At 38.0% G+C, this 72,089-nt stretch overlaps 2 protein-coding genes across 5 annotated transcripts; one reads left to right on the top strand and one right to left on the bottom strand.

Annotated features, from left to right (window-relative positions):
- The first annotated feature begins 13,137 nt into the window (after positions 1–13,137).
- Positions 13,138–41,399, top strand: CRBN (cereblon). Of its 2 annotated transcripts, none has more exons than XM_008074515.2 (11): positions 13,138–13,238; positions 17,513–17,625; positions 18,534–18,736; positions 19,867–20,016; positions 23,868–24,027; positions 34,349–34,411; positions 35,608–35,692; positions 37,343–37,458; positions 37,968–38,032; positions 39,136–39,267; positions 40,631–41,399. In XM_008074515.2, the coding sequence occupies exons 1-11, from the start codon at positions 13,172–13,174 to the stop codon at positions 40,809–40,811; spliced, it is 1,335 nt and encodes a 444-aa protein (XP_008072706.1). In that variant the 5' UTR covers positions 13,138–13,171; the 3' UTR covers positions 40,812–41,399. The 2 variants fall into 2 exon arrangements, with proteins under 2 accessions (XP_008072706.1, XP_021562663.1); XM_021706988.1 differs by having other exon boundaries at positions 13,142–13,238; positions 17,516–17,625.
- Positions 41,400–43,546: 2,147 nt separating this feature from the next.
- On the bottom strand, positions 43,547–66,822 carry TRNT1 (tRNA nucleotidyl transferase 1). Of its 3 annotated transcripts, XM_008074506.2 has the most exons (8): positions 66,488–66,822; positions 66,148–66,318; positions 59,079–59,272; positions 56,182–56,320; positions 47,063–47,189; positions 45,396–45,589; positions 44,297–44,550; positions 43,547–44,088 (listed from the first exon to the last, which is right to left on the bottom strand). In XM_008074506.2, the coding sequence occupies exons 2-8, from the start codon at positions 66,305–66,307 to the stop codon at positions 43,840–43,842; spliced, it is 1,317 nt and encodes a 438-aa protein (XP_008072697.1). In that variant the 5' UTR covers positions 66,308–66,318; positions 66,488–66,822; the 3' UTR covers positions 43,547–43,839. The 3 variants fall into 3 exon arrangements, with proteins under 3 accessions (XP_008072697.1, XP_021562671.1, XP_021562677.1); XM_021706996.1 differs by lacking the exon at positions 66,488–66,822 and having other exon boundaries at positions 66,148–66,319; XM_021707002.1 differs by lacking the exon at positions 66,488–66,822 and having other exon boundaries at positions 45,456–45,589; positions 66,148–66,319.
- Positions 66,823–72,089: the final 5,267 nt, after the last annotated feature.

Here is a 72,089-nt window from a genome sequence, read left to right as displayed (position 1 = left end):
AAAAAATGTGGTACGTATACACGATGGAATACTACGCAACCATAAAAAAGAACAAAATCATGAATTTCGCAGCAACCTGGATGGAACTAGAATCTATAATACTGAGTGACCTCTCACAGAAACAAAGATCCGAGTATCACATGTTCTCACTCATATAATGGACCTTGAACATCCAATGTATACTATAAGAAAATGACTGACGGTACTGGGAAACTGTGGGGGGGAGATGGGATTAACAGTAGCAAATATCTGTCTGGGGATGGGGAAACACCTCTTATCAACAGGGTGCCTGAATGAAATGTAATTGTACACCTAACCCTTAACTGTACCCCACAAAACCATAATAAAAAATATTGATTATGAAAAAAAAAAGAATTCTTGAGATTAAATTGAGCCCACCTAGATATTTCAGGATAATTTCCCCAGCTCAAAAATCCTAAATTTATCACACCTGTGATGCCCCTTTGCCATGTAAGGTAACATATTCACAGGTTCCAGAGTGAGAACATTGACATCTTCAAAGGATCATTATTCAGGCCAGTACTTTCCCCAAACCCCATCCCATCATTCTGTTACTGAAGCACCAAGAGGTCAGTTGTTGCTCACTCCACAGAAAGCCAATATCCTAGACAATAAGTATTGCCAGGTAAGAAGTCTTTTTATTCAGGAACTATCAACCAAGGAGCATGAGAGATTTAGTCTCAAATTCATCTCCCCAGCCGATTGGGGATTTATATAGCTGGGGAAGGAATGTTAAACAGCAATCAGGGAGAAATAAGGATGCCATCATGGTGAGCAAGGGGTCCAGTGTCTTACTGTTTGGATGAGTTTCAGTTCCTTGACTGAGGGTCAGGCTCCTGAGGAAGGAACTCAGATAAGGCAAATGTGAGTTTCAAGACTTAAGACTGGAAGGGTAAGTTTCTATGTTCACTAAAACACGCACACATACACACACACACACACACACACACACACACACACACACACACACAGCAGTTCTATGGGGAAACTGGGCTGGTTCCAATTCTTTCTTTTCTACTATCTCTAAGGAAGAAATGCCCCTTGTATTTGCCAAGGCTTACATCATACTTTCCCACAGTCTGCCCTTTACCTCCTTCCATGTTATCTCTTCCTCCTGTAGCAACTAATTCTCTTCATTGTCTTCAACTGGAGTTACCAGATTCTCTGAGTTTGCATTCCTAGCTTTGCTACTTCCATGCTGTGTAGCTTTAGTCATGAAATTTAAACTCTCTGGTTCCCTTTAAGTTGGCTTACAGATGCCTTCCTTTGGGGCTTTTGGGAGGATTCACTAAAGTAATGAATGAAAGTCTCTTTCCGGGGGGCCAGGCAGGTGAAAGCATTCAGCAAATTTAGGTTATTTCAATCATTTCCTTGACTGCCTCCCTCTTTCTCCTATACTGACTAGGGGTCTAGAGGTCTATCCTGCTTTTAAAGATGGTTGGGTTCTTGCTCTAAACCATCACTCAAACAGCACATACCACATATACACAGTACCCTTGGCATAAGTAACTCCATCTTGGAAGAAGACTCCATTTTACATTTTAAAAGATCTCATGTCAACAAGGACCAGATGCTAGGCCTCACCAATAAGGGATACATCCAACTTAATAAGGACATGACCAAGCATAAGCCCTTTCACTATCAGTCCTCCCAGAGGACTTTGTGGTCATAAAAAGACCTCAACAGATCTTATGGTTGTCTTCACCAGACACCAATTTGCTATCATTTTGACAAGCAACTGGTAAGTGCTGCTAGAGGCCCATGCCCCATCTACCACGGGAAGCTCTACCTCATCCATCATAGGAGGCTCTGCCCACATCAAAAGACTCTCCCTTGCATGATGCCTGGCATGCTGTCTCTGCCAGTCCAGGAAAATTTCTCCTCATCTTGTGTTCCTCATCTTCTATCCCTGTTCTCTTAAAGTAAAATATTACTTTGTGTGCTATAGGGTGTTTAATCTATAACATTTATATATAAAGTATACTATTATGTAAGGCTTACAATAGTGACTGACTTGTGGGATGACTTGAGCCTGTGAACCCACAGCTGACTACTTAGTGAATGGGTACTAGTAAGAAGAATTACCTTCTTGGGAATTCCTTGTAGCTCATGGCTCTTGGCTTCTATGATTAAGATAGCATCAATAAAAGTCTGACATTGTGGAAAGATGTTTGTGTGTGTGAACTTGGTTATCTCTAACCTTGCGCCACTTACAATACTGTGACTGTGTAGACACAAGCTGGACTTTCTAAGTTGAATTCAGTTCAACAATTGTTTACTGACACCCTACTCTTAGCTATTTGCTGAGCATGTAGAGGTAAATGAGACGTCATCCTTGTCCTCAGTTGACATTCTGCAGTGCTGAGGAACTGGACATAGAAAAATAAAATTTCAAAATATAGTGGTAAATGCCTTAGTTGCTCAGAAGGATCAAGATTTCTGGATGAAGGGACACTTGAACTGAGTGAGGCAGGAAATATTTTTGCAGGAAAAGGGTTCAATTATAAGCATTGCTGCTCTTTGTATTCATTGATTATATCACTACCTGAGGCATTGGGCCAATCTCTGTCATCAGCAAGATTTACACTTGAGTGTTCCAGATAATAAGAGCTTCATCACTCTGTTCTTTCCAGCCCCAGTCTGGTAAAGAAAGAGCTTGTGGCCTGGACCTGGCTAATCCCAGGGTGCCCTGCTTTTCCATAAACAGGCGTGATAAAAATTTAAAGCAGCACAATTTGCTGGATTGGAATACAGTGACTGCCCAAGCGTGCACAAAGACTCCTGCCAACAAGAAAATGGCCATGTGATAAAGCTCAAAAGACATCAAGCTGGGCGATAAATCAGTGGTTTTCTGATTCTCTAGACCCTGATTCATGACAGCAGTACAAAAGACCTAAGACTATCCATTCTATGCATTCCTGCTTTCTAGAGCAAAAGCCTTCCATGAAGACAAGAATTAGAGTGAGCACAGTAGCAATAAAATCTCTAAAAATGCATCAATCAATCAACATAATGACCAACTAAAGCAAATCCTAACATTTTCTCAACTCCATTAATTGACACAATAAGACCAACAATATAAAACCAAAATTAACTTAAGGCAGTGCTAATGCTGGATAAACAATACAAAGCACCCTTCCAGAAAGTTGTGGGAATCCCTTTGCTTTGTGCTTGTACAGTCTGATAGAAGCTTTGCAGTTTTGCCAAAACTTTATCTTATCTATGTCTAACCTGTGCTAGATTCAAAGCATGTCAGGAGTAAAGTCTAGACAAAAATGGCTATGCTGAGACAAAACAATTACACTAAACTAAGTTTATTCTAGGTTCCTATAGGTACCTCCTTTCAAGTGGCACATGATTTTTTTTTTTCTCAAGAAAACAGTATGAACCATGATGGTTGCCAGAGAAAGAGTAGGCATATTCTTTAAGGAGTGCAGGGATCTCCTCCTGGTCCACTCAGGAAGATTTTATGTTTCTGTTCAGATAGGAATGAATCTCAGGTCCAAGATGTGACTTCATCCAATAAAGTAATTTGTTGTATGCTATACTCCTATAGCAGAAAGTTCTTAGAGATAGCACTTGCCACATTGGGGCCTATACTAAAGCTCTACATGTGTGTCTTATTCATATCTACTATTGTAAACTCTTTGGAAAAAATACACTACTTCTGAATTTGTAATTTGAAACTCATTATTCATAATTATGTTTATGCATAATTACCTACAATTATGACATCTTGGAAAAATTAAAAGGTCTTAGAAGCCATTCTGAAAAAAAATAATCCTGGTACCCAGAGGCAATTACTGTTTCAGAATATTTCATTATTTTGGTTGTCTATTATTTTATCTGTGCATTTCTTTCCATATGCCTACCTATCTATCATTATGTGTGTATGTATGTCAAGTTTTTCAGTAATGAACAGCAGAAATGGACATCTGGCTCATTTAAGAAGAGAAATGATTTATTACAAAGATATCAAATAACTCACAAAATTTTCTTCACTTAACTTGTTTCTATTTTTGTGTTTTAAATAATGTTGACATTAATATTTTTGTCTGCTCTTTGAATAAAGGTGAATCCTTTTAAATTATGAAATTCCCTATTTTGAATCCTTAATTTTGATTAATATCTTGGATGACTAGTTTAAGTCTATAAGTAATTTTTATAAAGCAAAATAAGTGAACAATAAATCCTTTCAGAGTGTGCATTTCTAAGACAAATGCACTATAAAGCTTACCAACCGCTCATCGTTCAGATGGTGGCTGTTGCTACAGCCACATGCAGAGGTCTGATGTCATTGTTGACACCTAGGAGAAGCCTCCATGTGCTGCCACCACTGCCACTACACTAACCAGCCCTCGTGTCCATGCTAAATCAACAGTGCAGAGTGTGGCTGAGTTCAACCTTCTACTTAGTCCTTCTCCTTGGAGGAGATCCCTGCACTCCTTAAAGAATATACCTACTCTTTCTCTGGCAACCATCATGGTTCATACTGTTTTCTTGAGGAAAAAAAAAAAAAATCATGTGCCACTTGAAAGGAGGTATCTATAGGAACCTAGAATAAACTTAGTTTAGTGTAATCGTTTTGTCTCAGCATAGCCATTTTTGTTTAGACTTTACTCCTGACATGCTTTGAATCTAGCACAGGTTAGACAAATATAAGATAAAGTTCCAATAGGCAGGTTTTAGGAAGCGTTCAGACTTTCCACTGCAGCCCATTGCCAGGCCATTGCCAGACCATTGCTAAGGCATTGCCACACCATTGCAGCCATTGCCTTGCTGAACTATGGTGTGGCCATGTGCTCTTTGAGCTATGGTCAGGCCATGTTGTCTTAAGTTGTGGACCCCTCCCTTACCTTGGGAGGTGAATCACCTCTTTCTCTCTAACTTGCTTTCTAAATAAACTATATTCTCTAATCTAACTTCTGTGCAATTCTTTGCATCTTTCATGCAACATAACATTCTGGAGGCCCTGCTGGAAGTGTGTGACCTTAACATTTTTGGAGGCTCCAGCGAGATGACCCTAATACCACTGCACCAGATAACTGTTATGCTGTTCATATACCTGCTTCCCCCACCTTCACCCTCAATCTATAACCCAGCCCCTGGCAGAGATCACATTTAGTCATCCTTTTTCTCTGCTAGCTCATTACCCTCACTCTCCAAGGGCTCATGAGAATGGGCTCTTCTGTTTTCTTTCACTGCTGTATTCCTCATTCCTGTTACAATACCTGGCACATAGTAGATATACAATAAATATGTTTATTAATCTGAGTTGAAGAATAGTCAAGTAATTCAAACTCTAGCATCTTAGCATGGCTTTTGTCTCTGAACACGTTGAGGTTCTGTTCTCATCTTGGTCCTAGACTGCAAATCATCTTAGCCTTTTTCTGTCTGATGGCATTCCAATGCACTCCTCTACTGAAACACATTATTGAAATCTCTTTTATCCATTTTTCAATTTTTCATTAATTCAAAGCCACTTTACTCAGGCATCCATTAGTAACTTCATGTGAAATGTCTTCCCCCATTAATACCTAGGGTCTAAATTTTTATATTTCTTCTTCTTCTTCTTCTTCTTTTTTTTTTTTTTTTTTGAGTTGGAGTCTCATTCTGTCACCCAGGCTGGAGTGCAGTGGCATGTTCATGGCCACTGCAGCCTCAACCTTCTGGGCTTAGGCGATCCCTCCACTTCAGCCTTCCAAGTAGCTGGAACTTCAGGCACACGCTACCACACCCAGTTTATTTGTTGATTTGTTGTAGAGATGACGTCTCACCAAGTTGCCCAGGTTGGTCTCGAACCCCTGAGCTCAGGCAATCCTCTCACCTCGGCCTCCCAAAGTGCTGGTATTACTGGCTTGAGTCTCCATGCCCGGCCTATATTTCTTCTTAATACGAATGGTAAGCTAATGTCCGTTGCAGCAAAGGATATGCTTACTTGAAGTTGGGGACCCAAATCTTTTTCATGCTTTTGGGAATAATATTTATTCTGACCCTGATTTCATGTTTTTCCTCTCATTATTTTTCTTGTGAGTTGCTTGACTGTCTCATACAATATAGAAGCTCTCAGTTACATTAATCTGGCTATTGTTTTTTGTTTTTTTTTTTGAGTTGGAGTCTCACTCTGTCACCCACGCTGGAGTGCAGTGGCACACTCACGGCCACCCCGGCACCGACCTGCTGTTCTCTGTGATCCTTCCACCCCAGCCTTTCAAGTAGCCAGAACTACAGGTGCTCTATTACGTCCAGCTAATTTTTTATTTATTGTAGAGACAAGTTCTCATCAAGCTGCCCAGGCTGGCCCAGGCTGGTCTCAAACCCGTGGACTCAGGCAATCCACTCACCTTGGCCTCCCAAAGGATGAGATTACAGGCTGAGTCACTGAGCCCGGCCAATCTGGCTACATCTTAATTTAGTCTTTGTGCTGCTCTCTTATTTATAAGCTAGTTTCTCATGATGTCATTCAATTCCTGGCCACTGGATAGCATCACAGCATTTTAGAACTTCCCACAGATTATTGAACTGTGGTTTCCCTCAAGTATAGAAGGGTGATGAGAGCAAGAACATCAACCTTAGCAGTTCTATCTTCATTTGTTGTATATATTTATTTATGTATCCATGTATGATTTCATGTGAGCAAATAATCAAGGCTTATACCTGTATATATGAATATGTATGCATTTATCCATATATGTATATATTAATATATGCATATATTAGTAGATGTACACACTCACACACATTGAAACCACTGAGTTAAGCCCACCTGGTGGCAGACATTACTAATGCAACCAAATTCCACTTCTACACAGGGTATTAGACTCCTCTGCTCCCTTGAAGTTTTACTGGGGTCCCCTGAAGTTAGACTGGGTCTTTGGCCAGTGAAATATGAATAATGGCAATGTGTGTCACTTCCAGCTAGAAGCATGTAAGAGGCAGTACTCAATTCTCCAAGTCTTTTTCTTCTGCTGTAGCAATCAGTAATCAGTGATTTAGAAACACATACTGATGTGCAGATGCCACAAGATTGAAGCAGTCTACAATGGTGATCCATCAACAGAGAACATGGTGCCCTGGAGGATCACCAAATCCACAGAAGACTTGGTCTTAGCAAAAAATACACTTTTATTATGTTAAACTTTGACATTTTGTTATCATAGCAAAACCTCACATAACCTGGCCATTGTAAGCCCAAAAAAACAAGGGCAAGGAGGAAGACATTGAAATAACCCAGCCAAGATTATGGCTAAAAACAAGGAAATGACTAGGACTTAGGACTCCTCATTCCTTGCTTTATGTTCATCCCTTTAGAACATCCTACACCCCTTTGCTTCCCTAACTGCAGTAGAAACAGCTCGTGGCATCAGTATAAGTTACTGGGTGAGTTGTGAAAATAGTTTTATACACAAGTTTAAAAGCCATAAATTGTCCAACATTTTACCGTCTTGCCAAATCTTCCCTACTTTACCTGTCAAATCAGAGATGGATGCAACGGCAGAAAGTCTCAGTAAATTGCAACATTTAGTGTAGTCACAAATAATCATTTTTTGCAAGTAATCCAACATGCTTGGGACTTGTATAGGCTCTGGTATACATGAAAATATTACCGTAGCAGTGAAAGATGCATATGAAAGTATTTTTTCAAATCCCAAATTATTCACCATATTACTGAAATATGAAAGTGAGTCATTAATAAGATTGTCAACACTTTGAAGGGGCTATGAAATACTCTTAGCTACCTCTGGATTTATGCCTGTTCACAGAGGAGGTTTCCTGTTTTTCTCCCCTCTAGGTCTGCATAAAGCTGACAATATTATGTTTCATTCCCTTGTAACCCTGAGATTTATAGGCTAAGACACTGCAGCACACATTCCACAGCCAAGGTTGCCAGATCCTGCACTTGATGGTAAGAAGTAGACTAAAAAAAGATGCATTCCTGGGTATGTTGCTGTTTTTCTGACGCATAGGTTGTCAAAAAATTTAAAAGATTTCGCCACTCAGCTTCTGGAGTTAGGAAACTGTAGCTTCTAGAGAGTAGGAACACAAAAATTCTCAGGATTTAATTCTAAAGATGTTTTTGAAAATTAATGATAACTAATAGTTCAATTACAATAGTTCAAAGAAAGTTCATGAAAATAAACTTTTATGAATGAATCACAGAGATACAAATGATGTAAAGACCTGTAATTATGACCATCTATTGTCAAAGGAGGATGAATGTGAATCTCATGCACACAACTAAGCCCTCAAATCCTCAGAACAGTGCTCCAAGCACCTTCACGATTCCATACATAGGATAATCTATCATCCAAACTGGCATACTTTGCAGAGTGGAATGGGGCAGAATGAAAAGGGTGGGGAGGGTTCTGGCAATTACACTGATCCACCAGACATATTCCAAGGCCATCCTGGGCAAATCCAGACATGGGGTCATTCTGTCTATACACACTCACACAAGATGCTCCAACCACAAATGCCAATCAGACCCAGGCAGATAACATGCTGGTTGACAGGGTTCTCTGACCAACAGGGTCTGCCTCATCCAAACAGGGCATTGCCACTAAGTTGGAGACAAATGCTCCAAAGGATGAATCTGAGCAATGATTGCCAGATCTTCCCATTTTTAAAGAGAAGCTAGAAATCAGTATTTGAATGTGTACTCTTCAATTCCCAAATGCCAACAATCATTTGATTTAGAAACTCAAGATATCACAAAGACCAAACAGAGCCTCATTTTTTATTTATGTATTTATGTATTTATTTATTTATTTTTTGAGTTGGAGTCTCACTCTGTCGCCCAGACTGGAGTGCAGTGGCCGCTCTCGGCCACCACAGCCTTGGCCTGCTGGGCTCCGGCGATCCTTCCGCCTCAGCCTTCCAAGTAGCTGGAACTACAGGCGCGCGCTACCACGCCCGGCTAATTTTTTGATTTATTGTAGAGATGAGGTCTCATCTGCCCAGACGGGTCTCGAACCCATGGGCTCAGGCAATTCACTCACCTCAGCCTTCCAAAGTCACAGGATTATAGGCTGAGCCACCGAGCCCAGTTGCAAACAAAGCCTCATAACTCTAGCTCGAAGGTCACCTGTTTTTTTTATGTTGGTCTTAGAGAGTGGCAGAGGGAACTGCCACACTAAAAGAGGAAAGGGTTCCTGGAGCAATGTACATAAGACACTACATAAACTTTTGCCTCCGAAGGGGAAATAATTTGAAGATTTGTGCAGCTCCAGAATCAATGAATTCATCTATTCATTCAAAAAATGATAATAGAATATACTTACAAGTAAATCTAGCTTTGCTTTTTTAAATACATGATTTCCTTTAAAAACTAGTTTGACTATTTGGATTAGGTTGACTGGTTTTAGTCATCAAACCTATGTGAGTCTTAATCTTTATCCCAGTAGGAATGAAATCTTTGCATTTAATCCTGAAGAAAAGTCTCTTCCAGAAGTTGTCTTCCTTCTCTCATCACTCTTAGAGGCTACCAAGCTGACTTCTTCCAGGAGTCATCAGCCAGAACTGACACCATCAGCTATAAAGGAGCATCTAGCTATCATGGGCTTAGAGCCAACATGACCCCCATGGCAGATTTCAATGTAGCCCCAAACAAAATCAGTGTCCCTAGCAAATAAGGAAAGAGGAATTGCTGTTGGGTAGATAGGAAACCAACAGTTTCTGCCACAACTTTGCAATTCATTCATTCAATAGCAAGCATTTCTTGAGCCCCTTATAAAAGGCAGAACTTGTCCTTGGGTATAGAGATCCCTGCCCCTCAATCAGATCTTATATTCTTGGGAGGGTTGGGATAAGACCATTTTAAAAAGGAAACTTCATGGTACTTCAGAAGTTGATAAATGCTTTGAAGGAAAATGAAGCAGAGGAGGGCAGACAATAGTGGGAGAAATGGCAACAGAGTTGCAATTTGATATCGGGTAGTCTGAGAAGGACTCCCTAAGGAAGGGGCATTTAGTCAAAGATTTGAAAGGCATAAAGGGGGAGCAAGTCATGTATCCATATGGGGGAAAAGCATTCCAGGCAGCAAGAAAGGCAAGTGCAAAGGCCCTGAGGTGGGCATGGGACTCATGTCGTTATCGAACAAGAAGGCCAGTGTTGATGGAGAAGAGTAAGAACAGATCAGTAGTGAAGTGAGGTCAGAGCAGAATATCGGGGACCCACTGTGCATTACAAGGGCCACAGCAAGGAATGGGGAGCCAAGGAAGGGTTCCAAGCAGGGGAGTCACATGATCTGACTTGTGCTTTGACAGGATCATTCAGACTGCTTTCTTGAGAATGAACTGCAGGGCCAAAGATAGAAGCTGAGAAACCAGTACTGTGGCTATTTCAATAATCCAGGCAAAAGATAATTGACCAGGGTAGTAGTATCATTTAACACATTACAAAAATAGAGCGAGGCTGGGGCATGGTGGCTTATACCTGTAATCCCAGCACTTTGGGAGGTGGAGGTGAGAGGACTGTCTGAGTCCAGGGGTTTAAGACTGGCTGTGCAACTTGGTGACACCTTGTCTCTACAATAAATCAGATTAGCTGGGCATGGTGGCACACACCTGTTGTTCCAGCTACTTGGAAGACTGAGGCAGAAGAATCACCTATGCCCAGAAGATCAAGGCTGCAATGGCCATAAGCGTGCCACTGCACTCCAGCCTGGGTGACAGAGTGAGACTCTGATTTAAAAAAAAAAAGATTGAGAGGGAGAAAAAAAAGTAAAAAGCAGAAGGGAAGCAGAAATGTCTTCTCCCAATATGTGTATCCCTTGATGCTAATAATGTGTAGAAACCCGAAAGAGTGATGGACTTTTTTATCACGTTTTCTCTCATCTCATACCAACCTTAATTCTGTCCTATTAAAGTTAACAGTGATCTATGAACCTATGTACTTTCTTTCCCTCTGGTTTCCAGAGGTCCTTATCAATCGACTTTTCATGCAAGCAAGAAGAAACGTGAGGAACTCAGTATGCTATTTGGTTTCAGGATAAAGTTACCAAATTAAAAATAAATGGTAAATGATCATGCTTTCCTTTTTTGGTTTTAATAACCAGGGCTTAGTCCAAGAACTTGTTTGCTTAGATATTTTTATTCAGTGTTCATCTGTTGTTATCCTTATTGAAAGATGTAGCTATGGATGACTGGGTTGTCTCTGGAGGGATAAAATGAAGGACAGAGCAGATGGTGAATGTGAATGGAGGCGAGAAAAGGAAGAGAATGAGGAGTAAAAGCTATGCAGATGGGAGCTCTGGGGACCCCGGAGCAATGGACAAAAGAAGAAAGAGTTAGTGCTTTTCCAACCACATCATGGACTCTGCCAGGCTTGCAGATGTCCTTTCTTGTCCAGAGAGTTGATTGGCCCAAGGTTCTGACAACAATTCCAGTGCCATCTCTGGGGAGGACCACCAAATAATCAGAGCATCCTTGTTTAGAGGCCAGATACTTGCTGAGGAAAGAAAATTCTGCTGCAGGTAAGTACAGTGTCTTGAAATTCTACAAACCATATGAGACTGATAAAGCTATAGCAAAACACACACACACACACACACACACACACACACGTAGCTTGCTTGCTTGTGTTCTCCTCTCTCTCTCTCTCTCTCTCTCTCTTTCTCTCTCTCACACCAGCCATACCCTCTCTGACATTCTGGCATAAAATGATCTTTCTTCAATTGATTAGAGTGATCTTAACTCCATTAACTCAGCACAATAATATATGTAATTGTTATTAACCTAATTGTAAAAGGTGATGCTATCATTAATATTGCAGATATTACTAACCAGAACAAATATGCAAACTATTTGGTCCATTCTAATTTTGAAAATGCATAAACTGAGGCCAGTGATTCTGGGACGGAAGGCAGAATGTCACCGAATTGATTCATGAGCCTCTGTCACAAGGAGTTTTGCAGCTTGTAACTTTTCAGTGAGGTGAGTTTTCTGAAAAGCATTTTTAAAATCTCAGATTCATGAGTTTTCTCTAGAGTAATGCTGCTTCCTTCTCTCACCTTCCACCCATCACACCATGTTTTATTTCATTTAATAATTTTTCATTTTCTCTTTTGCTGAAAAAAAAAATGCTAAAAAGACTAAGAAAATGTGTGTCCACCCTCCAAAACAAATATCTTGCCAGTCACAATCCCACCCTTATAACAGAAATATCTTCTTTTTTGCAGTCTTTTCTTTTTGCCATGTAGTGACTTGTTTTTACTTAGTTGAAGTCAATGAATAGGCTATTTTCACTTTGACAATTTTGCTTACCAGTCAATTGTAGGACTTTTTCCATTCTGGGCAATGATCATTTCAAGTATTTGTATCTGATTAATATATGTTAAGTTTGGAATATATGTACCTGGAAACTATTGAAACTGTTGAACAGAGATCAGAAATAAATCAATCACCCTCGGAATAACTGATGCAGTTTCCTAGCCTTCATACACATACCTCTTTTTAAAAAATTTTTTTATTTTAAAAATGTGGGGTACAACTCAGGGTTAGGTATACAAATGTTCATTATGCAGGTGCCCTTGTTGATGAGGTCTGCCGCCCCACCCCCCCTCCACTCCCCTTCCGCCCTCCCCCCATCCCCCCACTCACAGTTTCCCACTACTGCCAATCCCTTTCTTATAGTATTATGATCGTTATTCAAGGTCCGCTTATGAGTAAGAACTTGCGATACTCGGTTCTTTGTTTCTGTGACAAATCACTCAGTACTATAGCCTTTAAGTGCCTCTTTTTAAAAGAACTGAAGCGAATGCTGTATAAACAGATTCCTATTTGCTCCCTTCCCCCTTCGTTTAAGAACAAGGTGGAGACTGAAGACTCTGAGCCTCAGTTCCTCCATATGTCGCATTCCATGATTAAATAAATCATGCCAAGGCCTGGAACACGGTGAGGGCTCAGTACGTGCACGGTGGCACTAAGTTGTGGATAGCAACCGACAGCATTCTGTGTCCGCCTTGAGCCCTGTCGGGTTATTGTTCCTCCCACCTTGGCCATCATTTCCAGGCTGCGGCCGGCGCCGCCGACTGCCGCTCTGGAGCCGCCAGGGGGCGCTGTGGCCCCACGCGCGGCGGTGCCCTGACGCGGACCTTCACCTGGCGTCCCTGGCACCGCCCTGTCCCAGGCTCCTTTGCGGGTAAACAGACATGGCCGGCGAGGGAGACCATCCGGACGCTGCGCGCAACATGGGCAACCACTTGCCGCTTTTGCCTGGTAACCGCCCGGGGCTGTTCCCCTGTGGCGGGAGGGGGCGAGGCCCGGAACAGCCATCCCCGCGGGGGGCCGGGGAGGAGGCCCGGGGGCGCCAAGACTCGCCGGCCCTGAGTGGCCGCACCCGGAAGCGGCTTCACGTCGGCCGCTGTCAGCTACCAAGCCCTTCCTCCCCTGCTCGGTCGCCCCGAGCTGTGGGCTAGGGTGTTGGGGGCGGGGGTCGTTCGCTCCCAAGGACACGGGCCCCGTCCTCTCCATCCTCCCTGTGTCGGAGTGTAGTTCCAAGGAAATGCTTTGAAACTGGGGGGCCGGATCTGGGCAGCAACTGTTTCTTTTCCTGAACTCTTTCAATAAGTGACAGCTAAGCACTGGCCACGTTACGGGCACTGCAGCAGGCGCTTTGAGTGCACTTCGGCTTTTACGCCTTCCCAGCGTTACTTTTCGAATTAAGGCGAGACGTGGGTGGGCAGATTAGTTCAGTGACTTGCCCAAGGTCACAGGGTTGCAGAGCCAGGACTCCAACCCCGTTTATTTTTGTCAGCATCTGTAAACCACTTCTGTTTGATTTTTCTTCATTGTTTGGTCTGTTTTCTCTGGCATGTATGAAGAAAAATGCTTAATTTTCTTTTTTCTATATGTTCTGTGAAATTTGTAGACCTTGGCCTTGTGTTGGGATACTGAGCAGGAAAAGCATGGATTTTACAAGCTTTCATGGAATACTGTAGATTGAGATGCTTTCCAAGAGGTGTATCATTCGAAGTGAGATGTATTACCCGAGTCCCTTCACTACATGCCAGGCTTAAGTTAGGTGTTGTGGGGATGAAAATAGGATGATACACAATCTGATACCTGAGGTTTACAGTCTAGGTGAGGCTACCGAGAATGTAACTAGTAGAGGCAGGTGATTTAAGAGCAGAGAAATGACTGCTATATGGTTCTTCAGAAAGAGGAATTGTTCAGAGGTCAAAGGATTTGGGGGCAAAGGCTTATGAAGGAAATCTGAAGATATCCAAAAGCATACACTTAGGATTGTGGAAGATAAAAGGTTGGGTCTAGATTATTGGGGATCGTGCATCTTTTGCCAGTGTGATAGGGTTTATTGTTCGTGTTGTTTTAACTCCCTGTGGATTGCCAAGAAACAATTCCAGGTAGTTGCCTAAGGAAACCTATGCTTTGAATACTATTTTACCCACTAGGAGTAGCATTGCTTAAAAGAGCCTGAGTATTTTACCACCATATTGGAGGGAACTTTTCTATAAAAATAAGCCACAGAGTTAGTGGTTGTTCTTGAAGCCATTCTAGATGAGTTGACATAAAGGTATGCCAGCCTTTGATGGAAAATCTGTTTTTTAGAAACATCAACCCCCCTCTGTATGTGTCAAATGTTTCAGGGAGAATGGTGAATGGAAGAGGGAGGGTACTGATGTTCTGTTGGCATTTACATGGCGCCTCTGCATGAGATGAGTCATCAGTCACCCTGGTAGCTCTGTACAGTCAGCATGTGTTTTCTCAGGAAAAAATCAGAAGCGAAAGGGCCCAGAGCTATTGTGGATAAAACTATAATACTTTTCAAGTTAGATATGAGTTTTACTTGTAGAGAAACATTGGATTTTCCGTAATTCCATGTAGTATGAATCATTTTGAAGAGTAATCCTCTTTGAAGAAATAACTTTCTATTTGAGATATGAAGAATCTATCCTGACCAATTGAAACATTAATAGATAAACATAGCTGAGTAGGGGAAAGTGCATTTTACCCATATTTATGAGACAGGCTACTAAGGAAATAATTTAGAGATGAGAAGTCAAAGAGTTAAAATGTAAATTTTTTAAAATATTAATTTCAGCCTTTGAGCTAATAGTATGTCTTTCAAACTTTCTGCAGTATAGTAACAGTATGGGTCTCACATGCCAAGTGAGAGCCATGCTGTCAGAATTGTAAATGCAAAGAATTAGATTCACAATATTTTTCTTATCAGTTTAGATTTTGGTTTGTTATTTATCTTTTGGTGAAATTTACATGTTCTAAGGAAAAAACTGTATGAAGTGATAGACTATTGACTACTTGCAAATGTCAAAAAAATTATGTCCTTTTTGACAACATTTGCATCTTGGAAATTGACACATTTTTATATCTTGGAGATTGTAAGAATAAATAGAAAGTCCAAGGCAGGTACCACATTGAAAAACATTTGTATTTCTGTCAGGGACCTAGCCTGGAGGTGGTTTTATTTCAATAATGATATGCACAAAGGAAAAAAATGATTATTTTGTAATGAGATTTTGTCTATTTAGAAGTTTATTTGGGGCATTTAAAAATACATGAAATATGAGGTCAGAAATGAGATAATTCTTTATGGTTAGTCTAGGCCAAGGTTTTCTAATCTCTGGACTTTTGACATTTTGGGCTGGATAGTTCTTTGGGTGGGGACTGTCATGTGTATTATAAGTTATTTAGCTGCATCTGGCCTCTACTCACTAAATGCCAGTAAGACTTCCTTAGTTGTTTCAACCTATATCCCCTGCAGAACAAAATCACCCCTGGTTGAGAATCATTGGTCTAGGACTGCAAATTTACCCAATAGTTGGCTTGAAAAGGACAGATTCCCACTTAATAGAATAGTACCTATATTGTGTGACTTTTTTTTTTTTTTTTTTGAGTTGGAGTCTCACTCTGTTGCCCAGGCTAGAGTGCAGTGGCACGCTCATAGCCACCACAACCTCAACCTGATGGGCTCAGGTGATCCTTCTGCCTCAGCCTTCCAAGTAGCTGAAATTACAGGTACACACCACCACACCTGACTAATTTTTTGATTTATTGTAGAGATGAGGTCTCATCAAGTTGCTCAGGCTGGTCTCAAAACTGTAAACTCAGGCAAACCTCTCACCTTGGCCTCCAAAAGTGCTGGGATTATAGGCGTGAGCCACCACTCGGGCCACTTTTTCTAACTTTCATTGTTTTCAATGTTAACATCTGGTTTTTAAAATAGATCACTTTAGTTTTTATAATTTAAAAAATGTGGAGAAAGCTTTCTAAGATATTTCTTTTTAAATGTTTCATGTGCTGGGCTCAGCGGCTCAGCCTGTAATCCCGCGCCTTTGGGAGGCTGAGGTGAGTGGATTGCCTGAGCCCACAGGCTCGAGACCCGCCTGGGCCGGCGAGACCTCATCTCTACAATAAATAAAAAAATCAGCCGGGTGTGGTAGCGCACACCTGTAATTCCAGCTACTCGGAAGGCTGAGGCGGAAGGATCGCCAGAGCCTAGCAGGTCGAGGCTGTGGTGGCTGGGAGTGGCCACTGTACTTCAGTCTGGGCGACAGAGTGAGACTCCAACTCAAAACATAAAAAATACAAAATAAAATAAAATGTTTTATGTTTCATTCCAACTTTATTTTTAAATTTAAAATTACAAAGTAAAATTGAATGAAAATGATTACAAAAATTTCATTTTAAAATAATGTAGTGATAGCCAGGGAAGTGGTGCCAATGGAAAAATGCTATGACATTCTTTCTGCCAGATTATATCTTTTTTTCAATTTTAATTAACATATTTTTTGCTTGCTTTTCTTTCTTTCATATGAAGGAACTCTTTAAAACTAAGAGTTTGAAAGAAGCTTAAAGATTGTCTTGTTCAAACCTATCATTCTGCAGATGAGGAAATTAAAGTTTAGTCAGGTGGAATGAGTCGTCTAAGATGTTACAATTAGTTTCCTCATCTATAAAATGATAAGCTTGAATTATTCTAAAATAAAAAGTTGAAAAATCAACTAGTAGCCGGGCTCGGTGGCTCAGCCTGTAATCCCGTGCCTTTGGGAGGCTGAGGTGAGTGGATTGCCTGAGCCCGCGGGTTCGAGACCTGCCTGGGCAGCGAGACCTCATCTCTACAATAAACAAAAAAATCAGCTGGGCATGGTAGCGCATGCCTGTAATTCCGGCTACTTGGAAGGCTGAGGCGGAAGGATCGCCAGAGCCCAGCAGGTCGAGGCTGCAGGTGGCCGGAAGCGGCCACTGCACTCCAGTCTGGGCGACAGAGTGAGACTCCAACTCAAAAAAAAAAAAAAAGAAAAAGAAAAAGGCAACTAGTGACAAAGCCCAGCACTACCCCCTGCCAATACTTCTGGCTGCCTCTTCACAGTACTGGAGAGCTTACCAAATGCTTGAGGTTTTAGAAAGACCCCTTTTCTCAAGAAGGAATTATGCATTTGAAAGGGAATGTAGCTTTGACATTTTCACTCATCTTGTTTTCCTTTTTTCCTTAAAATATTCTACTCTTACAGCAGAGAATGAGGAAGAAGATGAAATTGAAATGGAAGTTGAAGACCAGGATAGCAAAGAGGCCAAAAAACCAAACATCATAAATTTTGACACCAGTCTGCCAACATCACATACAGTATGTAATTTAGCAATGGGTCTAATATAATAGATATACATTTAACTGTAGATAAAAGTTTCTAAAAAAAAGTACCCACTTTTAGTGTTACTGCATATTAGAAATTGTGAATGAGAACATGGACTATTTGCAAATAGATAAACATATAACTATAATTTTTTTTTTTTTGAGCTGGAGTTTCACTCTGTCACCCAGGCTGGAGTACAGTGGCACATTCAAGGCCACCCCAGCGTCGACCTGCTGGGCTCAAGTGATCCTCCCGCCTCAACCTTCCAAGTGGCTGGAACTACAGGCATGCATTACCATGCCCAGCTAATTTTCTGATTTATTGTAGAGATGAGGTTTCACCAAGTTGCCCGGGCTGTTCTCAAACCCGTGGGCTTAGGCAATCCCCTCACCTCAGCCTACCAAAGTACTGGGATTACAGGCTTGAGCTGCAGTGCCTGGCCATAACTATAATTTATAAGCAGCTTAATTCTATATCATGGTGTAATTGCTTGAGGAATTTTTGCCTTCCTTCTGATTTTGGTAGTAATGAAGCTATTACTTATTCTCTGTATTCTAGGTACAAAGGTGTTATTTAACATATTAACATTTTGTACTAGTGATATTTGGACATAGAGATGTTTCTTACCTTGGTGAAAATAAAATACGTTGGATAAAAATGTTTTCGAGTTGTGTTTGTGAGAGTCTTCATAAAAAATTAGAAATTTTACTTCTAAGAGTTAAAATTAGATTAAAAATTAGATTTTCACATGGGATACTTATACACTAAATTTATTATTTAAATGAAGATTTGAACCCTTTGTTTGTATTTCTTGTAATCTGATTTGTTCTTTAGTATGTTGAGCTAGTATTTTTATTTACTTGTCTATCCTGACACTGGACCTATGTATATTCTTAAATAGTATCTAGGGGCTGATATGGAAGAATTTCATGGCAGGACTTTGCATGATGATGACAGCTGTCAGGTGATTCCAGTTCTGCCACAGGTGATGATGATCCTGATTCCTGGACAGACATTACCTCTTCAGCTTTCTCGTCCTCAAGAAGTCAGTATGGTGCGGAATTTAATTCAGAAAGACAGAACCTTTGCTGTCCTTGCATACAGGTAAAATATTAGGGTAAATTTGTTTAATACATTTCCTCTCATGTGTAGTTGCAGCAGATGTCAATGTGGAAGCCAAACGAGACTATTATTTTGCAAGAGAGGTTGGGTAAGAGTGTGAGGTAAAGAATTTTAATGAGTAAAAGTTTGATAGTTCAAGTTTGAGTATTTTTGTTATTTTCATTACCATCTAAATCAGACATTTACCTTCACACACAATTTAACTTTCTGGTATTTAAAAATTTTAAATCATTAATATTTAACGAGGGCCAGGCACTGTGGCTTAAGCCTGTAATTCCAGCACTTTGGGAGGCCAAGGTTAGAGGATTGCCTGAGCCTACAAGTTCAAGACCAGCCTGGGCAACTTAGCAAGACCTTATGTCTACAATAAATAAAAAAGTTAGCTGGGGGTGCGGGCCTGTAGTTCCAACTACTTGGAAGGCTGAAGTGAAAGGATCGCCTAAGTCCAGCAGGTTGAGGCTGTGGTGGCCATGAGCGTGCCACTGCACTCCAGCCTGGGTGACAGAGTGAGATTCCAACTTAAAAAAATGTATATTTTTAATGAAAAACGTTTCTAGAATCTTAGTTCCAAGAACTGCCTTTATTTAAAGAGAAATAAAGCTTCTATATAATGTAAAAGATTACTTTTCCAAAAGAGTGGTTTGTACTTTTACTTACTCTCAAAATCCATAAATTGTATCATTACAAACCATTGGTACATTAAAGCTAAACTTCTAGTATCCCATGGCAAAGAAGGAAATCTGCAGTAGAGGCAGGAAGTAAATAGAGGAAGTTCCCACCTCAGTACCGTGCTGCTAATCAGCAGAAATGATAGTTTAACAAAGTGAAAAAATGTTTGGTTTAGGAAATGAGAGTCTAAAACCCTGTAAGTCCTAGATCATTTCCAGTGACTAGAAATCTATTCTTTTCCTAAAGTACTCTAATTGTACTTCTTGAAGCTTCCTTGTATTCATATAGCCCCCATGTGATTTTAAAATATATAGACTTATACTAGCTTTGCAGTAATGGTTGTTTGCTATAAATTGTTTTTCCATATGTATTGCTTTTGCACACTTTGCATATTTAAAAGTCAAATGTTCAAAACTCTTTCCTTTTAAAATTTATCTTGGAAGTAATATACAGGAAAGGGAAGCACAGTTTGGAACAACAGCAGAGATATATGCCTATCGAGAGGAACAGGATTTTGGAATTGAGATAGTGAAAGTGAAAGCAGTTGGAAGACAAAGGTTCAAAGTCCTTGAGCTAAGAACACAGTCAGATGGGTAAGAAATACCATATATCTTAAAGCTCTGTGAACATCTTATCATGAAATGGATTTCTTAATACTTTTTCTATTCTACTGACCCTTTATATTTTGTAACTTTTAACTAGTTGTTCTCTTTCCCTTCAAAGGTATAGGCCAGTGGTTTCCAACCTCCTGTGCATCAGAATCACCTGGGAAGTTTTTAAAACTATAGAAGCTTGAGTTTCAACCTCATCTCCCATCCCCAGAGAGTGATGAGGCTGCAGCATCTTTTAAAAAATGATTTTCAGGTGATTCTAATGTCCCTTCAGGTTTGAGAACAATAATGTGAACCCAAAAGGAAGTGTGATTTGGGGCATGGCTTCTTTGGGAATGAAAACCTCTTTATAGAGTGTAAGGGTGGGAACCCCAGAGGTCTATGAGCTCATTGCAATAACTGGTGTTTGTAGCATTCCTTGAGATTTGAAAGCCACACTGGTTATACCTGTAAACTGCTCCATCTGAGTCATACAAGCCATTTACCTCTCCATTTCCGTGTGGATTTTATATCATCCAGAAATGCTGTTTGCATAATAAGGTACTTGTCTCTGTACCTTAAGTTTAGAAATTCCCTGAGTGTACTGTTTTAGCTGTTATCCATTTTTGGCAAGCTCTTGTAGCAAGGGTTTTACACAAATTGAAGAAATACAACACTTAAAAAAAATCCAGTGTACCTTACTTTATCTTCTTAAGTAAAGAAGGAAACAAATTAAAACAAAGCATTTACTTTGATCATTGGGTGTTCTCTCTTAAGGGAATTATTCTCAACTCTAGCATATCACCTACTACTTTTATGACTTTAATCAAATTACTTAACTTTTTTAGTACTTAGCTTTCTGATGTGGAAAATGAAGGGACTGCACCAATTTTCTCCACGATTCCTTGCATTCCACCATTTCTAGTGAAAGTGGTTCTAGGACCAGAAGGGCAGTGGAACCAGAGAAATTTCATTCAACAGAGGCCTCTTAAATTAAGACAGATACCTTTATAAGAGGTCTTACAGATACAGAGTATTCCCAGTCCTGGTGAATCAGTCTCTGATCTATAGCCAGCGCTGAAAATCTCATCAGACCTCTGTGTTGCACAGATGCCTTCTGAATATGTGGAAGTTTAGAATTTGTGTAGGTTTTCTTGTTTTGTTTTTTTTAACTTAAAAAAATGCACACCATGAGAACAGGAACTTTTTGTTTTGTTCACATAGTGGACATTCCACATGAATTATGAAAATATAGATGGGTCAGACAACCTTTTGCAGCAAAAGAACATAGAGGAATATGAGATAGGGTTGCCAGAGCTCTTGGAGCATTAAGCTGTCTCCTAGTATTCCCTAGAACATTGTTTAAACTCTCATAGCCTTACCACACTGCACTGTCCTTATAGGATTGTATGTCTGTCTCCCTCAATAGATAAGCTGCTTGAGAATAATGCCTGAGATTTATGTTCTACGTTTAGGACCATAAATGTTACATGAATGAATGAATGATCTCCTGAGAGCACTGTATTATGATAATTAGCAAACTAGTTTTTGAATTTTCGTAACAGTTCAATTTTTAAAGTACTTCTTATCCTCATACAGTTTTGGTTATTTGTAACACTATCCCTGAAACCATAAAGGAAAATTGGCTTGGGGAAAAGTGTATTTCTCAAACTGTATTGACATCAGTGACTTTTGATTGTGGAACTCTTTTGAACACAAGATGGCAGTAGATCTTTAACTCTGAAAACAAGTAAAGGAATAGATATTTAACTCTGGTAAAGATTACCATCAAATTGACAGGGCTGGACAAGACTTGGAAGGGGCATTCTCTCTGATATTTGAAGTGAACCTGCAGATTTTTGGCACTGTCAATGTGCATCATCTATCTGGAGTTTATACTTCTAGTTTTTCTTTAAAGAGAGATTCTAAAAATAATCATAAGGCAATTTGAATGCAGAATTTTTCCAGATTTATGCATTGTTTTTATACTATTGGAGTTGTCTGTACCTAAGCAGTTTTTTTTAGATTAGAAAATATAGTCTCTTTAAAAAGCAAATTAGAGAGAGGGAGAGAAAGAAAGGGGACATTCACCATTCCCAAGGTAGGGAAGGGGCCAAAGCCAGGAAACATGGCAACAGCCATAGCTTAATAAACACTTGGCCACACCAGAGTCTAGTAAGGCAATGGCCAAAAGCAGTTTTTTATATCTCAACTTAATGTTCCTTGAAGCAATTTTATTTTTGTACTCATATTTCACTGGTTTTTTATAACATGTATATAAATTGTTACTGTAATCACAAAACAAATGCTATAAACAGGTTGGGAAGAAACAAAACCAGCTTATGTTAAAAACAAAACTCAGCTGCTGGGATGAGAAGTAGCCTGTGTTTATGCGGCAGACAATGGACATGTTTAACAGGGATAAAAGAGAGCATTCCTTAATCCTCCAAGGCAGATCAGAAAGCTTGTACTGCAGACTAGTTATTAGCAGGATCTGTAAGCCAGGGTTTTAGTAGTAGTATTGTTTTATCATAATAAAATAAAATAAAACCTTATACAATAGTTGCATAAAGTGTAATTCTTAATGACTTTAAAGGAGAATTAGAGGTCTAAAAAACTCTATAGGATGCTATATATTTTTACCTTAAAAATATAATTATCAAGTTATTTGTATTCATGGGTCAAATAAGGAAAATTGAGGTTTTGGTTTTAATGGGCTTTAAGAAAACAGAAACATTTGACCATTGTTTGAACATAGTAAAATCTGTTAACATTTTCCAAAGTCATGTAGACATTGACTTCTGAGTATTTCAAATGAGGTTGCAGGTAGGAAATTAAGCTAGTAGAATGAGTCTAATATTATTAAATTAAACCTAGATATTTTCAGACACACTTAGCTGTTTTCTTTTAATACAGAAGTAAAAATATCAGCATTCATAACATTTTGTGATCAGTGGTTATTATGAAAGACTACTTTAGAAGACTTCAACAGCTAATAATGAAGCAGAGACTTTGAATATATTTGACTTTGTTGATCAGTATTTTGTACTAGCATTTGAATGTAGTTACATAGTGTACCTTTCAAAAGCTATCGTCTAAAAGGTGGAATGCCACATAGGAAGATAGCTCATAGGTCCAACCTTCCTGTTTGCATTGGTTTGTGATGAAATATTTGCAATTTTCATATTCTCAAATAGCATTTTGAAAATGATGACATTACCATGAAAGTTTAGATAATTTGTAAGTAAATATATAATGAATATTTTGATCTTTGCATATTCAAGTTCAACTTTTGCTAGTAGGAAAAGGAATGCACATAGAAAGGATATCTGTGATTCTCTAGTCTTATTTTAATTCATCTTGATTTAATTTGTTCTTGATTTTCTCTTCCTTTCTCTACCTACATCTCAGTTTGGATGACATGAGAAAGGAAAGGCATAAGAGTTCAGCAGCACAGGGATTAGGGGGAAAGAAGGGATGGGGTGTGTCTAAGAGTGTCTAAGAAATTAATTTAGAAGTGTCAAGCAGTAGTTGGTTGTTATGTTTTTTAAAAACTGTGTTTAATTTATAGACCCTGTTTGTTTATCTGCAATGTAAAGATCTCCCTTTCTATTCCACAGTGAGATTGAATATCCGTATTTTAGGTTATCCTTGGTATTATTAACTTTGGTATTAGTGATGAAATCGTTATTTTATGAAAATTTCTTGTCTTAACATCACCATTTGATGAATATGTTTTAAAAAGAACATTTTGAAAATCTTAGTATTTAAAATTATCATCAACGTTTAGAAACTTATAGTTTGAGTTAATTGATCTTAAAAATGAACACCATGCTTGGTTCTCTTTACTTTAGAATCCAGCAAGCTAAAGTGCAAATTCTTCCTGAATGTGTGTTGCCTTCAACCATGTCTGCAGTTCAGTTAGAATCCCTCAATAAGTGCCAGATATTTCCTTCAAAACCTGTCTCATGGGAAGACCAGTGTTCATATAAATGGTGGCAGAAATACCAGAAGGTGAGAAACTAATTTTTTATGCATCTTCAAAAAGTGTAGACAGGTTGCTTTTTTTCTTGTTTTAAGAAAGAAACACAAACAACTCATGATTCATTCCCCAGACACCTTCTGTGGCAATTTCTAGCTGCCACATAGCTGAAACTTCTAAAAATTTCACAGGCAGCTATATGTAAAAGCAGTTTGCAAAAGTAGCAAAATGTCACACAGCTATAAAGTGTTCTTATTATTATGCCTATTATGTATTAATTAGCAGCTTATTATTTTTAATTCCACAGGAATCTCTCACTAAACTATGACTGGATCAGGTGTTTGGCTCTTGAGTCATAAATATACATATCCCTAAAACAGGAGAGGATTCATTTGGGGTACAAAGGTAGTAGAGAAGTAGAGTATGTTTCCCTTGTTCCAGAATTCAGAGAGAAAAACTTTTTTTTAACTATTGTTTTGTAGAACTCTACTGACATTACAAAAATTTACTAGGTACTCTTTAAAAGTAATGCTTGTTTGGGCATTGAGTTTTTAATGTATTATTATTATTATTATTTTGGGCCAATCATTCTTTATCTTTGGGAAAAAATGATGAAGCCTGTTTCTACTCATTTGTAAAATGTATAGTTTTAAGTATAAAGTAGCTAATATTTATGAATTCTGTCTAAAGAAAAAGATTACTAGTTTCTAAATTTGGAATAATTTGGCTTGAGGTTTACCTTTTAAAAAGATAGAAAGACAGTTCCCATTATAACCCTAAAAATCCTGTATTAATCATCCCCTAACCCTTTTCCAGTAGTGAGGGTTTTACAATTTGATATAAATTAGTGTAGGATCCTAATTTGATGTAATTCAGTATAGATTCTTCGTGAAGGGAACTCACAGTAGTCCATGTACCATGACTTTTAATGTTCTTGCTAAAGAATTCCTCCAGTTTTCAGAAACAACTTTGTGCAGAATGGGTACTTGATGGGTATCAGGCTTATAACCGGTTGTCTGTAGACTCCTGGTCTTGTTATTCTGCAGTTAGTTGACCAATCTGTCTCATGGTACAGTGTGTTTTAACTAGTGTTTCTAAGAAGACTCTAATAAATAAAAGTCTAATATAATTAGACTGCTTAATCCATTTCCCCTTTAGAAAAAAAAAAGTTCCGCTCACTGCTGAGTTCATTTAATTTTACATAAATACACTTTTTGAGGCTGAAGCAAATGTGACTGGTTTTTGTGAAAATAAAGTATAAAAACTCTTGTTGGAGTTATTTCTAAACAGAACTTGTCACTAATCCTAACAAGAATTACAAAAAAAAAAATTTACTGTATTTTATAAATGAAACATCACTACTAGAAATAGAATGCTGTAAATAGAATATTATTTGTTTCCAAAGATTATCAATATACTAGAGCAATGCAAAAATAATAAAAGTGAGCTGTTTCATGGCAAACTTTTAGGGTAGCTTAGGGCTGCAAACCCCAAGTCATCTCAAAATAAGTGCTGTTGCCTCAAGCACTGCTAGTGAGTATTGGAGCAAATGGGAAAGGGTTAGACACCCAAACAACCTTGAAACTAGTATTTTTGAAGGTTTAACAATATTGATACTGCCTTAAGTTGCAGGTAACTTTTGTATGCCTGTGCAATACTTCCTTCTCCAGACCTTTAAATATACTTATCCCCTTGTTCATTTTAACAAAACAGTGAAAACTTTTACCCTTATATAGTAATTTTAAATTGTAATTTTTGAAACAAGTATGTTGAAGATTCCTCTGTCAGTGAGTGGGCTCCAAATTCTGGAACGCATTAAGTCATTTAGTGCTTAATAGTGTTTGGCACTGATTTGCTACTGAAGTACTACATGATATTGCCCCATCTATTGACTCTTCCTTTCACAAAAGAGTTCTCTTTAGCACTCAATGCAGTTTGATAGAATTGGACCCACAGTGGAACTTCTTTCAAAGTTAGAATCAGTCCTCTCAAACTCTGCGGCTGCTTTGTCAGCTAAGTTTATGTAATATTCTAAATCCTCTGTTATAATTTCAACAATGTTCATAACAGGAAATAGAGTCCATCTCAATAAACCTCTTTCATTGCTTGTTCATAAGAAGCAACTCCTCATCCATTCAAATTTAATCATGAGATTGCAGTAATTCAGTAATTGCTCCTCAGGCTCCACTTCTAATTCTGATTCTCTTGCTGTTTCCACTAGATCTGCAGTTACTTCCTCTGTTAAAGTCTTGAAGCCCTGAAAGTCATTCATGAGTTGGAATCCATTTCTTCCAAACTCCTGTTGATATTGATATTTTGACTTTCTCCCATGAATCATGAATGTTTCTAATGGCAACTAAAATGGTGAATACTCTTTTCCAGAAGGCTCTCAATTTTCTTTGGCCAGATCCATCAGAGGAATCACTAGCTTTACAAAGTATATTTTTTAAACAGTAAGATTTCAAAGTCAAAATTATTCCTTGATCCGTGGGCTGCAGAATGGATGTTAGCAGTCATGAAAACATGTATCTCCTAATACCTCTCAACATAACTCTTTGGTAACCAAGTGCATTGTCAATGAACAGTAATACTTTGAAAGGTCTCAACAGTGAGCTTGAAATATTCTGTAAACCATGCTGTAAACAGATGTGCTATCATCCAGGCTTTGCTGTTCTATTTATGGAGCACAGGCAGGGTAGATTTAGTATAATTCTTAAGAGCGCTAAGATTTTCAGAATGGTCAATGAACATTGGCTTCAACTTAAAATCACCAGCTACATTAGCCCCTAACAAGTGTCAGCCTGTCCTCTGAAGCTTTAAAGCCAGGCATTGACTTCCTCTCTCTAGTTGTGAAAGTCCTAGATGGCATCTTCTTTCAGTATAAGGCTTTTTTTTGTGTGTACAGTGAAAATTGACTGTTTATTGTAGCTGTCTGTTTAGCTAGATCTTCTAGATAACTTGCTACAGCTTCTACATTAGCACTTACTGCTTCAGCTTGCCCTTTTATGTTATGAAGACAATGTCTTTCATTAAACCTTATAAACCAACCTCAGCTGGCTTCAACCTTTTCACCTGCAGTTTTCTCCTGTTTCTCAGCCTTTATAAAATTAAAGATAATTAGGGCCTTATTCTGGATTAGGTTTTGGCTTAAGAGAATGTTGTGGCTGGTTTGATCTTCTATTCAGACCATTCAGACTGTCTGTTTATCAGCAATAAGGCTGTTTTGCTTTCTTATCATTCATATGTTCAGTAGAATAGCACTTTTAATTTCCTTCAAGAACTTTCTTTCATATTCACAACTTGGCTGTTTGGCTCAAGAAGCCTAGTTTTCGGACTGTGTCAACATTTGACATGTGCCTTCTTCACGAAGGTTAATCATTTCCATCTTCTGTTAAAAGTGAGCGACGCATGACTCTTTCTTTCACTTGAACATGTAGAGACTGTTATATAGGGTTATTAATTGGCCTAATTGCAATGTTTTTGTGTCCCAAGGAATAGAGAAGCCCGAGGGGAAGGAGAGAGATCAGGAAACAGCTGGTCAGTGGAGCAGTCAGAACGCACACAGTTATCGATTAAGTTTGAAAGTGGATCGTAACACAAAATAGTTACAGTAATAACATCAAAGGTCACTGGTCACAGATCAACATTAACAGGTATAATAACAATGAAAAAGTTTGAAATATTGTGAGAAGTACCAATATATGACAGAGATACAAAGTGAGCACATGCTATTGGAAAAATGGCACTGGTAGACTTACTCCACACAGGGTTGCCAGAAACCTTCAATTTGTAAAAATGCAGTATCTGTGAAACAGTAAAATGAAGCACAGTAAACAAGTTATGCTTGTATTAAGTATTTTGATTTATGTAATAGTTTTTTCACGCCAAGGTTGGTTAAAAATTCTTAACCATTTAAAAATCCTTTCCAACACTTTGGGAAGCTGAGGGAGAAGGATTGTTAAAAAAAAGGGGGAAAAAATTCTAAATTAGGGGCCGGTCACGGTGGCTCATGCCTATAATCCAGCGCTTTGGGGGGCCAAGTTGGGAGGATCCCTTGAGCCCAGGAGTTTGAGACCAGTTTGGACAACACAGTGAAACCTCATCTCTACAACAACAACAACATCAGAAATCCTAAATTAACTCTTCCTTGCAAAGTTCTAAGCGTAGGGTAAAAGTGATTGTTGCTAATTCCTAAGTCCTCTGTGCAACTAGTTTTGTGACCTGCCCATAGGATCTTGTAGTCTTAAATGAACTTCAGCTAAACAAATAAGACCTTTTAAATTAATTTTTGTGTTAAGTGCTGATTCAGTTATTCCTATTCTGTGGTTAAAGCACCTCTGTTTGTTCATATTGTATTCAGAATTTGCCCCTTGCAACTGGGTTGTCACTGGCTCAACAAGAACAAGGAAAGACAGACCTGTAAAGATCAAAAAAGCACGTATTTGTTTTGGCACTGATCCTCTGACCTTTCCCTGTTTTATTTCTCCAAATCATTCTGAACTCTCAACATTAGTCCTCAGTTATTTTTATATTCAGAGTTGCCAAGGGCTAAATAGAAAGGGCATGAGAGGCATAAAAGGTTTTAGGAGACAGGAATGTCTTAATGTTGTGTATGTCAGATTGTTTAATGGATTCCTTTGCTTAAACTTTGAGTTTCTTAGGTTCTGAAATTTGGAATCTAGAGCACTAGGCCAAGAAAAACTGCTAGTCGATCTATTTTAGACTCTAGGTGACCTACAAACTATTCTCCTTTAGAAAGACCATATATAGCCATTCTGTGTGCAGCAAAAAGTGGAATCTCACAGGGAAAGGGAATAACAGACATCATTGGTGAGCGCAGTGGTACTATCTCAGTGGCTTGGCATGCTGCATGTTTAGCTGGATGCTAACTTACTATGGGGCTGTGCTTGTCTTCAGACTGACCCGGGGTTTAATTCACTCTTCTCTTCATAGCATTTACTTGCAGCTGACTTGTACATCCCACTGCAGTCTGAAGCAATGCTTTTTGTGCTCTGTCTCCATGTTTGAGTAGTAGTTAAGATGGTCAAAGTTGGGAGATGCTTACATGATTCTAAGATAACTCAAGCTAATCAGGCTGTCACACTTTTCCAACTGAAAAGGTGCTTAAAGGATCCAGGATTGTAATCTTCCTGAGATGTAGTCAGTTAACCTTGAAACTGCACATGCTTTCAGCATTTGCCATTGAAAACTAAATATCCCAAGTGATATGAAATAAAATTATTTAAGCTTCTGGAGTGTTCCTGTGTAATTTTCCTCTGACAAGGGGACATTAGAAAAGATTCAACACATGTCTCTAATGATTAACGAGTTAGGCCAGTTTAATTAAGAAACTCTTTCAAAACCCATATCCGTTTAGAGACCCTCCTTATTCTGTAATTCAAGCTTTAAAACTAATGTTTATTTCTTTATCCATCACAGTGCTTTTCTCTGTTCACTGGGTTTACTAGCTTTAGTAAAGGGGCAATCTCTCAAAGTGAGGAAACTTCTTTTTAACCTATTTGGAATATGACTTAAAGTTTTTAAGTGCACTTCCTGCTTGCCTAGATCATCTGCTTATTCATTATAAAGGCTTATTATATTAATCAGAAAAAAGTTGAATATGATATATAAAAAGAAATCAAATGTGGAAACAGATATGAAGAAAATGATTGTGAGTCATCTTTCCAACCTCTGCTAAATGTATAAACCTGCTTATTGTATAGAGCAGGGAAGAACTGAACACTAATTCAGAAAAGCAGAGCTCTCAAACATGATCTCAGAGATTGGTTTTTCTCCTAGATTTTCTTTATAAAGATACAAACATTCTTCTTTCTTTCTTCTTTCTTATGCAAAAGGGATAATAATGTCCTAGATCTTATTGTTTTTTTAACAGTGTATGTTATAGGAGATTTTGTATCAGATTATAGAGCATTACTTCATTCTTTTTAAAGCTGCACAGAATTCTTTTGTGTATATACTGTATATAATCAGTCACCTACTGATGACAGGTCTACACTAAATAATATGTATAAATGACCTCTTATATAAATATAAATGAAAAATTTTGAGTAGGATTATTGGGTTACAGAGTAAACATAATTCTGACAGTTATTTTCAAAATACCTTACTGTGGAGGTTGTACCTGTTGTTCTGTCATTAGCATCGTTTCACCATGGCTTCACATTGTAGCAGTATCAAACCTAGTAGTACTTGCTGACCTAATAAGTGAAGACATTGTCGTGTTGAAGGTTTTTCTTAGTGAGAGTGAGGCTTAGCATTTTGTTTTAGAGAAGGTTGTATTTCCTTTTCTATATCATCTTTGCCTGTTTTTCTGTTGGCCTGCTGATTTCTAATTCTCTGTAGTCTCTGTTATAATCTGTCACTAATTAGTTCCAAATATTTTCCCTCGTTTGTCATTTGCCTTTTGTTTTTGGTGTGCTCTCTCGTGTATTTTTTTCTTCTTATGTAGTTGAACCTTTTTTATTGTTTCTGTATTCTAAATCATAACCTAAAATGACTTCCCATGCAAAGGAATGTTCTTGTGTTTTCTTTTACTCCTACTCTGGTTTCATGTCTTTTCTATATAAAGCTTTGATCCATGTATAGCTTATCCTGGTATGAATTCCACTTCATTTTTTTCCAGATAGCTCTCCATTGTCCCATTACTATTTTCTGAAGAATCTGTATTTTCCCCCCACTGATTTGAGGTGGCAGCTTTATCACAGACCAAAGTCATATATTTTTTACTTTTCTTCTGCTTCTTTGGCCTGCCTTCTGGTTATATACCATCCTCATACTGTTGTAACGGCTGCTTTATAATTTGTATAACTAACAATAGGGCTGGTAAGCCCCTCACTGTTCTCTTGTCAAGTTTTTCATGACTACTGTTGATTAATTTTTCTATACGAACTTGAGGATGTTTCACCTTGTTCCAAGATAGTAGTAAGAACATGTATTGTCTATTTTTATATTAAAGAAGAAAAGTCTTGAAAGCTTGGGCTGTGTATCCTCAGTGTCTTCCTCAGACAGACTGGTGATTTCCCAGCATATGTCTGATGTATGCATTTGTGTATCTATAATGCCATAAGCCCCAGGGGTAGGAAAAAGCTTATTCCATTTCAGTTATTACCAAGTAGGAATTTGGTAAATAAAAGAGGGAAACAAAAACTGATAACTTTTAGAAGTTATTTGGATAAATTATTTTTTATCATTTAAATTGCTGGTAAGTCACCTGTAAAGGAAATCAGTAGTAATGACTTTGTATACTTACCTTTTCACATTCCAATTTTCATTGCACTTCAAAGACCCCTTTAAATGGAGCTTCACTTTTTCTGAACATTCTACATTACTGGGAAAGTTGAAGCTATAGTTATGGGGCTTAAAAATGGAAGAATGTGATATTACCTCCAGGTAATATTCATTGTAAGGTCCTTTATGCCTGCTTTCAGTAGTAAATCCTGTTCTCAGAGTGAATACTACCTTCACTGGTGAAATCAGTCATTGGTCACTTTTAAGGGCCTAAACTTTTTGGCTAGCCTCAAACTTTTCTTAAGGTATAACACTTTAATGGTATAAATCATGGTGTTGTACATTTGAAGAATGCCCATAAATTGCTAGGACTTATCTGTTTTACCCAGATATAAGACAGGAGCCTCTCCTATTGTGCCAGAAGGCTAAAGGGGACTTTTAATTTTAAGGATATTGAAATGGTTTAAATTTTGGCAGTTGCTCTGTAAAAGCCAGCTAATCTTTTCTGGTATACTTCTCTTTAGTGTGTATAATTGACTAATATAAAGCACATCACAAATATTAAGGGTGTATTTTGCATATGTGATTTGTAAATAGAATTGTTAGAATCTGTCAGGATAATCCAGATAAAGAATTTGAGAGATCTCACTCCAAGAAGAAAGTAACTGAGATCTGAGACTGTAGCTTGCTCATGAGGTGGTAGCAGAGTAAATGGTAATGATCCTGACTCAGTGCATTACTCTTACTATACTAGCCTACCAAATTCTTTATAATTGCAATTTATATATAATTTTGGCTTATTTTTCTTGATATGGATACCTAATGAAATTACATTTTTTAACTTACCCCTTTGTAGCACAGAAGTGACCATTCTAATGTGTAAAGTTTATTTTAATACAAAATTGGGAGTATGTGTGTCAGTCAGCCAAGTTGAAACTTCAGTTACGTCCTCGTCATTTTTTAGTTCTAAGACTATATACCTTGTAAGATTCTCTCCACTAAAACATACGCCCCACAGGGCAATGATTTAGTATGTTTTTCTCTTATTCACTGGCGTAGCCCAATGTATAAAAACTATGCCTGACATGTTAGGTTCTCAAAATATTTGTTGAACGAGAGTCAGATTCCCTGTATGAAGATCCTAGCTCGTCCTCATTTCCTGGCTGTGTGACCTTGGGCAAGTTATACTATACTTCTGTGACTATTTCCTTATCTTTAAAGTAGAGATGATTAACTATCATTCTTACAGTATTCTAGTAAGACGTGAAGTTCTTGGCACAGTTGCCATTGCTATTACTGAAAATTAAGTTAACTGATGTGCTATTGGTAGGATTTTTCTTTAATTCTGTAACAAGTATGACAATAATTTTTAGCATTAGATATTGTGCTCTTAAAAGTGAGAGACAACTTATCAGAGTCCTCGAAGGATCTTATGGTCTGATTCCCTAGGCTTAAATCACCACCCGAACATGTACTAGCAGGCCATCTCAGATCTTTTTTGGGTAATCTGAAATATAAGGATTATATTAAGCCAAACATTTTTCTCATTAAAGAATCTGTTGGTTTGAGCTGTAGCTGTGGACATTTCTGAACAAGTTTGTCCTTTTCCATGTAGCAATTCCTAAAATATTTGAAAACAAGTATCACATCTCTTTGAGAGACAGCTCCAAACCAAACACCCTTCTTAACTCAAGACACTTTTTTTTGGACAAAGTTCCCATTTTTAACCATCAAGGAATAGAATAACATTACTGTCTTGTCTTAGATTCTGAACTTCTGACATAGCTAGAATAAGACTGGGGGAAGAAGGTAGAGAGTGCTTGTTGTACAGCACATTGTACAGTACAGGTCGTAACTATTGGCTGAGGCCCCCAAGTCTTTTTACCGTGTGATGTATACTCACATTATCCTGTTTCATACGTAGTCATTTAATCTTGCAGGTGAAGGAATAGGAATCTTCCTTTTTATTTTTTAAAATGTTACCTTATTTTTCTTGTTCTGGTCTGTTAAAAGTCCTTTTTTAATCTATCTTATTAATGTTCCCTCTTCATGTCATGTGTCAGTTTAACAGCCTATTTGCCAAGAAATTATAAACATTTGTACATATATAGCTTTGCCTTGTTGAGAAAAATGTGATAATTCTCTGTATTCTGTAGATTTAATATACCTTGCTCTTTGATCACTTGCAAAGTATTTCCTATTATAAACATATGCTAATGTATTTAACTATTATCACATTGATAGATGTTTCCAATTTGTTGCTGTTAATGGCACTGCTGTAGTATATCCCTTCAGTCATATTTTTGCATCCTATATACATTTGCTTCTCTTTAAACATTTTTATTTATTTTTGCATATTTATTCTTCCAAATGAGCTTTAAAATTATGTTTATAAATTCCAGTCTATTGGTATTGCACGGAATATATATTTTGAGGATTGACATCTTAACAATATTGAGTCTTCCCATCAAATACTGAAATTCAAAAGGAATTAAAGGAGAATTCACATTTTTTCTGTGGATTTACGTACGCATGCTTCAGTTTGGATCCCAGTTACAACTGGAGGAGATACGTGATGGGTTTCCCCTTTCCTTGAACTTTAGGAAATGGGGAACTTGATAGTCTGAAGTATATGATCATCTTTTTTCTTCTTGGAATTGTATCACACCTTATGTTTGCCCTTATAGTGATTCAGTTGAGAATCATTTAAAATTTTTACACAAGGACAGTCTGGATTGTATTTTGAGGTTTCCACTGCAGACACTGGACAGGCAATTAGTAGTATAAAAGTTTTAACTAACATGGTCAGAAGAGAGGTATTAGTTACATTTTATGTTTATCTTATTTTTACTAAGTCATCTTCAGCACTGAAATTTTAATCTTTAAAATTTTTCCATAGGAATCAAGATTCTAGTTACAATATATATTTGAAGGGTAGAAAAGCATGACTTCAAACTTAGTATCTACTACAGGATTATTGACAAAATTTTTTATCTTTTTAAAATTAGAAAATGGTTTCCTAGGCCAAAATCCTTTTTCACATGTTCTTTCCATCATTAAAATCTTTATTCTTTGGGTTTTTAAAGTGACTTTTTTTGTTTTCAGAGAAAGTTTCATTGTGCAAACCTGACTTCATGGCCTCGCTGGCTGTATTCCTTATATGATGCTGTAAGTAACTTACCTTACCATGGTAAGCTATGTCATAATTTAGGGTCATTAAAACAAAATAGTCTTTTATACTTGTTGCTATTTTATTTTCAAAACTAATGCCATTTTTAAAATTTAAAGTAAAATAAGGAGTCAAATACTGTTGAACTTTGCCTTTTATACAGTTTTGAGTTTTTCCAGTTTCTGATGGTTTATAACTTAAGCCTAAGACTCTTTAGAGTTTTATTAAGCATTTGAAATTTTATTGGGTCAGATGGTAATTACATCTAGAGAATTAAAGCATCCTTATATAATAATGTTTTGGTTTTTCTCTAAACAGTTTATTTACTTATATCTCCTGATTACATTAGTCTACTAAATAATGCATCCACAAGGGTCTCTGCTCCTCAATGCTTAATACTAGGCATTGCCTCATTTTGTAAAACTTGCTAAAAAACAGGTTGCTGGAATAGTTTACACAATCTGGATTTTGGACCCAAAGACTGGGTTGAAAGCCTGATTTTTATCACTTTACTCTGTGGGGCAAATTACTTTTCTAAGGGCCTATAAAAGGGATAATAGTAGCTACTGCATTTGGTGCATAGTAGGCATTCAACAAACATTAGTCATTTCCCTTACTGAATCACTTTGCCCACGGATCTGGAATCCTGGGAAAACTGAACAAGTAAATTTTGAGCACTTACAACATGCATGACACTAAAGGAAACAGCTTTGCTCTTCAGCAGCTTTTGAATCATTACAAAGACACATTATACAAGAGCATTTTTTGCATATGCTTGTGAAAACATAGTGGACACTTTGATGTAGTAAATAGGTCCCAAGTAAGGTACATAGATATCAAGTGTTAGTGTGATCTATGGGTGCCATAATTCCCATAGGTTGAGTGAGAAATGGCTTCACGGTGGGAGAGAGGCCAGTTCCAAGAAAGAGCATAGAACAGGACAGTTTGGAACATAAATCCCTGGGTCAGTGTCTGGGAAGTCAACTTAGTGATGGGCAAAGGAGCTGGGGGTTTGATCATTACTACATAAGAAAACAGACATTGGGACTCCAATAGGACTGAGATTTTACCACATAGTTATGACTTAAATTGCTACCAATGTATTATATTAATTTTATTAAAAACAGTTGAAAAGCTGACACTAAGTTTTAATAAGTCTCTGAACTTTATTATGGCCACTTTTATTTTAAACAAGGAAACCTTAATGGATAGAATCAAGAAACAGCTACGAGAATGGGATGAAAATTTAAAAGATGATTCTCTTCCTTCAAATCCAATAGGTATGAAAAGCCAATTTCTTTCCAGGGGCCTAGGATGTCTTGCTAAAAAGGAAATAGCTTTCTAACTAAAATAAAATGTTTTAGTTTAGTTTAACAGATTAATATTTCAATTCTGAAAAGCATGATTTCCATTGCTTTGAACAGCTGGAAAAAATGTGTTTTTAAATTAATTATAACAAAATTCTTATATTCTGTGAGCACTCCAATTTTAGGAAAGTTTCCCTTAAAAAGCTCAAATTGATAATAAATGAGTCGCAATCAAAAACAGTTTGAGTGTAAAGACGTTCCTTTCCCTGTTCTTTTTAAATTTTTTTTGTGTAGGCAAATTGCTATGTGTCTAGGGAAATTACTGTGCTTCTAGGAGTTGGCTTTCCCTGTTCTTTTAAGATGCCTTTAAGAGAAGTGATCCGCTGGGTGTGATGGCTCATTCCTGTAATACTAGCACTTTGGGAGGTGAGAGGATTGCCTGAGCACATGGGTTTGAGACCAGCCTGGCCAACCTGGCGAGATGCTGTCTCTACAATAAATTAAAAAAAAAAAATTAGTTGGGTGTGGTGGTGCGTGCCTGTGGTTCCAGCTACTTAGAAGACTGAGGTGGAAGGATCACCTGAGTCCATCACGTCCAGTGGTTGTAAGCATGCCACCACACTCTAGCCTGGGCAATAGAGTGAGACTCCAACTCAAGAAAAGAGAGAGAGGTGACCCTAATACCAGGACTTATTTATATATATCATATATCCTATCTGCTTATGAGGTAGTTTATTTTCCTAGTATTATAGTAAACAAGTGACTTCTAATATGGATTCAAGCTTGTATTTAACATAAAGAAGGCAGCTTTCACATAAACAAGTATGGAAAAAGAAGTTACATTTAGAGGTTAAGTATATATACTTGATAGCCAGTGTATTTTAGTATTGTTTATAATTGTGTAAAATGTGTGCTTACAGGATCTTGTAGAGAAGGCTGTCTTTTTTTTTTTGAGTTGGAGTCTCACTCTGTCTCCCAGACTGGAGTGCAGTGGCCACTCCTGGCCACCGCAGCCTCCACCTGCTGGGCTCCGGCGATCCTTCCTCCTCAGCCTTCCAAGTAGCCGGAATTACAGGCATGCGCTACCACGCCTGGCTGATTTTTTGATTTATCGTAGAGATGAGGTCTCGCTGCCCAGGCGGATCTCGAACCCACAGACTCAGGCAATCCACTCACCTCAGCCTCCCAAAGGCGCGGGATTACAGGCTGAGCCACCGAGCCCGGCTTAAGGCTGTATTTCTTTTCTTTTTTTTTTTTTGAGTTGGGGTTTTACTCTGTCTCCCAGGCTAGAGTGCAGTGGCACACTCAGCCACCGCAGACTTGACCTGTTGGGCTCAGGCGATCCTTTCAAGTAGCTGGAACCACAGACGCGAGCTACCATGCCCAGCTTATTTTCTGATTTATTGTAGAGACAAGGTCTCACCAAGTTGCCCAGGCTAGTCTCAAACCCGAGCTCAGGCAATCCTCTCACCTCGACCTCCCAAAGTGCTGGGATTACAGGCTTGAGCCATCACTCCCAACCTAAGAAGGCTATTATTTCAAAAAGACATTTTCTGTATTATGATATCTGAAGCTTATCTGACTCATAAACTTAAAACTTGAAAAACCCACCATGTCTTCTAGATTTTTCTTACAGAGTAGCTGCTTGTCTTCCTATTGATGATGTATTAAGAATTCAGCTCCTTAAAATTGGTAGTGCTATCCAACGACTTCGCTGTGAATTAGACATTATGAATAAAGTGAGTAAAATGTGTTTGTGATGCCCATGTTTAGTCAGGCTGTAAAATCAGAATGCACTATTGGGACCAACAGAGCTGTCTGTGGAGTCCAATAATGTAGTTATACAATTAAACTGAAAAAACAATTGTTTACCTGCCATGCTTTACACTTAAAATATTTTAAAGTATAATTTAAGCATTTCAATTGGGGTTGTGCAGACAGAAACTAGAACTGTTTTTGTGTTTCTCAAATATGAATATTATCAAACTTTGTGAAAATACTTGATTTCTACACACAACATCTGTGGTTATATATCACTATTTTGTAACCTTTGGAGGTTATTTAATTTTATAAATGAGCCTGTGGCAGATCTCAGATTCAGTGGTTTTCTTAATCTTTAAAACTAAGTTTTTGAGTGTTTTGAAGAAAAATATGATATTCAGAGGAAGCAATACCTTAAACATTTCTTGACCTATATGTCAATGAATGCCAGTTTTCCCCACTGATTACTTTCTCTTAAATTTGTTAGTGTACTTCCCTTTGCTGTAAACAATGTCAAGAAACAGAAATAACAACCAAAAATGAGATATTCAGGTAAGATCTTTGTTATATTCTTAGTATATTTTTAAATACATTTTCAGCTACCTTAGAATTAAAATTGTATTTCTAGTTTTTCATATATTTCTCTCCAATACTTAAAATTACATATACTCAGCAAATGAAATACGGGAAATTAACTCAGTTTTGGTAAAGCCATCTTCAGATTGGGTATTTAGAGCAATAATGGATATGTCAGGGATTACTTATAGCTAACAAGCATGGAAAAGTAAAACAACTGAGCAGTTCTTTTTTTTGAGTCGAAGTCTCACTCTGTTGCCCAGGTTGGAGTAGAGTGGCATGTTCATGGCCTCCGCAGCCTCAACCTGCTGGGCTCAGGCAATCCTTCTGCCTCAGCCTTCGAAGTAGCTGGAACTACAGGCATGTGCTACCACACCCAGCTTATTTTTTGCTTTATTGTAGAGACGAGGTCTTACCAAGTTGTCCAGGCAGGTCTTGAACCCCTGAGCTCAGGCAATCCTCTTGTCTCAGCCTCCCAAAGTGCTGGGATTACAGGCTTGAGCCACCGTGCCTGGCCCTGAGCAATTCTTTATCCCCAAATTCTTCTTGAAAATCTATATATTAGGATCTTACAATCTATATAATAGACTGTCTTCTTAGTGATAAGGCCCTAACACAGGTCCTCAGGTATTATATTTGTCATCAGTTTTGTACATAAGGTCGAAATAGAACATGCTCTCAAAATTATTTTACAAACAATTCATTAGAATTATAAATCAAGAATGTAAGGAAACTACTGTCAGCAAATCAACTGCCCAAGGATGACTACAACAGGACTTTTTCATTGCACTTAGTCTCGGAGACTTCTTTGGATGAACTTGAGCTCTGTATGTTTTCCACTGTGTATCTTGAAGGTTTTCAAAGCAAGTACTATTTCTGTTTGGATCATTACAGAAAACATTTAGACTGAACAAAACTGGGTTGTTTACCAACCCTGTTTTCATACTAAGATCCTGGTATTACTTAAAGATTAAAAACTATGGCTCATACTTCATTTCTACTTTATGAAAAATAGGACCATTTAGAATTAAGACTTTTTTCTTCTCATTGTGACTTATCTTCCATGTTTATTCTTTTAGTTTATCCTTATGTGGGCCAATGGCAGCTTATGTGAATCCTCACGGATACGTGCACGAGACGCTTACCGTGTATAAGGCTTGCAACTTGAATCTGATAGGCCGGCCTTCTACAGATCACAGCTGGTTTCCTGGGTAATATGACAGCAGTGGTTACTTTTTTTTTTTTAATTTAAAAAAAAAAAAACAACTTAATTGGGCAGAAAAACCCAGAATCCTAAGCAAAGTTACTAGAATTATAAATGTATTTAAATGTCCTTTATTCCATGAATGGCTAGAAACATCTGTTGTGCTTTTTGTATCTTGTATGTAACATTGAATGTAAAGTTAGGGAGAAAAAAGGTTGACAACTGCAGTTGTCCTCAAATTACTATACAGTTAACCCAAAATTTCATTTTTCTGTCACCTTATTCTGAATATTCAGTCTTATGGCCCAATAAAACTTGGTATCTGGACTGTGTTCCATAGTAATGTAAAACCAAAGAATGCTTCTCAAGCAGTGGTACAGTAAGAAAATGTAGAAACCACTGAATCCTGCTTTTCTTCTTGTTAGTTTTTTCCCAGTGAGTCTCAAAGTATGATCCTGGGACTAGCAGCATCACCTGGAAACTTGTTAGATTTCCTCAGTTTTATTATCTTTAGGAGCCCTACTGTTTTTTGTTCCAAATTCTAGGTCAGAGAGACAGGCTGAGTAGTGATTATACTTGCTATTTTGGACTTAATACCATGTCACTTGGATTGTCCTATCTTATTTGGCATCCTTTGTAAGGACTAAAACTAGAATTTGTTAATAGAAAATGTGGGATAGCCTAGGGTAAAATATGGAAATGATTACAATTACACAGTTTGGTTTATTTGTCTTAAGATTAGAGGTGCCATGGTTTGTATTTCTGGCTGAATCATGTGATAAAATAATTCTTATTTTAGAATGGTAGTTTTAAAATCTTTTATGAGATATGCCCTTATCCCCTTAACTCACCCAATTTAACTCAGGCAAAAGTTCATATTTCTGTAGGTAGTTGTTGTTTTCGAACTTAACAATAATACAGAAAAAAGGAAAAACCAGTGCAAGTTAGAATGTCATCTTGGCCACCAGCAATTTGTATAAAGAACACATATTAATAAGATTACTCTTTTTCTCTGTAGTGAAGAAAAAATTTAAACATAGCTTAAGAACATAAAAGTCATATATTTGAGTATATATACAACTATGTATTAAAAATTACAACCCTGAATTGTACCCCACATCTTTAAAAGAAAAAAAAGAAAAAAATTACATATAAAAGACCAATGTATTCCCATATGATCTGTCCAAATAATACAATGTTTTTATGAGGTCTGTTTTAGGGAACAATATGAATCAAATCTCAACTTATTCTTTCCTCTTAATTCTCGAAATAGTCTGGCTCTAAGATCTGTCTTTACAATAGATTTATATGATAAGTTTGGGGTACAGAAATGTGTTTCCTAGCTGATATTTTTCCCCTTAATTTTGTAGGTATGCCTGGACTGTTGCCCAGTGTAAGATCTGTGCAAGCCATGTTGGATGGAAATTTACTGCCACCAAAAAAGACATGTCACCTCAAAAATTTTGGGGTTTAACTCGATCTGCTCTGTTGCCCACGATCCCAGACACTGAAGATGAAATAAGTCCAGACAAAGTAATACTATGCTTGTAAACAGATACAATAGGGATAAAGTTCTAAGATCAGATCTGCTTTGGAAATATTGCCTCACATGCATACATAAGTAAACAACATTACATGGAGGGTTGCAGTTTCTTAGTCAAACTGTATTTGGAGATTTAATTTAAAGTATACTTTAGGAGGGGAAGAAAAGCAGTCTAGAACGTAAGTTTGGTTTTAGGAATATCTACTTTGGTAGCCTGGTACCATTATTCTGTGGAATCTGATATGTCTGGCAGTTATGTCATTGATAGGACACAAAGACAGCTTTGAAAGTGATGAGATTATTTTCTGCATAAAACATTTTAAATTTCTATAATGTAAAACGAATCATTTGATCCTGATGTATGGGACAGCATATTTGCACCAGTGCTCCAAATGACAAAAGCTAGGGTGCCAAGCACAAGTACATGTTCCTTTTTGAAAGAGGCAAGGCAATGTGTATCATTTCAAAAGGGCTTTGTTCCTTTAAATTTTCTTTAGCTTCTCTGAGATACTGATTTGTAAAATTTGAAATTATTAAAGAGTTAAAATATGCAGTTTGAGCCTAAAAATAAAGTTTTCATTTCCTTTGTCTGTTAGTGAAAAATAGTATTTTGCATATCTTTTCAGTATTTGTTTGGAATATAAGCCCGGTCATTCTGTTCCATATAAAAGTTATTTTTCAAAGCTTAAGTTTAACTTGAACCTAAACTACTGTGGGGAAAAGGTACTGAAACATGCTCCCTTTATACAGACTAGAAAAGATACTGTACAGTATTTTGTGGGATTATTCCATTCAATGTATACTGAAGAAAATCTGTAAGTAAACCTAAAGAGCAAAACTAAACATGTTCTTAGTTTAAATAACGTAAAATATCTACTCATAATCAAATAATTTAGGTGTTAAGAAATCATTTTTAAGCTAAAGTTCTAAATAGACTGCTTTGCCACCTACCTCTTTATGTATTCAAGGGTTTAGTACATTCTTTCACATTTATGCAATTAACTTTGGTTTAATTGATATTCTTACTTTACATAATTCAGTGAGAAGAGTTAAACTAATTGGGTAAAATGTTTAATCAAGCTAGAGTATGAGGCAAAAACAGACTGTTAAATTTCTTATGCTTTTACCTAACATGCAATGGTTTTGGTTGCCTTGACCGAAGTCATCAATTTAATATTCTGTTGCATGTTTACATAAATAGAGTAAATGAAAAGTGACTCAAGAATGCTGTTGTTCAGCATATGTCCCTGTCTTATTTTTTTCCAAGTCCCACTTTATTACTACTTTTAATAACTTCGGCTTTATATGACTCCACTGGTTGTTCATATAGTCTTATGCTGCACTAAAACTTTCTCTAAGTGGATCCCAGGAAGTTCTTTTCAGTAGCATGGTATATCTCTGGAGACTGAAATCTAAACCAGTTGCAATGAGAGAACATTGCTTTTAATCTTGCCCCCACCACCCAAGGGTATAAACTCAGAATGTTCTATATTTACTAATATTTGCAAATCAAAGTTTCTGATATGTAAAAACATGCATACATTACTATTGAAAAGGGTTTTACATATGACTAAACCAGACCTCTGACACAGGTAAATCTGCATTCCTCCTATATCGAATTAGTAGAGATTCTATGTTGTTGTGTCCAAATATAATGGTTTTAATTACTGACCTGAGTGCAGTCGTTTCTGAAGTTCCCTTTCTTGCAACACAGTCCCTGTTCTCAGTTGGGCTTTTAATAGAAATATTTGCAAAATTATTTTCTCAAGGTCCAAAATTACTATTTGCCCATAAAGTACAGAGGTGCTATAACTGGCTACACAGAAAGGAAAATAAATTTAAAATGTCAGCATATAGCAACTGAAATAAGCAACAGTTTGTGTTATACATCTATTTACCTAATGAAAAAGCACAGAATATACAATAATGTAAGTCATATCCTTTTAATCAATAAAAGAAATTAACATTTAAAGAGACAGCAGCATTACCATTATATACCACCAGATACCACATAAACACATTTATCTTCCAATACCAAAAGCAATGTTTTATTAAAATAATAGGCTCAAGAAAAACCCTCCGGTTAATCCTATAACTTAACTTCTTCAGACTTTGCATGCATAGTTAAAGATATCATTATGACAGAGAAAAATATCAATTACATACTAAAACATAGCTTGCTAGAACAAATTCTGTAAGTATGATTGCCAACCACCAGGGACAAATTTAGAATTCATATTTTACATAGGAGTTTTATACAAATTTTGTCAACTATTTTCTTATTTTCAGGCACAAGTTTATTTTGGAATTCAGATAACTGACACCATAGACAGTGACTGTATGAAGTAACTCAGTTATTTCAAACATTAATAAACATTTTTTCTTTGAGACAGTTACCACTTTTTAAAGTTAATCTTAGTACCACTCTATGTAAAATAAAATTTATTTTAAAAGTCTAAACAGACTAAGATAGGAGAAGTCTACTATACATTTTTTTTTTTTAAATTGTAGTCTCACTTTGTCTCCCAGACTAGAGTGCAGTGGCCGCTCCCTCCCGGCCACTGCAGCCTCGACCTGCTAGGCTCCGGCGATCCCTCCGCCTCAGCCTTCCAAGTAGCTGGAACTACAGGCGCGTGCTATCACACCCGGCTAATTTTTTGATATATTGTAGAGATGAGGTCTTGCCAAGTTGCCCAGGCGGGTCTCGAACCTGCAGGCTCAGGCAATTCACTCGCCTCAGCCTCCCAAGGCGCAGGATTACAGGCTGAGCCACTGAGCCCAGTTTACTTTTTTTCTCATTTGGAATAAATCCAAAATAACGGTAAAGTTCAATAACATAAATGAGATCAAAAGGGGGTGGTTTTCAGTTTACTTCCTAAAATACAATTATATTTCACAAAAATAAGATCTTTGTTCTCTTAAAGAGGTCGTCAAAGCTGGCTTTTTTTCTGCTATAGATTCTTAAATCTCACTAAATGGGAGGAAGAAAAAAAAAGGCCATACCGGAAATGTTCTATTTTTTAGTAGCCATCAGTTTTAGGTCTTCTTTATGTAACTTAGAAGTTCATCTTTTTCCATTTGGTAACCACTTTTTTTCCACTGTTCTCGCAACTGTTGTAATAAAGCCCCAATTTCCTTCCCTGAAGAAATGCCCACTTTTCTGATGTCATGGCCACTGACAGGAAACGGAGGAATGGACCACTGCTGCATTTCCTTTAGGAGACAGTGCTCTCCTTGGTACTTCAGTAGTTCACATACACGAGTAGTCACATCAGGTTCCCTAGACTATGTACCAAAATCAAACATTTAGCTTCATCACATGTTAGAACACTCACTTATGATCTTATCCTTAAATTTAACTACTAAATGCTTGATATGAATTTATTTAAAATAAGTTAAAATTCACAGTAAATTGGAGGTCTTAGTTTTAATAAATTAATTCTACAATCAGTGAAAATAATTTACATTCTGACCAAACCTAGTACATACTTACATCTATAATGAAGTCTTGATAGGGTTTCAATGGTTCTGAATTATCTGTTGCTTTAATTAAATCTTTCCTGTTTTTAACTATAAATAAGCCAAGGTTCTTCTCTTCTTTTGCAATCTTCAACCTCAAATCCAATTTTGTGACATCATCCTGTACTTTGAATAATGAGGCCAAAAGAGTCATTGGCTTTGGTGAAAAGCCTTCAACATTTTTACTGACTTTGTTAAATTCGTCTAAATTTGCATTAGCAGGTAAACCTGTAGGGACAAAAAGCATTTTTCACCTGCTTTTAGTGGGGAAAAAAACACTCATATATTAAACCCAACCACTGTTTTAGTATACAGAAATGTCCTATCAGTAGGATACATTACAGGTCCAATCTGATGCTCCATCTTACAGGTAAACCACTACCACATTATTGCTGTCCTTCTCCTGTATCACTCTCAAACCTAGGGGAAGCCCCTAAAATGTCGTTGCCATCAATAAGCTACATCGAGAGGTTCAGAGGTAGTGGTGATAGTGGTACCAGATTCACAAGGCATAGTTTTTCCAACCACAAACTCCTGACTTCCTACTGATAAACTATCATATAACACCCACCCCTCCATTCAGAATTGTGCCTTTATCTGAAAAATTCCCAACTTTCCTGAGGTGTGACAAACCCTACAATCCCACTATTCTTTGTGAATATATAACACATACTGAACAATTTCTATGTTCTAAAAGTGCTCTATATGTATTAACTCATTGAATCTTCTTAGCTTTTCTAATAGATAGATGCTATTATTTTCAAACCCCTTTTTTAGATCAGAAAGTAACCTAAGTCACAAAGATAAGGGGCAGAGCCTCCATCAAATCCATATCTGGTCTGGTGCTGGAGACCACTTTGTATGAGTACAGCATGCATGCTGTCTTTAAACTATCCCTAGTCATGACAAAACTGTCCTACCCCATACCCTAAAGTTTATCTTACTATATAAAATGTTCCCATTTTTTTTCTCACTAAGAATACAACTAAATGAGTCAAACATTTTTCCTCTTAGGACATATAAAACTAGATATTTCATTGCCAAAAATTCAAACATTTATAACTTGCTCTCACCTATATAAGGAGCCACATCAAGATCATAGATAAGGTGAATCAAATGATTTACATGGTTACCAACAAGAATTTTTTTCAGTTCCACCCAAATCCTTTCTCCTGATATTCCAGCCAAACCTTTTGCATTTTCTGCAATTGCTTCCAAAGTCTCAGGATCATGGTCACCAGGTTTGTCTACTATTCTCCCATAAAACCTGCAAGACAAAAATCTTCACAGTGTATTACCTCAATATTGGCACAATACAATGTTCTATTTAATGAAAAATGACATAGAATTAGTTAGGTCTAGGATGGTCCTTGGAAATCAACTGGTCAATTCTCCACCTCCTCTTTTATTCTAGATAAGAAAACCCCAGATCTAATAAAATATAAGTAGCCTTCTTAAGGTTAGCAAGAACTAGAACCCCAAAGTTTCTATTTCACTTCTTAATCACTGACTAGATGCTCAGAATGGTCATCAAATGCAGTTTCTGAACTGGCACTTAAAAGTGGATGAAAAAAAACAGGAACTGAACAAAGACACCAAAAGAAGACTAGAGGGCCACAATGGAGCAGACTTATTCCCTCAAAGCTTGACTGTATGCAGTATGTACACATTAATACTTTTAATAGACCAGGCATGGTTTTCTTTTTTTTTCTTTTTGGGAGACGGTTTCACTCTGTCACCCAGGCTGCAGTACAATGGCACAATCACAGCTCACTGCAGGCATTCATTCTTGAACTCCTAGGCTCAAGTGATCCTCCTGCTTTAACCTCTCAAAGTGCTAAGATTATAGGTGTGAGGATACCTATAGTCCCAGCTACATACATGGGATCTCAGAACTGGAAGCCTTAATGTACATCTGTTCTGCCACTCATACCCTTAAAATTCATTAGTGATCTAAACGCTCAATAAATATAGCTAAATCTTGATCCATGTTTTATTATTTGTAGACAGAGACTTTTGGAAAATACTCAAGTTTAGAGAAATAGTATTTATTGATAAGGTATATATGATCTATTACAGAATATTCTTAGTGAAAAATGAATATTAATAGACATAAACTAGCCAGTTAGGACAGTTTTTTTAAAAAGGTTATTAGAGTGTGAAGTTAAAAAAATAAAAATCACTGCTACCCACAAAAAAAAAAAACCATGTATTTCATACTTACCAAATTTATCCACTTTTTAAGTATGTCTTTATACTTTCATTTTTTACTGGTCATATGACAGGTACTTCTTTTCACTAATATCATTTTGTGTGAAGCAGCAGAGATTTGTATGACCACCTAAAACCATCAGCCTGTGAAGGCAGAGACTTTCATTTATTCATTACTGTGTTCAAAGCACCTAGTACAGTGCTTGGTCTGTGGTAAGCACTCAAACATGGGTGTGTAATGAATAGATCAATGGAAGAAATATAATTCAATCAAAGCTAAAAACAGGTACAATTATAGTAAAGATTATATAAAGTGAAGTAAGTATGCTCTGGGAATGAAAATATAATACGAAGTACCTAAGTCATATCTCAAAAGTCACAGGCTGCTAAGCCTCCACTGGAGAAAGATATTTGAGATGTCATCATTTTATACACTGACCTGTATGTTTCATATGACCAGTATTATACTCTGGTGATGATATTAAAAACTATCATTTTTATTTTTAAAATAACTTTTTAAAATTCTTACCTGAAATATCTTAAAATTCGAAGATAATCTTCCTGTATTCTCTGTTTAGCAAGTCCAACAAATCGAACTTTCTTAGTTTTTAAATCTTCATAGCCATTAAAGTAGTCAAATAAGGTACCATCAAAACCTATTCATTAGAAAAGAGAGAAAAATCACTACTAGAAAATAAGAATTTAAACCACAAGAAAATCAGCTAAAAACTATTACAAGTGTTATAAAATTAAATACAGATATTAATAGTATTGCTATATCTCAACTATCAAACGGAGGACATAACAGAATAAAAGGTTGCATTTACAATTGCAACTAAAGAGATAATGCACACAAGAATAAACTAAACAAGCAATATGCAAACCCTGTATGTCAAGCGGGGCAGGAACAACAAGACACCAGACAAGCTGATTTTCAGGTTAATATGGGAAAATAAACAATAGCCAAAATAATCTGGAAAAAATAAATAACAAGAGTAACAGAAAAAACAAAAGGAAACTACTTTATAATATTGGAATGGAGAAGACCGTTCAACTCTAATTACAAAAACAAAAAAACAAAAAAACGCAAACACACACCAGAAGTCTTCAAATAAATAATTAATTGAACCATATAAAAAATCAAATATGTCTGCATGGCAAAAACCACCATTACTTACAAAGTCATAAGATAAGTGACATTCTTGAGAAAATAGATGTAAATCAGTATCATAAAAACAAATGACTAATTTCCATAATATATAAAAACTCATAAATAAAACTTAAAGGCCCTATAAATAGAAAATGGGCTAAATATAAATATATGTCTCTTTAAAAATGAAGATTTTCAACTTTAGTCATAAATGCAAATTTTTGAGATAGTATTTTTCCCACTGGCAAAAGTACAAACATTTGATAACACTGTTAGCAAAGGTGTAGTGAAATGGGCAGTCCCGTTCATTACAAATCAGGAGACCCCATTATTCAGCCTTCTAAATATTATGAAATTTGAACCATATGAACCAATCATCTATTTACTAAAATGGTGTAAACAACAAAAAAATCCCCACCAAAATATGTTCTCTCTTATGTTGAACTAAAAGAAAAAACCAACAGGCTGGGCACGGTGGCTCAAGCCTGTAATCCCAACACTTTGGGAGGCTGAGGTGAAAGGACTGCCTGAGCTCAGGGGTTTGAGACTAGTCTGGGCAACTTGGTGAGACCTCATCTCTAGGTCCAGGCTACGGTGGCTATGAGCATGCCACTGCACTTCAGGTTGGCCGACAGAATGAGACTTCGGCTGAAAAAAACAGTAATAAAATAAAATAAACAATTATTAAATGATTTTAACTATAAGTTTAAAAAGCCTCTGGTATTAATTAGTAGAGCCACAAATTCATCCTGGTTTGCCTGGGACTTTTCTAGTTTAAAATTGAAAATTTCACGTCTCAGAAAGTATTTCAATCCCAGGCAAACTCGGAAAGTTGGTCAATCTAAAGACTAAAAAAAAAAATGTATAGTAAAACACAGATACCATTCAAGAAACTAAATGGGAAGGTCTGTGAGTGATCCTATGAGATATTTCACTCTTTGACATCACAAAAAAGAGGCGCTGACACTATTTTTAGAAAATACCACTTGTCAATTTAGTTCTATTTGAACTTGAACGCTCTTTGATTATTCCAAAAGTAACAATACCGGTAAGCTCAGACTTAAAGCTTAACTCTTCCCAAGCTGTTATGGTTTTATATGCATAGTGAATTTTAAAATGAAAGCATCTTGATGTATATGGCAAATGTGAAAGGTTCCAAATTTAAAAAGACATAACAAAAATGAAGATGATAAGAAAATAAGTAAATAAACAAAATATAATCATAAAGTAGCAAATAATATGATATAACTGTCTTTCTTAATGTTAATTCTCCTAATAAATAGACTCTTTACTCTCCCTGTTGAGTCAAAAAAAACCATCAAAATTTGGAGGAAAAAAATTATAAGAATATGACAAAAGCGAAACTAGCACTTTGGGAAGCAAAATAACCAAGAATAATGTCAGAACTATGACTGTTTGACCTACTAAGACTTGAAAATGGCCAAAAAAATTGTGCCAGGATTAGTGGGCATTGCATCAATGCATGTTCTCTTTTGCTCTGAGTATCATTCTTTTAAAACAGTGAATTAAAAACATGAAATAAAGTTGCATTGCAGGGGATAATGTAGTAGCTAAGAACATGACCTCTGAAGCCAGGCTGCTGATTCGGAATCTTAATTCTACAATTTAAAAGCTGTGTAACTTTGTTTTTCGTTGTTTTTAATAAACTTATTTTAGTTTTTGCAATGTTGCCCAGGCTGGTCTCAAACTCCTAGGCTCACATGATCTTCCCAGCTCAGCCTTCTGAGTTGCTGGGATTATAGCTGAGAGCTACCACAACTGGGCTGAGCTGCATAGCTTCAGGCAAATACCACTGGTTAAATAGCAGTATGTGCTTCATGGGGTTACTGGGAAGATAAAATTTATGTAATGTGCTTAGAACAGTGCCTGGCACATTAACAGGGTTCAGTCAATGTTAGAAAACAGTAGCACCAATAAGAATAGCTTTTGTCCAAGGGGGGAGGGCCAACATGGCCAACTGAAGACATTGCACAGTTGTAGCTCTTAGGGAAAAAAACTTAATGTGGAGGAGTGGACTGAGGGCTTTGAAGGTCAACATGAAAATCCAAGCTGATGTCTATCAGATGGTCACATGAGGATGCAGAGAACGGACAGTTCCAAGCTGTGGACACCCCTAGAAGTGGCCCTGACATGAGATCGGGAGACTGCCATTGGAGATAGAAGGGCTAAGTGAAAACAACAGCTTTCTTGTCTTTGTTTTTCATTGTTTTTAATAAGCTTATTTTAATTTTTGCAGTGTTTCCCAGGCTGGTCTCAAACTCCTAGGCTCACATGATCTTCTTATAATCCCAGCAGTTTATAATCCCAGCAGCTCAGCCTTATGAGTTGCTGGGATTATAAGCATGCAAGCCTCTGTAGTCTCAGCCAAAGGAGAGAAAGCCCAAGACCTCCCACCCACACTGGCAAGGTGCAGAGGGCTGCCCCTAAATAGAGGCACTGGCAGGAGCCATGTTATGCCCAGGAACGTCAGGTCCCAGGAGTCCCCACCATGGCTGCCAACCCACCCATGGAGAGGCTTAGCAAGAAACACCTTTCAGAGTATTTTCCCCCCAAATCCCCTCCTCAGCACCCAGCAGGAGCAATGAGACTACTATGAGGACTTTTCTCCGGCGTCAGCAGCAGCTACAGCTGCAGCTTACTCTCAGAGGGCTGCCGGTGTTGCCATAGCCCCTCCCACTGAGCAGCATGGGATCTAAGAGGCAGGGGGCCTCTGCACAGCATAGGGAGACTGCAGACTGAGGGAGAACTAACAATCCCCCACTGCTTTCTTTCTACCTCTGGGTGAAATGGGCAGTCCTACCTATGTGGGAGGAGGCCACTCCACACCCTCAAGAGCACCTGTGCCAGGGCCCTGCAAGGCCACCTGCCAATCCTGCCGATGAAAGATGTGATCTGGGGAGGAGGCTGCCCTGTCACCTATGCTGGAGGGAGGGTAACCCATGAAGAATGACCTGTCCCTGATGACAGACATAGAATTCAGACTACACAAATGGCAGATACTCAGCAAGACCCACAATGAAGTGGACACAAAAATAATCTAGGCCACGAAAGCAGTACAGGAAGTGAAAGCTAAGCTGGCCATTATAAGAAAGAACCAAACTGAACTTCTGGAAATGAAGAATTATCTCCGAGAATATCAAAACACAATAGTAAACTTTAAAAGCAGAATACACCAGGCAGAGGTAAGAGTCTCAAAGCTTGAGGAACAAACTATTGAACTAACCCAGTCTGACATAAAACAAGGAAAAAAGACTTAGGAAGAATGAGCAAAACCTACAAGAGGTTTGGGATTATGTAAAGAGACCAAACCTCCAGTAGACTGGCATCCTTGAGAGAGAAGGGGATATTGAGAACACCCTGGAATAAGCCTTCCAAGATATCATTCAAGAAAATTTCTCTTAACTCACTAGAAAGGTGGCCATGCAGACACGAGATTCAAAGAACTCCTGTGAGGTATTTCATGAGAAGACCACTTCCAAGGCACATAATAATCCAACTTGTCAAAGTGAGCATGAAAGAAAAGTTCCTAAAGGCAGCTATAGAGAAGGGTCAGATGACCTATCAAGGAAGATCCATCAGATGCAGAATTCTCAGCAGAAACCCTTACAAGCCTTAACGTTCTTAAAGAAAAGCAATTCCAACGAAAAATTTACTACCTTGCCAAGCTAAGCTTCATTAATAAAGGAGAATTAAAATCTTTCCCAGACATTCAATTCTTAAGAGATTATGCCACCTACAGACCAGCCCTTCAGAAGATGCTTAAGAAAATTCTAAGCACAGAAATAAAAGGTTCCACCCATCACAAAAGCATAAATAAGCAGAGTTCACAGACCATACAAATCAACCACAAAGCCTAAAACACAAAGCAGTCTCTTACTAGTAATATGACAGAAACAAACCCCCACATATTAATAATTAACTTAAACGTGAATGGACTGAACATCCCACTCAAAAGGCACAGAGTGGCAAATTGAATAAAGAAGCATGATTCATCCTTCTGCTGCCTTCAGGAAACTCATCTCACTGCAAATGATACCCACAGACTCAAGGTAAAGGGCTAGAGAAAGATTTTTCAGGCAAATGGAAAACAAAAAAGAGCAAGAATAGTCATTCTTACATAAGACAAGAGACTTTAAACCAAAAAAGTTAAAAAGGACACTGAATGACATTACATAATAATTAAAGGTTCAATTCATCAGCAATAGCACCCAGGTTTATAAAACAATTGTTAATTAAACTAAGAGGGGACAAAGACAGTCATACAATTATAGTCAGATACTTTAATATCCCACTAACAGTCTTAGACAAATCATCTAAGCAAAAAACTAACAAGAAAATTCAGAACCTTAACTCAACACCCGACCAATTGGACCTACAGACATCTACAGAACACTTCACCCAACAACTATAGAATAAGCATTCTTCTTATCAGCACATGAAATATAATCCAAGATCAATCATATACTCAGACCTAAATCAAGCATGAACAAATTTCAAAAGATCAAAATCATACCAAGCATCTTCTCAGACCACTGTTGAATAAAAATAATAAAACCCCCCTGCCAAATATCACCAACAGAAACTCTACAAAACACACAAATATATGGAAATTAAACAACATGCTTCTGAATGACTTTTGAGTTAACAAAGATGTCAAGTCAGAAATAAAGATTCCTAGAAACAAAAGCAAAGACACAACACACCAAACCTCTGGGATACCATGAATACAGTGCTGAGAGGTAAGTTTACAACACTGCACACACATATCAATCAAATAGAAGGATCAAGTAAACACTCTAATCTCACACCTAAGGACCGGGAAAGACAAGAATATTCCAATCCGGTGTGGGCAGGTGTGCTCATAAATCACCCATCATGAAATGGGCAAACACATTGAAAGGATCTCCCCCTCCAAAATTCACTGAAGCCGAATGCAGCTTCTCACCGCAATGTTAGCTGGCACACTGATGCCGATGGGTTCCTAGAACAACTTACCTAGTCAGGAGAGCCTGTACTGCCCTCCAAAAGATAATTCTGTTTTTTGGTCCCTCCTTATATTTTCTGTAGCAAATGTTAGTAGGAAAACCAGCTAACCATACACAGAAAAACAAGACTGGACCCCTTCCTATCATCATATACAAAAATTAACTCAAAATGGATCAAGGCCTTAAATGTGAAAGTTTAAACAATAAGAATCTTAGAAGAAAACGTAGGGGACACCCCCATGGACATTACAGCAGGCAAGTAATTCAGGGCCAAGTACTCCAAAGCAAATGCAGCAAATTCTAAAACTGACAGGTGGGATCTTATCAAATTGCAAAGTTTTTGTACAGCAAAAAAAAACCTCAAGAGAATAGAGATAACTCACAGTATAGGAAAAATAATTTGCAAGTTATTCTGATAAAGGCCTAACTTCCAGGATCTACAAATAACTCAAACGAATTGACAGAAAAAAACAAATAACCCCTTTAAAAAGTGGACAAAGAAGATGAACAGACACTTGTCAGAGGAAGATATATAAGCAGCCAACAAACATATGAAAAAATGTTTCACTAATCATCAGAGAAATGTAAATCAAAACTGCAATGAGATACCACCTCACACAGGTCGGGATGGCTACCATTAAAAAGTCAAAATTAGCTGGGCTCAGTGGCTTAGCTTGTAATCCCACGCTTTGGGAGGTTGAAGTGAGTGGATTGCCTGAGCCCGCAGGTCGAGACTCGCCTGCACAACTTGGCGAGACCTACTCTCTACACTAAGTCAAAAAAATTAGCCAGGTGTGGTAGCATGCGGCTGTAGTTCCAGATACTTGGAAGGTTGAGGTGGAAGGATCGCCAGAGTCCAGCAGGTCGAGGCTGTAGTGGCCAGGAGCAGCAACTGCACTCCAGTCTGGGTGACAGAATAATAAGACTCCAACTCAAAAAATAAAAATAAAAAGTCAAAACCGGCAAAACTAGAGAGAAAAGGCAATGCTTCTACACTGTTGGTGGGAATATAAGCTAGCTCAACCTTTGTGGAAAGCAGCGTCTTGTTTTCTCAAAGAACTAAAAATTGAGACAATATGACCCAGCAATCCCACTTCTGGGAATATACTCAGAGAAGCATAAATTGCTCTACCAAAAAGACACCTGCACACATATGTTTATTGCAACACTATTCACAACCACAAAAACATGGAACCAACCCAGATGCCCATTAAAAGTGAACTGGATGAAGAAAATGTGGTACTTATACATTGTGGAATACTATACAGCCATAAAGAACAAAATCATGTCCTCTGCAGCAATATGGATTCACCTGGCAATCATCATTCTATGTGAACTACCACAGAGACAAAAACCTGGCATGTTCTCATTTATAAGTGGGCCCTAAACATTGGGCACTCAAGCACAAAGGTGGGAACAACAAACGCTGGTCACTGCTAAAGGAGGGAGAGAAGGTGGGGCGATAAAGGGCACACAATCACCACTATGTCCACTACCAAGGGGAGAAAGCACTCTCCAGAAGCCCAAACCTCACCTGCATGCAATTTACTTAGGTAGCAAATCCTCAAGTACCCAACAACTCTAAATTAAAAATAAAAGATAACAGACAAAGAATGTTAGTTCCTTTTAGCTAAGAATACTTATAAGAAGCCAGTTACACAAGACTGACTACACACATTACACTAGTTAGAGCAGTTTACTCTATGAATAATGTAAGAAAAAAATGAAGAAATGGCGTTTTGCCTAAATAATTGAGAAAACATACACCTGTCAGGCTCCCTATAGTCATAAATTGCCTCGGCTTTGGAAACAGCCTGAAATCTTGATTCTCTGTAACTTATATTTAGTGACTTAACCCAAGTCACTAAATATCGCTGAGTCTGTTTCCTCATCTGTCAAGTTTAATACTCACATTATGAAGTTTTTCTGAGACTTAAATGAGATAAAGTATATTAGGTGTCCACTGATGTGCCCAGAACCTACTAGGTACCCTAGAAATGGCATTTGTCATTAACGTAATCAGCAAGAGATCCCACCTTGGCTTACAAATTTCTTTCCCATCCCATGAAGCAAATCCCATTACTCCATCCTTTTACCACTATTGCTACAAACTATGTTATGCATAGTGGATGCTTCAGCTTCTGTTTTTCAACCCAGTGTTAAACATAAAGGGCTTATCTAAATTTTAAAGTACAAAATATGGGCTGGGCATGGTGGCTCATACCTGTAATCCCTGTACTTTGGGAGGCCAAGGTAGGGGAATTGCACGAGCCCAGTTTGACATCAGCTTAGACAATATAGTAAGACCTCGTCTCTATAAAAAAAACCAAAAAGTTATCCAGCCTTGATGGCGTCTGCCTGCAGTCTTAGCTACTCAGTAGGCTGAGGCAGGAAGATTGTTTGAGACTATAAATTGAGACCAGAGTTAGCCATGATTGTAATACTGTACTCCAGCCTGGGTGACAGAGTGAGACGCCAGCTCAAAGTTATATTAATTAAGAAAAATAAATAAACTACAAAATATGATGTATCGATAATATATGAACAACACTAGCCTAATTCACATCTACTCCCATATGATTCTCATCACTTTCATTAAACAAAAAAGTTAAGCTGAGATGAGATTTCACCATAAATGTCAATTCTGACTGATAACTGATGATTCCAAAAATGCAACGTTAACAAGGAATCTAAGGTTGGTGTAAGATGAGCAATAAAAAAAGTGCTGTAGTCACTAACCAATGTGTGCCAAGGGACCAGAAGAGAGGGATGTGCACTCATGAAGGACGGTGCAGAGGAAAGAGAATAACTGTGCACACTTTTCTTTCCTGAAATGTTAATGCTGTTTAGATGCAGTTAAGAAGTTAACACTGCTTATATACATGTGTCAGGCACTGTTCTAACCACTTATAATTATTATTATTTTTATTTTATTTTTTTTGAGTTGAAGTCTCACTCTGTCGCCCAGACTGGAGTGCAATGGCCGCTCCCGGCCACCACAGCCTCGACCTGCTGGGCTCTGGCGATCCCTCCGCCTCAGCCTTCCAAGTAGCCAGAATTACAGGCATGCGCTACCATACCCGGCTGATTTTTTGATTTATTGTAGAGATGAGGTCTCGCTGCCCAGGCGGGTCTCGAACCCGCGGGCTCAGGCAATCCACTCACCTCAGCCTCCCAAAGGCAGGGGATTACAGGCTGAGCCACCGAGTCCGGCACTTATAATTATTAACTTTCTTAAACCTCACAACAGCCCTACAGAAGAAGCTAACATTAACATCTTCATTTTATGGCTAGTGAGTGACAGAGTCAGAATTTGAACCCAGGGATTTTGGCTCCAGAGCGAATTATTTTAATCAATAAACTACACTGTTTCTTAGAAGAAATTAATGCAACTTTTCAAGTTGGAAAATATTTCCAGAATGCAGGTTTCACTTAAAAAAGAAGGCATTCTGATAGACCAAATTAAAACATTATTTTATCTCCATATATTACCTAAAAACATAGAATTTATAGTGAGATCTCTACGTTCAGCATCTTTCTGCCAGTCAGTTGTGAATTCTACCTCAGCGTGTCTTCCATCAGTGGTGACATCAATCCGTAGCGTAGTAATTTCAAAATTTTCTTCATGAAGCTGCAATAAAATCATGCCTTTTAAAAAATTTTTTGTATCACTGGATAGATTGAAACAAATAAGTTTTTGTCTTCATTAAGGCATAGTACTGATAATTAGTTACAACTTATGCCTTTTTAAAGTTAACTAAAGTACATGAACATTGAAACAGAATAGTCAAAGATAGATACAAAGAATATTTTTTTAAATCACCCATCATGATTAAAAAAGATGAATTTGACATACAAACATGTCAACTCTGCCAAGTGATCTTGTAGAAGGGAAGAACCCTCAAAATTATATTCTAGTTCTTTAATGTCAAATCAGGCTATTATCTGAAATATTTTTTGATAGCTCCAGTTTACAAAGAGCTGAATGTCAATTTATGGAATATATATTGTTGAGAAAAGGACTGACAGAAAAAGAAGTACAGTTAACAGATCCTGCAACTCCTTCACTGGTAATCACCAATTAAGGCAAAATAAAGTGAGATATATCTTAGGAAGAGAGATTACCTCCGGATAAGAACATTCAGTAGCTTTGTGATAGAGTGGCATCTCAGTTAAGCCTTGAAAACAAAGTAGGATCTGTACATGCAAGTATGGTAAGAAAATTTCAAATGAAGAGAAAAGATGACCAAAGGCACAGTGAGAAAGAGGAATACATGTAAACGAGAAAGTATACCTGACAAATAGCACATGAGCATTTAAGGGTAGACAGGTAAAGGTTTTACATGCCAAATAGGAGTTTGAAATCTTGTTCTAGAATTTCTCTCAATTTCATACATATTCTTCTCTAGATACGAGCTATATAACTCACTACAGAATTCTTCAACTCAGGAATCTGAGACACAAGTATATCTGAAGGCAAAGGGTAAGAAAGGGTTTGAAACAGGCAAACTGAAAATTATTACAAGAAACAAACAACCCCAGAAAGCCTCCCTTACCCAGGCAAAAACCAGGGACTAACTCTCTAGAATGTAATCAGAACTTGGTACACAAGCGACAATCACAGGGATGAAGCATCAAGATGAAAACAAGACAAAGTGAAAATCAAACATGACTCCCCTCTCTTTTGCTACTTGGTTTCAAAATGCTAACAACCAGGTTTATTACCTGGCATAAACCGGGGGGATTCCTCTCCAATTTCTGCTAATGAAAACTCCCATGAGCCGGGCATGGTAGCGCGCACCTGTAGTTCCAGCTATTTGGAAGGCTGAGGCGGAAGGATCGCTGGAGCCCAGCAGGTCGAGGCTGCTGCAGGAGTCCCAGCTGACTGACACTTCCCACACACAATTATAATAAAGCCCCAAAGTCATCTTGGTAACACTCTGAGCATCACCCAAATATAAAGAGAGAGCCAAGGACTACCCATATTTAAGGAAAACCAACGTAAAAGAAAAAGCTGAGAATAAACAAAGACATTATCAAAATACAATTGATATCCTAAGAGAAGATTTTGCATCTGAAAGAATAGGAAGCTTTCAAAAGAAATATCCGCAGAAAGACTTATCAAAAAGTTAAAACACCACAAAGGTTAAAAATATTATGGAAAGGTTGGAAGATGAGTTAAGTCATTCTCATGGAAAGTAAAATAAAAATACATTAGAATATAAAATTGAAGACAAAAGATAAAGCCAGATCAATCCCAGTGGTCCATCATCCAAATAAGAGTTTTGAAAGGAGAGGACATTTAACAAAGGGGATGAAATTTTATAACAGAAACAAAAAAGGGTCCTGCACAATAATGGAAAGTTAAATCCAAAGAAAGGTACATCATCTTGAAATTAAAAACACCAGAAATAAAAAGATCAGAAAGGCTTCCAAAAGGAGGTAATAATAATTAAGTTTCAAACTAAAGAGAAATCTTAATGGGATCAGTAGCAGTACTGGAAGTTAGAAAGCAGTCTTTCAATTTCTGGGTGAAAATTATTCCCAGCCTAGAGCTCTATAACCAACAAAATTATCAAACTAGTGTGGAAGTAAAACAAAAATATTTTCATATATGTAAGGCTTCCTCAGGTTTTGGACTATTAAAATGAAGGCATAAGCCAAGAAAGAATATCACATGGGATCTAGGACACAGGAGGTCTAAGAAGAAAGGCCAAAAAAAATTCCAAAAGTCCATATTGGAGCAGAAAGACAGCAACAGGTAAGATGCCTTCGAAACCAACAACAAGTGAAACTTGATGTGATGTGTTAAATCTTTTGAGAGAAACTTTACAGTTCTGGCACAAAGTACAGAAATGAATTAGTGGATCATGAAAAGTTATGTAAAAGAAAATGCTATTAACTGCAGGAAAATCAAAAATCATGCCAACAGAAGAAATGTAATCATAATATACTTCACAATCTGGCTATAAACAATACAAAGTCATAAATGTAAACCCTGAATATTGATTTAACCAAAAATTATGATATAAACATAGTAGGAAGATGGGGAAGAACAATTTTATGTACTTGTTGAGAAGAGTGTGGTAAGAAAGTTAAATTATCTTCCCTTGAAGGAAGTCAATATATAATATCTTAAACCGAGGAAATTAAAAAAAAAAAATCTCAGCATATAGTCTTTCTAGAAATGGGGAAGTAACAGGTATCATAAAAATTTGTTAAAGGTGGCAACAACAACAGAGAATGTAGGGCTTAAGAGGGAGTAGAGGAGACTGACATTTTTTATTAAGGTTTTTCTTATTTGCTTTTTTTAATCTAGAGAAAAATGAAGTTTTCAAAAATTACAAAAAAGGCAACGCAGTGAAACAAGTGTCAAGCTTTTCACTCACCCTGGCAGTAATTGTTCCATGCTTTTCTCCTTTGTTGTTTATCATCCGAATCCCAGCTGCCTGAAACATTTCCTTCATTTGAGATGGAGTGGCAGTGGTGGCAAAGTCCACATCTTGAGGCTTTTCTCCATTTAACAAATCCCTCACTGCTCCTCCTGCTATTCTTAACTCATGATTTTCTTTGACAAATAATTCTGAGATGAGAGAAAGATCATTATTTCAATATGTTTCTTTTAAGAATTACACAAGTACAAGGCTTTAGCATCTAGTAGGAGCAGCAGAGAGCACTCAACTGAGCCTTTTGGTATGGAAAATGAGAACAAAGGCCAAAGAGTAAAACGACTTGCCTATAGTAGAATGCCACTGAGAACTATGGGAAGCAAAGAACTCCACAATGTCTCAAAGTCATCAACATAAATTTTAATTATTACCAAAAATATAAAGCAAACAATTCTGCTTCATTTTCTCAGTTTATGTGAACACTAGAAATGGTAAAGTGTTCTTCTAAGTATTCCTCTTTGAGTTTAGATGTTGAGATAGTATGTGCAACTATCAGGCAACATTAGTCTATCACACCACTTAGAATAAACATTATAGTTAAGAATCCTTCAAGAAATAATCTGCATATGACATTTAAAAATCAACTCATATCTATGCTCTAGGTAGAACCAGATAAACACTGTAACTACTATAAGCAACTATAGCACTGACTTCTCTACAGGCGTAGAATAAGGCACTCTAAACTTAAAGTTCACTCTAATTAAACTCATATGACAAAAGGACACCATATGGAACCTAGTGAGAATGATATCCAGGAAATGGCCTGATACTAGCTAAGCCTTGATTCTGCTATGAGCTGGCATCCACTCACAACTAAGTCCTGGGGTCCTGTGGTACATAAACACTTCCACATATCATCAATAGACCATTCCGTGGATGAATGGATCAAGACAAAACAAGATAACTCAGCAGTCACATGAACACCCAAGACACACCCTATAATAATAGTTGATATGAGTGACTGTGCTTTATTTACCAGTTTTTAGTCTGGCAGTTTTCACCTTCTAGGTAAGAATTACTAAGATACTCAATCATAGAATTACTTCTGCTTCCTGAAAACATCTAATTCACTATAAACCCCCTTGCCTTAAGCTCTCTCCAAAACAACCTGATACAAACCCAAATCCTGTAAGAAGCCCTTTCTAAAGCCCTTTTACTGAGTGTATCTCCATAGTCAGCATTCTCCCTCACTGCCAGGACTAACAACTCACCTTGGTGTGTCCCTGCTGTCTTTGGTTAGAGGACAGAAACATGAGCATTCAGCTAACCTCATTATATATCAGAGTTCTAGCAACCCTAACCACAACTCAAAATGTAATCTTTTGTCCCTATCCCAGTGTCTCTGTTCTTTGTTCTCCTCACATTTCTCTTCTATCTTTAAGCCCCCACTCCCTGTAGACTTCCTGAAATGATTTGCTTACAGATAACAAATGCTCCCTCTCTACTTTCCAGCTTTAACTAAAAGCTGGCTCTCCCACAAGGATACACTTCCAAAAGCCCTCTCCAAGGGCAAGTGTTCATATTCCCTTAACATCGTATTTCCATTCAAGTCCCTCTCAAGTACACCACCCTCCCTTAAATCCCACCTCTAAGGCAACCCAGATTTAGGGATCTAAAACACCAGGTTAATAGTGGTATGCAACTGCTCCTCCTAACTACTCACAGCATAATATCCAACTTCCTTAACACGATATTCTAAGGCTATTTTCTTATCTCACTAAAATGTGCATCACACTTTACGTGCCAAACTCTCCCTTTAGTTTTCCTCCATAACTTTGCTTACATGGGTCATGTCATGAAACACCTGCCCAACTCACTCATCTAGCTTAGTGGCTAGCTGTCACACTTATTGGTCTATATCCCACACTAAGACATTCACATGGGCACACGCTTGTGTGCCTACATGGTAAAGTATCATTAAATAAAATTTCCCTTACTAGATACCAAGAAATCTAATGTTTTCTATTCTCTCCTCTCTTCTCTCCTATTTTTAAAAATACTAGTCATGGCCACTAAATTGACTTTATGGTTTCCTAAAGTGTCAACCTCCAACTGGAAAAATATTGACCTAGCTCACTCTTACTCATCTGCTGTGATTCACTTTAGGAAGCCTCTTCTGAAGGTGAAGTTAACTGTATTTCTAGTGTAGCATATCTTTATACATACTAACTATATTAAAATTACATGCTTTATGTCTTTGTCTCAATTATCAGGGTAGAAAACTTATCTTCATCTTTAGCCCAACTTGGCTCACAATGAAACTGAACTGTGATATTCTAATTATTAATAGAGTGGCTTCACTGAAAAGTTTTTTTTTTTTAAGTTTTCTTCATACTAAAACAGTATCTGAAAAACTGTTTTTGGAAAGTTACTATGTCCATCTGAAGTTATATGTCCACTCAAACCTACTCTTTAAAATTTTTAGAGGGCAACCCTTCAAGTCCCCCCTCCAATGTAGAAGCTTTCCCGTCCTCTCAATAAATCCTGCTTTCTAAAAATAAAATAAATTATTGTATTTTATTTTTTGTGGACATGGCTTTTCACTGCTGTTGCCCATGCTAGCCTCAAACTCCTGGCCTCAATTAATCCTTGCCTCAGCCTCCCAAAGACTGGGATCATTTGAATCTACTTTAAATAATGGGATGAAGGTCAAGGCTGAATATACATAGATAACCACTGTTTTAAGATTTTAATGTTGGCTTTACTAAAATAAATTATAAGTTCAAAGTCACTGGATATATTAATTGAATTACAGAAACGAGATTCAGAACTCAAAGTAATTTACATACCATTTTGATTAGCTCTGTTATTAACCCTCTGAACTCAGAGACATCTCTTGGATCACCTACCAGCAACCAGACTGCACTTTTTTACCAATGGAAAACTAATCAGTTCATATTAAATAGTATAACATTGGAACCAATTATTTTATAATATTTAGCTAATAATGGAATTTTGGACATTGAAGAACTTATTTATGGCCAAAAGAATTAAAATGTTACATCTTATATTTTTCTAACGTGGTAACGTGTGAAACAGTCACCAACATGCATTGCAGGTTCACTGATACATGTTGTGCAAGAGTAATTTGTTTGACATCTTCCACCCGGTATTTTTCTATTCAAGCAGACAACACAGTCTTGTTTTCTTCCTCTCACATTAATAATATGTAATTTTGGAATGCCTGAGCCTGCGGGTTCAAGACCCACCTGGGCAACTTGGCGAGATCTCATCTCTACAAAAAATCAAAAATGAGCCGGGCGTGGTAGCGCGCTATAATTCTGGCTACTTGGAAGGCTGAGGCGGAAGGATCGCCGGAGCCCAGCAGGTCGAGGCTGTGGTGGCCGGGAGTGGCCACTGCGCTCCAGTCTGGGTGACAGAGTGAGACTCCAACTCAAAATAATAACAATAAGAAGAAGAAGAAGAAGAAGAAGTAATTTATTGTCCAGTCTGTTGTTCGAAGACAGTGTAGGACACACTTGTGATTCCTAAAAACCACTTCTCAACTGATCGATTAGAAGCTTGACAAATTTCAAATAGGACATACATAAGTTTTTCATTATTTCTGAATGGAAAACTTCAAGGAAACATTCATTTTTGAAAAATTTGTGCCTGCATAAGTCTGTCCTGTATAATCACTAGCAATCTCTTTATGCTCCCTGAGAGGGGACATCACAGAAGTTTGCTAGATATCTATGTCTCCTCAAATGAGACATCCAAGTGTAAAGGGCTAAACCATTTCCAAAACTCACAATTCAGAATTTTTAAAATAATATCTTAATTTTAATACAACTGAGAAAGACATAAATCCATATGTAGCCATCTATATGAAGCAGTAGTCATAAAAATTATGGGAAAAGCATAATTTTCTATTGATCTAAAACAGTAGGGATCATCAGGTTCAAAGGCTTCTTTATTCCTCAGTTACTGATATCTTCAATCTTACAGAAGCAGGGATGCATTCAACATTCCAGAAGACTTTTGCAAGCTGTACTCAGGGAAATAATTCAGTGACAATAACACCTAATAACATCTAATGCAACAAAATTTAACTGGAAACTTAAGACTAAAATTCAAGAAATGCAGAATCTCATCATTCCGAAACTGTGATAATTTGCTTCCAACTGCCACAATTGATAGTAAGCTACTGTTAATCTTGATAGCAATCTAAAAGACACACACATTAATGTGTCAGAGAACTTTTGTAATTATCACCTTTTTAATGTTTACTTTCAATAAACTTTTCATAATTTCTTCCCTTTACAATTTTGAATTTTGAGGAATGTAGGCTGGAGTTGGATGGGGATGGTGAGTAGGATATATTAGGAAGAACATTCATTCCATGGCATGACCATTACCAGCAGGAAAAGACTATCTGTTCCAAGAGCTTCCAAACTTCCAAAAGGTGAGTCAGTTGTTTCTATCATCTCAAATGTTAATATGATGACTTTCTGACTTCACATATCATTGAGCACTATCACCCAGTGGTGACCATGAACCATAGCCACATGACCAAAGAAGTCCTCGCTGGTCCACTAATGCTCTAACTCAGGCAAAAATTACCTACATTGGGGACTTCATCCTCATCTCTAGGATGGGAAGATAATCTTACATGCCACTAGCATTATATGATTGTACTAAAGCAAACAGAAAAATAAAATACATAAAATAACCTGACAAATTATAAAACTCTATAGGACGTAATATACTATCCTAGCACTATCCTAAAATTACTATCCTAAAATTACTATCCTAAAATTACTAAAAAGTAATTTTACACATGGCAAAGCAGCTCTTAAGATTGGAGGATTGGTACAGTAGGATTTAAACTGCGTGTGTCATACAGCAGCCATCACAAAGGCTTTGTGTGTTTTTGTTACAGAGCATTACATTTCACCAGGGCACCCATCTTTGATTTTCTAACTTGTTGAGCACTGCACCAAGATTCCATTCTTGCCACTTCCACTACAGCCTAGAAAAAGTCAACTTTAGAATATATCCATGTTGTCATTTGCCAGTCCTTCAAGGATAGGATGCTGGAAGCAACCACTACCTCTATCTTACCACATGATCTAGTCTCTGACTTCCCTAAACTTCGTTTCTCAGGGTGGAGAAAACTCAGCTCTTAAAGTCAGGTTTAGAAAGTCAAACACAACTGTTAAAAGATGTTCAAAAAACTACAGTATCAATATCCAGAACCCAATTTCCAAAAAAATGCAGAATGATTTGACACAGGACACCAAGAGACCTCTTGCAATTGAGCATGGGATAATTGGGGACTGTGAAGGACATGTAAAGAAAGAAAAAAGCTTAAATTCAACCCCAAATTGGAGCTTCTAGATCTGTGCTGTTCAAACAGTAGCCATTAGCCACTTGCAGATACTGAACACTTGAAATACAGTGAGTCTGAACTGAGATGTGCTGTGAGTGGTAAACACACACCAGATTTCAAAGACTTTCAAGAGTGAAATATCTCATTAAAAATGTTTATATGCCGGGCTCGGTGGCTCAGCTTGTAATCCCGTGCCTTTGGGAGGCTGAGGTGAGTGGATTGCCTGAGCCCACGGGTTCGAGACCCGCCTGGGTAGCGAGACCTCATCTCTACAATAAATCAAAAAATCAGCTGGGCGTGGTGGCGCATGCCTGTAATTCCGGCTACTCGGAAGGCTGAGGCGGAAGGATCACCGGAGCCCAGCAGGCCGAGGCTGTGGTGGCCGGGAGCGGCCACTGCACTCCAGTCTGGGCGACAGAGTGAGACTCCAACTCAAAAAAAAAAAAATTTATATAAATTCCATAGTAAAATGATAGCATCTTACATATACTGGGTTAAATAAGATATACTAAAAATAATTATTAAAATTAATTTCACCCATTTCTTACCTTTTTAACATGGCTGACAGAATAGTTTATATTACATATGGGTTCATATATGTCTACTAGACAGTAAGTTTCTAGTAATATTCTCTATTCAATTAAAACTCATGGTGAAGAATCAGCAAAACCAAATCTGAGTTACGCCCTCTACTTTAAGACCACCTAAAGAACCTAAAATAATCAACATGTTCTGGGCCATTTACAAACAGCATGTACTTAAAAAGATTTCATCTAATTTCAAGAATGGGTAAGCAGCTTTGGGAAGAAGCTAATAGAAGAGTCGTTTTAAAGCAATGGCTCCTCTCTACCTTCAGTGCATCACAATTAATCTGTGAAGGAGTTTTTATTAAAAATACAGTCATCACCTCCCAGAGATTCCAATCCAGTAAACTAGGGGGAGGAACCCCAGTATCTGTATGTTTTAAATCTCCCCAGGTGAATCTAATGGATAGTCAAGGCTATTTAGGTCATATTTCTACACACATACAGCTTAATATATTTCTGAAGGTGCCACCAAAATGCCCACAGGCTGTGAAAAGTTGTTGTGTGGCTGCTTCAGCAACATCAGTAGCTGACATCAAGGACTAACACTGATAAAATTGTGTCAACTGCAAGAAGTTGCTGGAGTCGGGCACTTAGCCAGTCATTTCCGATGTTCTCTCCAGATATGTTTTGCATGTGCATGATAGAGCTAACTCCTATTTCCTTCTGCCTTCAGTTCTCTCATAAAACACTTATACTTAGGAAGGAAATGAGGCTTAATGGTTACAAGCTGGGCTCTGAAACCAGACTGCACAAGTTCAAAACCCAGCTCTCTAGTTACTAGTTATGGAAACATAGGCAAAGCACTTCACATTCCTAAGCATGCTTTCTCATAGATCAAGTGAAAATATAAGTTCTTAGGACCAATCCCATATTGTATGGAAAGTACTTAGCATAGTATTCAAAAAAACCATGCTTTTTATCACAGCCACTTACTGCCTCTTCTAGCAACACAGCTATAGTTTTGGATTGCCCATAAGTAAGTCTTTCACTAGCAACAACAAAAATAGCTGAAGGTTAGCTGACAAAAGTTAACCCTACTTCTCCACTGACACAGGCTTCCAAACCAAGAAAAGTCATCCTAATCTCTCACCTGTCAGAGTCTTCAATCCTTCTGTGAAAAGTGACTGGAATTCTGGAGACTGCAACTTCATTGTAAATAGATATTGCTTTAGAAGGCACAGTCTACTCCAACTACAGCTGAGTACTGGCCTGTGCCAAGGACACAGGTACCTCAGCATCTGGAAAGTCATCAACCATACATCTACAAGGCAAACATACATTCACACCAATGAAATTTAAAAGTGAAGGGGGGAAAAAAAGGACACACTGTAATTTTATTTATCAGTGGTAACTCATCTCCTGTTCAGATGAAAAACTAAAAAAGTGACAATCTAAGGGATAAGTACGACCAGATCAAAGCTTGTAGCAACCTGGTTTTGTTCTCCAGAAGCTCTTACACCAGCATTGTTAAATACTCTCCTGAGAGATGGACTTCAGTTTAAGAGTGAAGGGTACAGGGATCCAGAAACTGTAACTGGAAGACTTGCAGCAACACCTGGTCTTCTCTAGAGCATGTTGTGGTCACAGGTGGATGTCGGCCTACGGAATTCCCCACCCGTGCCCAAAGTTTACGACTCTGGGTTGTTTCCTAAGAACTGCAAAATAGGTACGTTCCCATGACTTAGCTCTGCTGCCCCGCTTTTTCCTCATTTTCCTCCCATCGCGCCGCCTCCTCTGACTCCCACCCCACATCCTGCCTTCCTTGCTCCATCGGACCCCTGTTCTCCCCACGAGGTGCGCCTCCGCGGGGCAGCAGCAGCTCCTCTCAGGCGGCGGCAATTGACCACCCGTGCCTTGAAAACAGGCGGGATGGAGCGGCGCTCCCCACCAGGGGGCGTGTTCCCCTTACCCAAACACGTGGGGTGAAAAGAACGACTCAGTTTCTCTCCACCTCCACTCAGATAAACACGCTGAGGACTCCGAGCCTGAAATGGCGCCGCGTCCCGCCCCCCACGATTGGTGCTGGCGAAAAGGCTTAGTGAAAAAGACCCCTGTGGGCCCAGCTGCGAGGGAAAGTACCCGCGGACGCAAGGGAATCTGAGCCGCGGTCGGCCGCAGACGTGGCGCGGACGACCTCCACGTTGGGGATCTCTCGCCCAGGGCCAAAGAGGCCTCGATCCGTCCCCCGCCCTCGCCTTTCTGGAGGACACGGGGTCGACGGCCCACTTGGCCCGCAAAGGGAGGGGACGGTCGGCCGCTCGCGCAGCCACGGCTGCCTCTCCACGAGGCGCGCCCCCGCCCGCTTACCAACCCTAATGCAGCTGCCTCCGTCGTCGCTGCCGCCGCAGGCGAACGCACTTCCGCGACGGTGAACGCGGTGACGCCACCGACGCACGTCGTCCGGCGGCGAATAGGAAGTCGTGGCAGAACGTGGGCGGGGCCTGGACGGACTTTCCCCTCCTCTTCCCTCCCTTCCCATCTCTCCGCGGCGAAGCGACGCGCTGCGCGCCGACCTGGGATCCCTTCCGGACTGGCGCGACAGAAGCCGTGCTCCTGGGGACCCCGGAGGACGCCAGGGCCTGTTCATTTATTTTATTACGTACTTCTCACCGCGCCTCTCACTTGCCCTGAGATGCTAGACGCCCATCTGTGCAGCATACCTCCGCGACCTTGGACAATTAATTGACAATTGTATTCCTTTGTAAAATGAAACCGTTAGTAAAACTCACCTTGGCGTTGTCAGGCTTAACTCTTGTGTTATTCTCTGGCACCAACGAAGTGGTCCGTAAATGTGAACTTGTTATTTTTGCTTCTCCCAGTTCCCACTTGCATCGTGTAACTATTCTGTACCCTGACCTCTGCATAGGATTAAGTCCACAATTAACAGCAACAAACCTAGGTGGTGTGTTCAAATCACATTCTAAAGCTAAGCCATCAGGTCCGTCGAAACTACTGAGCATATTTAATGTCATGCTTGGCTTCTGTGACCATTGGCCACTCTTAATCTGGAAGCTTCTCGGCTGTAAAGTGGAGAACTTGGGTTTGATTACGTTCAGGAATTTTTTCTAGGACGGGAAAGAGTGAAGAGAGTGGCAAAGGAAGGGAGTACGGTCGTTAAACCCTTAAAATGGGAAAATGTGTAGTCTCTAAATATAACTTTAAATCCCTTAACTTTCTCTAAAATTTTCCTAGAAAAATATTATTGTGCCATTGTGTTTCTGTGGCTTCCAATTGCCAGATTTCTTATATTCAGGGCTGTTGAGTGTCCTAGTTTTTAGATGCACAGGACTAGCCTTCCAGGCTGACTTTCAGAGATAGAGCTTTGATTTAATCCAAACACTTTAGCAGAACAAGGAGAGTCCCAAATTGCTCTTTCAGGTTTATCTCTCGTTTCTCTCCACTATGACTCCAGTCAAAAGGGACCGAAGCTTTCATTGCTATCCTGACCTAGAATAGCAGTTTCCAAATCGCCATCTAATGAAGGCAACACTAATTTAAACAGCTTTTTTAACATCTTATTTTGTGCCACTCTGCTGAGAACTCTCAAAAAAACAAATTTTTGGCCTTATTGATAGGTAGTTTATATTGATATGTATATACACCGTCGTCCCTTGGTATCCATGGGGGATTGGTTCTAGAACCCTTCCACAGATGCCAAAATTAGCAGATGCTCAAGGCCTCTATATAAAATAGCATAGTATTTGCATATAACCTAGCCATATCCTCCAATATACTTTAAATCATCTTAGATTAATTATAATACCTAATACAAAACGTTATGTAAATAGTTGTTATACTGTATCTTTATTGTATTGTTATTTTTATTTATTTATTTTGTGGAATATTTCAACCTGCAGCTCATTGAATCCACTGATGCAGAACCTGTGGACATAGAAGGCCAAGTGGAGAGGGAAAGAAAGGAAAAAAGAGAATTCCTAACTATACTGACCAAGAAAATAAAATGAAAGGGATATTATAGACATTAGCAGGAAATAGAGAGATAAGGGCAATTTTATGCCAGTTAATTTGACAACATAGATAAAATTCACAGATTCCATGAAAAGACAAGTTATCAGAATTGAAATAGGATGAAATTCTAAAATCTGAATACCCCTTTATCATTAAAGAAATTGAATTTTGTTCAACAGACTTCCCACAAAAATAATCCCAGGCCCAGATGGTTTCAGTGGTTAAATTTATTAACTATAGAGGAAGAAATAACAGCAATCTTGCACAAAATTTGTTTAGAAAATAGAGGAGGAAATACTTATCTCACTTTGAGGCCAGCATAACCCTAATAACAAACATGAACTCAATATAATAAAAAGTAATTTACAGATTAATACACCACATAAACACAGAAACAAAAAGTTTAAATAAAAGATTACCAAATTGAACCTAAAACCATGTAAAGATAATACATCATGATAATACATCATGATAAACCCATATTTGGGTTTATCCCAAATACAAGGTGGTTGTAATGTTCAAAAACTAATCAATATAATTCACATTAACAGACTAAAAAAGAAAAATTATGTGATCTTTCCAATAGATGCAGAAAAAGCCTTTAAAATTCAACATCAATTCATTATTAAAAAACTGTCAGACTGGGTGCAGTGACTCATGCCTATAATCCTAGCAGTTTGGGAAGCTGAGGTGGGAGGACTGCTTAAGCCCAGGAATTCAAGATCAGCCTGGGCAACTTAGTGAGACTTTGTCTCTGCAAAAATAAAACAATTGACTGGGTGCAGTGGTTCAGGCCTGTAATCCCAGCACTTTGGGAGGCCAAGGTGAGGGGATTGCCTGAGACCCAGAGGTTCAAGAACATCCTGGGCAACTTAGTGAGACCTCATCTCAACAATAAATCAAAAAATTAGCCAGGCATGGTAGTGCATGCCTGTAGTTCCAGCTACTTGGAAGACTGAGTAGAAGGATCGCCTGAGCCCAGCAGGTCAACCCTGCAGTGACTGTGAACCTGCCACAGCACTCCAGCCAGGGCGACAGAGTGAGACTCCAACTCAAATTTAAAAATTTTAAAATTAAAAAAAAAAAAAAAAAGCCAACTAACTGGGCATGGTGGCATGCGCCTGAAGTTCCAGCTATGTAGGATGATGAGGCAGGAGGATGTCTTGAGCCCAGGAGTTTGAGGCTGAGGTAAGCCTTGTTCATGCCACTACACTCTAACCTAGAGCCTCGGTGACAGAATGAGACCTAGACTCAAAAATTAAAAAAAAAAAAAAAAAAAAACTGTCAGAAAATTGAGATTAGAAGGGACTTCCTTAATATGATAAAGGGCATTTATGAAAAATCTACTTAATCAGATTTAATGATTCAATTTTGGACATTTTCCCCCTAATATCAGGAATAAGGCAAGGATGTGCCATCTAACCACTTCTTTTCAACATTTGTCTGTAGTTGATAACCATTAACATGAGGCAAAAAAGGAAACAAAAAGTGTAACAATTGGGAAGGAAGTAAAATTATCCCTATTTTCAGATAACATGATAGTTTACACAGAGATCATAGGAATCAACAAAACTACTAGAATTAATAAGTAAATTTAGCAATATCTCAGGATACCAGGTAAGTATATAAAAATTAATTCTATTTTTGTATACTAGCTGCAAAGATATAGAATGTATATATATGCTAATATGTAGAAATAAGTATAACAAGAAGCTATATGGTTGGCAACCAAGCATATGTAAAGATATTAAAAGTCACCAGGGAAATACAACAACAAGACACCTTTACATACCTATTAGAATGCCTACAATTGAAACACCCAGAAATATCCAGTACTGATAAAGATGAAACTCTTGTACATCGTTGGTGGGAATATAAACTGGTACGGCCACTCTGGAAAACAGTTTAGTAGTGTCTGACAAAATGAGGTATACACTGCCCTTATGACCCAGCAATTCCTCTGCTAGATAGTTACCTGAGAAAAATTATAGTGTATATTCACACTGAAAAGTGCAAGTGAATGGTTGCAGTCATTGGAAATAACCCAAATTTCCTCCAAAAGATGACTGGTAAGCAACCCGGGACATATCCATGCAATGGTATACTACTCAGCAATACAAAAGAACAATATACTCGTAGACACAGCAACGTGTCTGACTTTCAAGTGAAGAAACCCATGTTCAAAAGTCTACATATAATAGATCCCATTTATATAATAACTAGAAAAGAAAAGACTATCAAGAGAAAACACATCAGTTGTTGCCAGAGGCTGGAGATGAGAGGTTTACTGCAAAAGGGCATGAGGGAATTTGGGGGCAGAAGAAACGGTGATAGAATTGTTCTAAATCTTGATTATAGTGGTAAGTAAGCAACTGTGTGTGTTTTCCAAAACACATCAAACAGTACACTAAAAAGGGAAAATATTCTTGTTTGTAAATTATACCTCAATAAACCTGACCCCCAAATTAATGATATATTTATATACTAGCAAAAACTATTAGAACATGAAACTTTTAAAAATAAAATTAAGCCGGACTCGGTGGCTCAGCCTGTAATCCCGCGCCTTTGGGAGGCTGAGGTGAGTGGATTGCCTGAGCCTGCAGGTTCGAGACCCGCCTGGGCAGCGAGACCTCATCTCTACAATAAATCAAAAAATCAGCCAGGTGTGGTAGCGCATGTCTGTAGTTCCGGCTACTAGGAAGGGTGAGGCGGAAGGATCGCCGGAGCCCAGCAGGTCGAGGCTGCGGTGGCCGGAAGTGGCCACTGCACTCCAGTCTGGGCAACAGAGTGAGACTCCAACTCAAAAAAATAAAAAATTAAAAATAAAAAAATTAAATTAAATTAAATTAAAAAGACTCACTTAAGGTCATGCTTATTCAAATTAATTCAATTATTAAAGCATGTGAAAGCAGGATAAGGAAACTTTGAGACCATTAAACTAAAGGGGAAAAGAACTCTGTGAACAGAATGCCCAATTCAATACCCAGTATGTTGTGAGGACCAAAGCGATTTGTCCTCTCTCCTCCACGTAAGATATTTACTATTATCTCTTAATATAGGCCC

Source organism: Carlito syrichta, unplaced genomic scaffold (assembly GCF_000164805.1).
Source record: "Carlito syrichta isolate Samal-C Ts95f unplaced genomic scaffold, Tarsius_syrichta-2.0.1 Scaffold117309, whole genome shotgun sequence".
NCBI lineage: Eukaryota > Metazoa > Chordata > Mammalia > Primates > Tarsiidae > Carlito > Carlito syrichta.
This window is presented reverse-complemented; position numbering and strand designations above follow the sequence as displayed.

What these genes read in the sequence shown, in the direction of transcription:
- TRNT1 (XM_008074506.2), bottom strand. Translation starts at nt 66,307, where the DNA reads ATGACTTTCCAGATGCTGAGGTACCTGTGTCCTTGGCACAGGCCAGTA. An exon ending in TGATGTGGCTCCTTATATAG is followed by an intron (nt 44,551 to 45,395) that starts GTGAGAGCAAGT and finishes TTGTCCCTACAG; the next exon opens with GTTTACCTGCTAATGCAAAT. An exon ending in ATCAAGACTTCATTATAGAT is followed by an intron (nt 44,089 to 44,296) that starts GTAAGTATGTAC and finishes TTTGGTACATAG; the next exon opens with TCTAGGGAACCTGATGTGAC.
- CRBN (XM_008074515.2), top strand. Translation starts at nt 13,172, where the DNA reads ATGGCCGGCGAGGGAGACCATCCGGACGCTGCGCGCAACATGGGCAAC. An exon ending in CCACTTGCCGCTTTTGCCTG is followed by an intron (nt 13,239 to 17,512) that starts GTAACCGCCCGG and finishes CTACTCTTACAG; the next exon opens with CAGAGAATGAGGAAGAAGAT. An exon ending in ACCAAAAATGAGATATTCAG is followed by an intron (nt 38,033 to 39,135) that starts GTAAGATCTTTG and finishes TTATTCTTTTAG; the next exon opens with TTTATCCTTATGTGGGCCAA.